General features: G+C 34.4%; 2 protein-coding genes across 2 annotated transcripts; one reads left to right on the top strand and one right to left on the bottom strand.

Moving 5' to 3' along the window:
- Window positions 1–18908: 18908 nt before the first annotated feature.
- On the top strand, window positions 18909–22751 carry LOC149796962 (uncharacterized). Its single transcript, XM_089961645.1, has one exon. The coding sequence runs from the start codon at window positions 18945–18947 to the stop codon at window positions 21339–21341; it is 2397 nt and encodes a 798-aa protein (XP_089817771.1). The 5' UTR covers window positions 18909–18944; the 3' UTR covers window positions 21342–22751.
- Window positions 22752–23746: 995 nt separating this feature from the next.
- On the bottom strand, window positions 23747–68200 carry LOC149796961 (cysteine-rich hydrophobic domain-containing protein 2-like). The gene is made up of 6 exons (XM_089961644.1): window positions 68065–68200; window positions 65371–65425; window positions 59617–59772; window positions 54421–54477; window positions 41783–41842; window positions 23747–38714 (listed from the first exon to the last, which is right to left on the bottom strand). The coding sequence occupies exons 1-6, from the start codon at window positions 68175–68177 to the stop codon at window positions 38664–38666; spliced, it is 492 nt and encodes a 163-aa protein (XP_089817770.1). The 5' UTR covers window positions 68178–68200; the 3' UTR covers window positions 23747–38663.
- Between the last annotated feature and the right edge of the window lie 3889 nt (window positions 68201–72089).

Genomic DNA, 72089 nt, shown 5'->3' with positions numbered 1-72089 from the left:
TGTCACCGGGGTTTCTTTACGGATAAATGGACATCAAGAACCAGCTGAAGATATTTCGTTAAATTTTATTCAAAATCACGTAGCGCGTGCATATCATTGTTTGATGTCATTTATGGGACGTGATCAAAATATAGATACTGGGCTGCAAATATCACAGTTAGATTTTATAAATCTGTATCCGATTTATTACTTTTCGCTGGAGCATCTTGATTTATCCAAGCAATCTGTCGTTGATATACACTTTAAAGCCAGCGTGGATACGGGTGGTGGTGTTAATTACAGAGCAATCGCGGTTATACTCAGCGACAAAACAATGTTACTTGAGGGTGGTAGTGGTCGAATGAGAACCGTTGATGCACCAGCGGAAAATCTTTAATCATATTATTTAAAAACACGAGTATTATCATAAAATGCCATATCATCACGTTAGTGTCAGTCTGACTCCTGGTCAGATTAAAAACCTTCAATCAAATTCAGCAAAAAACTGCGGAATGAAATTATCACTAAAGCGAGATCAGATCACGGGTGGTCAAAATAAATTATCATTATCAGAACGTCAACTTAAACATTTCAACAGCGCTAAACAATCAAAGACAGGTGTCAAACTTAATCTCTCTGCGGGTGCGGTTAAAGACTCAATTAAAACAGGCGGTATTTTTCCACTTCTCGCAGCTATTCCAGCATTAATTGCCGCAGCCGCACCTGCCGATCCAAAAGCAGCCACATTAAGTTCTGTTGGAACCGCTGCTGGATTGGCTCTAAAGAAAGCAACAGGGAGAGGATTTAAAAAAAGAGGGACCGGATTAAGATTACCGGGATCTCGTTGGGGAAGAGGTCTGAGGCTTCCAGTAACACTTCGTTAATTATTTCAGCATCATATTTTGATTTACTTGATGCTGCTAAACAACTAAAAATAAAAAACTTCAGAGGTGTTTTTATGCAAGATCAATTGCCGGACCGACCAAACAGCGCTAAAACAGGTATTATTAATCTCGATGATAATTCAGGACCTGGTACTCATTGGACCGCATACGCAATTGATCCACGTGGAATCGTTTATTTCGATTCGTACGGGTTAGCTCCACCGCGTGAGTTTATCAAGTAGCGGTTTGGTATTCAACGCTACCAACACAAACAATGACGGATCCGCCAATTTGCGGCAGTGAAGTAATTAATGTACTCGACGCTATATCAAAATCATCCAAACCACCTCATAAAGTCGTGCATGATTATACAAGTAACCGCTTCGTTTTGAACGGATCTTAAACTATAATGGTTGATATTTACTGAAGATCTTCTACCAGTAAGAAAAAAAAATCCGACATTAATTTGTCGAAGTACGCGACTAAAGATGAACTTGCTGATATTATGAACCTGACTGGAGTTGACCCAGATGAGGTTGTTATTTTTCAGGACCGATACGGAAAACTAAAAACGAGCAACATCAAATGGATTGATATAGTACTCGGTGCGGTCACGGATAACATCCCTGTGTTTACTGACGGCGGTAGATTCAGGGATTCAAGTATATCGTTCATAACCATCAGATGAAATCGCAAAAAGTGTTGCTAATCGCTTACAAATACCGGTGACATAATGACAGGGGAACTCAGCATGAACGGAAACAAGATAACAGTGTTAAGAGATCCAACATCCGACGAAGATGCCGCGACGAAAATATATGTGGACGTCGGCTACAGCACCGTAGATGGTAAATTATCCACGTTGCGGGCCGAGTATGATGTGCACGTAGGCGCTTTTGGAAGATTTCGAAGAAATTTTCAAAAAACCGATGAATCCATAGATAAATTCTTCGGCACTCCGCACGCCGTTGACATAAAACTTTCTGATATCAAAACTAACCTAGACGCAACTAAAAAAAACACCAGAAGATGTCGTCCGTGGAATTCCTGATATCGTTAACAAAATTAGTCTGATTAAAATTTCAGCCGGAATAACTCCCGAGCATATTACCAATATCGTATGCACAGTATCACCTGGATTCGCAACATGGTCATAGCAAAATAAAACTATTAAATATACCGCAACAGTCAGTGGCGTGTACAGGCTGTCTGTGTTTAGTGCTGCAAAATTCGAGATTTTCACAACGTATCCATGGCGTCATTCCACTGACAAGTTTTCTGGAGTTGTGTCTATCATATTAAATAGCGGAAACGAAGAAATATTTATTCTGGAAGCAGCTGATAAGAAATTAACCGCAACATCTTTCTGGTGGTGTCTAGAATTTGTAGCTGAAACGCCTCAATTGGTTACTGTATAAAATATAATGAGTACCTCAGCATCGCAACATTACAGGTACAATCAAGCACGTGAATGGCAAACGAACTTAAAAAATCGAGTCGAACAATATACGGTAAAAATAAAGAAATATCGACGACGACTAGTTATTGTTGACGTAATCGTTTATTCAGTATCCGCTGTTGTTGTGTCCACCGGCGTATTATTATCAACGATAACAATGATGGCGCCAGTAGCCGTAACAATTTGTATTTCAGCTACAACATCAATTGCAGGTGTGCTCAATATCATTGCAAAAAAGGTAAGTACTTGCACGAATAAAAAATTATCCGATTACATGATAAAGTTGCACACGAAGACGGTAGCATACTGAAGTTATCTTCGTTGTTATCAACAGGTCTTAATGATGGAATTATATCTGATTTTGAGTTTACAGAAATGATTAAAATATACAACTGTGTTGGTATTAAAGGCACAAATGTATTAAATAATGACATCACTAGAGCTACTCCAGCAGATCGTGACAAACACAACTCAGCTGAAAATAGTGATGGTCTCAGTAAGTTCGACTAATCCTGAATTTAACGTTAGTTTTCCAACTGCGATTCCAGTAAAAGAAATTGCACTAGCACAATTACGAGTATATCACAGTTGGCCAAATATCAGATCGAAATTATTTAATGGTACACCAGCAAATAATTCGCTTGTATTTGCTAATAAAAATAAAGATGATGGAACACCTGACTGGGTCGTTGTTGGAATACCAACTGGCAGTTATGAGACTGAAGAGATCAATGAAGAATTTGCGCGTAGAATAAAATCAATAACGGGAAAAGAAGCAAAAATATCAATTAACGTTCAACGTTCATGAGCCGACGTTATCTTCTGCGGTTGAGATACATTCTCTTGATTATACCGTTGATATTTATCAATCATCGATAAGATCAGTACTAGGTTGGCCTGAAATCCCACCAGAATATCATAGACCACCAGAACCACGTCGGGATGATTTTACAATAAATGAAAAGAAATTTATAATAACTCCAAAATATCGAAAATATGGAGACAGACTGTAATTATCAGAATTACTGTTGCTCCTGATGGTGAACAGCTTCCTGAAATAATAAAACATTTGCATACCCATGATGATAAAATGAATCCAAACATCAATGAAGGATTTATTCAGTCATATTTCGATCCTGTTAATTCTGAATTTAAACAATCAATCAACAAACTACGAAATTTATTTTCTGACATCACAAAATATTACAGTGATGATGTGAAACAACAAATCGTTGAGACGATAAAACATCTAAATCAGGTTATATCAGATCTTAGATACGTCAATAAAACTATCATTTGGAATATGATTCGCTACGGTGATCATGTTGATACAAAACCACCAATGACCCTTAAACAGTTGATTCTCAATCATTACAAAATAACTGAACAACAATTACCAACATTTGTAATACCAGGGATTAATGCCGACAAACTAGTAAAATCACTCAACGATCTTATCAATGAGAACTTTCCTAAAATCATCGAACCATGGAGAAAAATAGTACCACCTCCGGTTGTCCTCAAACATGACAATGATCCATACGGCGGCGGCAGACATATTTCACCAGGAATCGTTAATATAACATCGACAATCGCGGTTAATCTAGTTTGTGATGTGATCGATGGCAGCTATCAAATAGATCTTGGAAAATCAAATCAGGCTCAACAAGGATACATTTTATACACGTTCACGCCACAAGTACCCCCTGGAGATTTGATCGTGTAAGTATCAACTAATCCTGTTTATTTGCGGTGTCATACTAATATATGTTAACACGAATAAATTTTAAACTAACTGACCACCTTGGACACTTAATTGACCTGCGGGGAGAGGAATTAATTGTGAATCTATATGTGAAATCTTAATGATTTTTCAGAAATATTTTATTTATTCTGAAATATTTTATTTATTCAGAAATATTTTATTCTGAAATATTTTATTCAGAAATATTTTATTTATTCAGAAATTAATGGGGTGGTTTGGATCTCATAACTGAATGGGGTGGTTTGGATCTCATAACAGAAATTAATGGGGTGGTTTGGATCGCATTCTTCATTGATCTCTTCAATCTCATAACTGCCAGTTGGTATTCCAACAACGACCCAGTCAGGTGTTCCATCATCTTTATTTTTATTAGCAAATACAAGTGAATTATTTGCTGGTGTACCATTAAATAATTAAATAATCGATCAGTTTGTTAATTCTGATGGGGTGGTTGGTACTCAAAATTATACAAATCGATCGGTTTTGTAAAACAATACTACAAAAAAGATATTATTCTGAAATATTTTATTATTCAGAAATATTTTATTGTGAAATATTTGATTATTATTGGGGTAAATGGTACAAATCAATCAGTTTGTTAATTCTGATGGGGTGGTTGGTACTTAAAATTGTGCAAATCAATCAGATTGTTTGTTTTGTTGGGGTAAATGGTACTTAAAATTGTGCAAATTACAATAATTATTATAATCTGAAATATTTTATTCTGACATAATTATTATAATCTGAAATATTTTATTCAGAAATATTTTATTTATTCAGAAATTGTTGGGGTGGTTGGTACTTAAAATTTTGCAAATCAATCAGATTGTTTGTTTTGATGGGGTGGTTGTACTTAAAATTGTGCAAATCAATCAGATTGTTTGTTTTGATGGGGTGGTTGGTACTTAAAATTGTGCAAATTTTAATAATTATTTTAATCTGAAATATTTTACTCTGAAATAATTATTATAGTCTGAAATATTTTATTCAGAAATATTTTATTTATTCAGAAACTGATGGGGTGGTTGGTACTTAAAATCATATAAATCAATCAGATTAATTTTGACGGGTAACATGGTACTCAAAATCGTGCAAATCAATCAGATTTTTTATTTTGATGGGGTGGTTGGTACTTAAAATTGTGCAAATTGTAATAATTATTATAATCTGAAATATTTTATTCTGAAATAATTAATATAATCTGAAATATTTTATTCAGAAATATTTTATTTATTCAGAAATTGATGGGGTGGTTGGTACTCAAAATCATATAAATCAATCAGTTTGTTAATTCTGATGGGGTGGTTGGTACTCAAAATCATATAAATCAATCAGTTTGTTAATTCTGATGGGGTGGTTGGTACTCAAAATCATATAAATCAATCAGTTTTGCAATAATTATTATAATCTGAAATATTCTGAAATATTTTATTTATTCAGAAATTAAGGGGGTAAATTCGCCAACATTTTTATCATCGATGATAAAAATTATCAATGGCGAAAGTGACATATGTAATATTAATAATAATTCGCCACATTTTTATCATCGATGATAAAAATTATCAATGGTGAAAGTGCAAATCGATCCTTATTCAGAAATATTTTGAAATATTTTTTATTCTGATATGTAGTTTATTATTCTAATTTTTTAATATCACTGATATTAACAAAACAAAATAATCCCCATATAAACTTCTAGCTTGCCATCGCATTCTAGCGAGTTCAAGGATACATATAAGGACAGCACAACCCAGAACTCGTAGCTTGCCATCGCATTCTACGAGTTCAGTGGGCACAGGAAACACAATCCCCTATGACAGCCCCTAACCCGTCTTACAACGACCTAGAGGCTCAAGAGGGTGTATTTGGTGAAGACAATACAACCCAGAACTCGTAGATTGCCACCGCATTCTACGAATTGAAGGGTACAAAGGACAATACAACCCAGAACTCGTAGCTTGACACCGCATTCTACGAATTCAAGGGTACAAGGACAATACAACCCAGAACTCGTAGCTTGCCACCGCAGTATACGAGTTCAAGGGCATCAATCCCCATATAAACTCCTAGTCTGCCACCGCAGCCTAGCAAGTTTAGAGGATACATATAAAGACAGTACAACCCCATAACTCCTAGATTGCCATCGCATTCTAGCAAGTTTAGAGGCAAAACACAACATTAAACCCCATAACTTCTAGATTGCCACCGCAGCCTAGCAAGTTTACAGGCGGCCCCATAACTCCTAGATTGCCACTGCAGCCTAGCAAGTTTAGAGGCAAAACACAGCATATAAGGCCAGTATATATAGCGGAGGAACCCGGTAAAACCCATAAATGGGGAGTTTTTCTGGGGCTTTTCCGCATCAACGATAGAAGTATCAAAATGATATGTATCTACGGATCTACTATTATACAAAGTAACTGAAGTTATTTTTTTCTGTTTGTAAGTTAGAAACCATAAATATCCTTCTACGAGTATAATTATTAGTTACGACGTAGATGGTTAATTGATATGCATGAATACATCGCAAATTTGAAATAGATGTACTGTACCATTTGATTTACAACAATTTTCCGGTTACGATCGTAAACACGGTTAAAGGGAAGTAACTCAATTACATGAGTATGCTCAACGGAGTTATCCCCCTTCTTCAGGTAAGTAGTATACGAGTACACTACAGACACAAATATTAAATAAATAGTTAAAAAAATATAATTCGAGGTAATTACTTACTGACTTGACGATTTATCTCCATCATTGAGATTGGAAGATCATTCTTTGCTCGTATTTTTTAGAGAAAGCGGATCTGGTTATATTTTACGCGACAGAATGTATTAAAAACCTTTCAATATCAAAATATTTGCCAGCTGCATACATCGATTGAAATATTCTCTCTTCACCCGTCTCTAAATTTATAGATAAAACTGCTTTGGCACTCTTATTATTACAACCGGTGTTTCCAAGTCTACAATTCTGACTTTGCGTGACAATTCTCAGATTTGGATAAATTATTATTTATTTCTATCAATATGATCAATCACAAAACCATCTTTGATCAACCCCTTGTGACACTCGTATATGAATCGATGACAGAAATAATTTTTCCTCCCATCAGCAATAAATCTTAGATAATCAGTATTACTAATAACATCAACTGGTCTCTTCAACCTGCAATTTCTGATCACACCATTACGATTTGATTCGTAATTCTTGATGATAGGATGCTTCACAAACTCGTTCATATTCTCCTCCATTTATATTATAATAGTATTTGTTTAAATCATAATTTGTCTGAGAATTTATTTAAATAATCCTCTTCACGTTTTATAACTCTGTCACTGTTATTATTTTCTTATCATAATATCTGTTAAGTTCCCTGTATCGCTTACCACCACAACGAGCACATAACTGTGTCTTTCCCCGGACTCCGACACCACATCGCAGACACGGTATTGGTCCTAAACTACCATTACGAACACATTGTGAATGTTGTCCGCAGAATTCGTTTTTACAGGATTTATTACAGCGAGTCAATGAACCGATCATCAACCATTTGCATCGAGACATTATATATAATATTTTTCATTTAAATACTTGTTTGAAATGTAATATGAGCGAGTTTGATAGATTATCCCAAATCAAGCCCTGGAGCGCAGATAAATTTAATCTCGACAGAATATCTCCCGACCTACCGATGCGAGATCTGGTAGATCCGAAAAATAAAAGTTTGATTAATAAAATTCACGGCGCCAAGAAAGAATTTTACACAGATGGTGCATCTCATGTATGGTCAACGTTCAAGATTATACGCAACGGTGTCATCGACGCTATGATGAATGACGAACGAGCAGCAAGTATTATTAACTATATTGATAATCGTAAATATCTTTTCAGAATAAAATTTGTCGTGCGAACAGAAACAGGTAATTGGATTATCCGTGACAAATATGATCCTATACACAAGGTGAAAAAACTGTCGTGCTAAGTAAAGATTCCAAACCAGGTCTATTGACTGGCATTGACTAACCGTATTATGAGCGAGCGTATCCTGTAACAGCAGTTATTTATGGAATCTATGTGATAAATGTTGATAAACTGGCGCCGATGAAATTTTAAAAACTAAACTGTGTGGCTGAACGAGTAACATAACATTTTACCGTTTCGACTCGTGGAAACGGCTTAACGGATAAAAGACGTAAAATAATAAACACGTGGGGAGAAATGGTTAAAGATACCGGGGCGTTAATCAAAGATGTGGCTGTACTAGGGAAAAAACTAAAGTTCCCAATAACCGTAGCGACGATAACAGGAGAAATATTGTTTGAATCAAAATGTAAATCAAAAGGAGCTTCGATCGAAATTATTGATCATAACGCGCATGCATGGACTAGAGCAGTAACAGTGTTTCCACGAAATCGAACTGTTAAAATTTACCGCGGAGACATTTTTGATTTTATTAACGAAATAAGTAAAGACGATCCTGTGTAAGTATGCTTATTTCAGAGTTCTAACGACGAATCATGCGTGGAAGAAAAAAATAAATTTGATCAGTTTGTACGACCTAATGGCGTTATTTATCGAAAAGATCTTCTTCACGAAAAAACGAAAAATCTTGCGCTGCAATATACTGATGATACTGACGAACTATTGAGCAACTGTTTTACTGTTCCGTCAGTTGCGGATCATTTTGCTAGAAAGAAAAATTAGTGGAAGCCAACTAGATTTGATTTTCTCAATGATATAATATCCGGTTGTGTCGAATACGGACACGGTGGATTATGGAATACTAAATACGATCACAGAGATGTTATTTCGATTGATATGGTTGCATCTTATCCCGGAAGTTTTCTTGTATACGGAGATTGTTCAGTGTACTTTGAGCGATTCGGTCATCCGACGCACGAGATGACACGAGTATCAATAAATGGACCATTACAGGATTTTGACCTGACTGGATTCGCTCGTATCGAGTCATTCGAGTTTGCTATGGGACTTCATCCAATTTGTTATATTTGGTTTGGAAAACATTTTTCAAAAAAAATGTGGGTACCAATAGTACTGTTACGGTATATACTTGATTGTGCGATGTTAATATCGCTGACGATCAGCGAAGCAATTATATCATATCGGAAACAAACATAAGTTTGGTTACCACAACAAAAACAGTATTCTGATGATGAAAACCCGGATAAAACAGATTACGAGAATAAAATTACGAAAGATCTTGGCAGAAAAATAATTGGCAAGTTCACTCAAGGAGGATCATACGATCATAAACGACATTGTACAAGATTGATCATGGACGATACTGAGTTAGATTTTATAATCGCTGATACAACAAAGAAAAACACGTTTATAAGTCGAGAAATAGCATTCTTGTCAAATGGAACTAAACTAGGTACAATTGTGAGCTACATGGACGGTGAGTCACCTCAGTATACTCATTTAAGATCATCGATGCTCGCGTACGTTTCAATATATCTATTATCGATGATAAATAAGGTTTGTAAGTTTGCTGTCAGAGTTGCCACGGACTCGTTTTATATCAATAAAGAATATTCAGGATTGCTAGAACAACTACATATCGATACTTGTGCACAGTGGGGTTCGTGGAGAATAAAAAAAAGAAAACATACTCGATTATTCCGAATCCGCTGATGTTGCGATTAAAGATATTTATTGTAAAAAAAATATCAAACATTAAAGCTATCTTCTGCACCATCGGTGTACGATCTAATAACCAGAAATAAAACGGTTTTACTCGCGCGAGAGATGAAACAACGAGGAGTGCAGTCGTGTACCTATCACAGCTTCTTCCGATGGAAGGGTGACGCATGGACTTCTTCAAGGATGGGAGAGAAATATATTCCAAGGATTATCGTTTGGGATGAAATATGTACAGTACCGTTAGAAACATTAAAAACATTTCTTGATTGGTTATTAACAAAAAATAATGCTGTGATAATGTGTGGCGATCACGGTCAACCACTACCTGTTGTTGGACCGTCTCCACATGGTTGGCTGAAAGATTTTGTTGACCACTTCGAAGAAGTGGCTGATGATCATAGAGCACTTGATCCAGAATTAAGGGAGTTTAAAAAATTAATCAGACTACAGTAATGCGTGGAATAATTTCAGAAACACCCATGAAAGACTTTCTGCAAACGTGGAGACCAAACGATCTGATAGTTGCAAGTAGAAAGATGGTCAGAGACACACTTCAGCAGCGGTTGTTTCAGTTACAACGAGAAAAGTTTCCAACGTTGCCAGTGCCGTTGTGTTATCGACCAGCTGATACACGGCGGCAGAATATTGATGTTGATATACCAGGACAGATCGAGAAACAGAAGTTAGTATTAAATGATATTGTCACAGTTGATGTCAATGTTGTTGAGGATACGCTGAAAAAAAAAAAAATTCCCGTGGACGCTAGGATACGCGATGACGATTCATTCATCTCAAGGATTAACTATTACTGATACAGTTGTTTGGATCGTCGATGATCGTATCGAGTGGTCAAATTTGGTTTATCTCGCAGTATCTGGAGTCAGAAGAATATCTCAACTACGAAGGATTATCCTGGGCGAGTCAGTGATCAATGATGATGATGTTGACGGTGACATAATAAGAAAAAAATTAGCTGGTTATAAACAATGTGATAAAAAAAATAATCGAGAATTTGATCTCGACGTTGAATTTATTAACGCGCTGAAACAACAGCAGAATAATCACTGTGCGAGTTGTAATTGTATAATGTTATGGCAGTATCTGAAAAATGATCCAAGACAATTTACCATAGATAGGAAAGATAACCATCTTGGCCATACACGAGAAAACACGATGTTGATCTGTCTTGAGTGTAATCGACGTAGGGGTGCTAGTTAAGAGATTGCGGTGGTAATTGTGTATCTTCAGGAATCACCTGCAATTGTTCACGTGTAAAACCACGTTGAGGAGCAGTTGAATCCAGTCTGTAGATTGCGGGTCTACCAGTAGATCTTGTTACGCTAGATATCTTGTGTGTCGTAATACTCCAAATAGGTTCAGTCGCTCTTTTTTACCTCCTTCAAGTTCACCTCGTTCATATTGTACAGGTATATGTTTTTTTTGTAATTGCATTAATAGGTTTCATGTTGGTCGTTCGAGGAGTTACGTCATCATTTAACGCAGTTATCACACTTGGTAATCTTGCAACCCATTCGCGAGGTCTTTTATCTTGAATGAATTCCTTCGCGTATTGATATCCAAATAACCGCTCAGCAAGTGTTCGATTAAATCGTTCAACAATTGCCTGATCACGATGAATTGCAGTGTGTCCTCGTCTGATTTTGACATTATGTTGCTTCATCAACGATGATACTGGACAAAGAAATTCTTTTTCAGGATCAACCTGTAATAGTTGTGGTCATCGTAATGGTCCTCGTTGATAAATTCGATCAAACGCATCGGCTACTTCAGGTGCTGTTTTAGTTGATAGCGGTTCTGCCTCTTTATATCTACTTGCAACGTCAATGACAGTTAACGCGTATTTGTATGTTATTTGACGTCTACGTACTTTAATGGTATCATAAGGTAAAAACAGAATATCTGCTTGATGAACTTCATTAGGAACACTAACATCGAAATACGCGTACTGAATTCGTTTCGGTGATGGTAGGTAAATTTGCCATAGACTGCTTAACCGCTACTGCATCAGCGAGTTTACTAATTGCTGCTTTACCCCTCCAATATCCCCTTGGACTATAATAAATTGATTCCATTTATAATTAATTACCAGCCCCTAATACGAGTTTACCTTTCATCGCAGATTTTACTAACCAATTAGCTAATGATTCTCTGATATATTTATTTTTTATGGAATCTAGTGAATGAATCAACTTCACATCTGCAATATGCCTATGTTGTAGATCTTTATTTTTATAAGCCACATCATGAACGTGACATGCTTTATCAATATCATTTATGGGATACTCACCTGGTTTTGGTTGATCCTGATTGTCAAGCCTGATATCAAGTCGAGTACCAGGACCACAATAATTATATCCTGGTAGATGTTTTTCTCCAGGGCATTTAGCCCATGGGGTTCCTGGGAAATTTGACATTAATTTAGCAATATCACCACCATCTTTTCTGGGTAAAAAAGAAAACTTTTTTCTGTTACATACTGCACACCGTCCACCATATGCTATTCTCGGATTTTTTGTTGTAACCGTAGATAGATCATTAGTTGGAGTTTTAACTCTGCAACGTAAACAATATAGATTCATATTATTTATATATAAATATAATTGATTTCTCAGCGACACGAAAACAAGAGCCAGTTAAACACCATCCTGTGTTGCCACATTCGATCAGAATGATAATAATAGGTCCATCTGGATCGGGTAAGACGCAATTATTACTTAATCTGATAATGAGATGGCTAAAATGGGATAAGTTATATTTGGTAGCACCATCAGTTGATGATCAACGATGTTATGATGTACTTAAAGATTTTAATGAAAACGCAAGATTACTGGACGAAGATAACGATGTTACGAGTTTATACCGATATTGATGAAGCGCCGAGCGTTGATGTTTTAGACGGATTTATTAATAATTTAGTTGTATACGATGATGTGATGCTGGACAAACAATCAAATCCTGCCAGAATTTTTTCACGTGGCAGACATAAAAGCACTGATGTGATTTATGTTACTCAGCGATACACACAAATACCAAAAGTGATCAGAGATAACTGTAATATTTTAGTTATGTTTAATGGAGTTGATACACACACGTTGCGAAATATTCATCAAACTTGGTGTAGCGGTGACATGGATATAATTAAATTCAAAAATTTCTTTTCACAAGCACAATCAACCCAGCACGAGTTTATAACAATAAATTTACATGATCCTAGAACAAGATATCGTATTGGACTTGATAAAATTTTTGGATAAATTGATAGCAGCAGAGGGGGCGGGACCTCCGGTATGTAAACACAAATTTCGATAAAAACTCTCGGTCAGGTTAGCAGTGACCTTATTTTTTTTATTGCGGAAGAAGCTTATATTTTAAGCAAATGAGGTTTCAGACAAGTGGTCTGTTCGCCCCCTCTGCTGCTTCTTTCATCATTGAATTTCTCAACTATGCACTTAATATTTAATTAATTAGCTTATTTCATTTCAATTTGTAAAGTGCTTAGTTATAAATACAGTTAGCATTCTTAATTATTACAACAATGAGCTCACAGTACATTTTCCCATGTGTCATGTTCAACAAAATACTGTATTAAGTTCCATACGTATTTCTTTAATTGTTCTGTGTGGATTTTCACGTGTCACGCTAAAAAAAAACATCCACTATATTAAGTTCCATATGTCTGTCTTTCTTGTTCTTTGTGTAGAAGAAATCCAGTGCATTAACTGTAAGTTCAGATGACTATCCTACCCATGTTAGACACTGACATGGACAAAACAGATCCAAAAATCAGTACAAGTTATGTTGTATATTTTGGGAAATAGTTCCATTGGAATCCAATTACTGAATGTTTTAGTTTCAATGTCTTTTTCGGAACCTGTCAAATCATCCTACGCGAACAGGCTGAATTATGTAAAAAAAATAAAATAGAAAGTAATTTCGTTTTCGCTTTAATGTTGCGTTTATGAAGTGCAAGTAATCTTCTTTCATGTGTTAGGTTTAAGTGTTATCTAACATGTTTTGACAAAAATATCCTAGATGCAACCATTTCGTTCAATATGTTGATCATTAAATGTTATTATGATTAAAATATTCCCTTAAAGATCAAGAAAGATCCTCCATTAAGATCTGAATTTTGTTTAGTAATATCTATAATCAACTTATTCTTTATCTAAATTTTGTTTCAACACAAATGGCAACATAAGAAATTTGCTGGTGTTTCAACGTGCCGAATTCTTCATGTATATCATACAATTTTTATGAAAAATTTTCACTTTCGGCCATGAAGATACATGTACAATAGAGCTAAAACACTTTAATGAGAAATATGAGATATTTAAATTACAAGTCAATGGCTATTGATTTCCAGATGTGTGATCAGACTTCCTACAGAAATTAGGATTAATTCAGGTTTGGATATAAATCGGTAGACTATTTGCTTTGGAAAACGATCATACTAGTAACAGAAAATGTATGGGTGAGTTAATAAATGACACTTTCTCTTAACATTTTTCCACCGCATCCAATCAAAATTAAGTTGTTCAAATTTGAACACTGTTTCTACATGATCGAGACGTTGCCAGATACTGAATGTTTGTCAGAGGTTAACAAGTCGTCATGTCACGTAGTTCGGTAGGCGAAGTGATTTATCATCTTGCGTAAGGTCAATTGGATGAGAGCTGGAAAACAATCTGCTCACTTTCATTGATTGATTAGTGTCAGAGAACGTTAGGATGAAATAACAAGTAAAAACCGATATAATCGATACAGACATGTAAACCAGTGCAAATGAAATGTTTATATACAAAAAGAATTTTAGGGCTTATCTTCGAATTCCTTAAAGTTCTAATCCATGTCATGTATTTGAACTACATCATTAGTAAAGTAATAAACAAAGCATTATTACATTACTTTGATTACCGGGCAAAATTTTATATGCACATACTAAATAATTCGACTATTCTCTCTCTCTCTTTCTCTCTCTCTCACACACACACACACACACACACATCGTTTCTAGAGACTCACATTCAAAGTAAGTAACACTTGTTCTGACTCATGTATGCTTTGATGACGAAAATACGCGTAATATTGGACAGGGAGAAGAAGGCTGGCTATCAAAAGGGGGCATTTGGGTTTGGGAAAAACATATGATCGTCACAACATCAGTTGTAACTCCTTTATACAGTTTCCATTTCCAGGTTGCTGTATGGGCAGTAATAATTGCCGCCTCTACCCACCTTAAAAGAGAGTTAGCATGGTGTGTGTGTGTGTGTGTGTGTGTATGTGTCTATTACAAAAGATAAAACAATAGCCTAGCGGGCATGTAAACCCTCTTGCCTGACATATGAGGCGACAAATGAAGGCAACCGTTGTACCCTTGGGTAATTAATTTACATTTGAGAAGGCCTCTGACTTGATATAAGAGTGAGGTATATATCAAACATTCTACTATGTACTTTAAGGGATTTTACGATTTTTAAACAAAAAATTATTTATTTGCTTTTGGGGGGGGGGCTCTATGCCTTTTGGGGATACATAACTTAGCACTATCTAACTAACAATGTTTGTTCTTACGTGCCGTCGAATATTATACAGGCATACATACAGACACTTATCACACACATTGATATAAAAGAAAAGGATATTTTAAACTAACGTATTTTGCTTCATATTGTCGAATGTAAAATCACACAGTAATTATAAAATTGCAAATATTTGATCATAATCAGCACCACTCTTCTCCCCCTTGATATTTCGCCTGACGTTATAATGCTAGAAAATAGTACTAAGTTTATTTTTACGTTCGAATCATTAGTGTTGATTGATCGATTGATTGATTGATTGATTGATTGATATGATCGATCGATTGATTGATTTATTGATTGATTGAATGTATCCTGTCTGTCTACATTTTCATTTTTTATTTTTGTATGTTTGTTTGCTTGTTTGCTCATCAGTCTTACCGTTAATCTCTCTCTCTCTCTCTCTCTCTCTCTCTCTCTCTCTCTCTCTATATATATATATATATATATATATATATATATATATATATATATATATATATATATATATATATATATATAGACACATTCATTTTACAATGAATTTGATTAATAAATTCATGATGGAATTATCTTATGTACTACCCACCATCAGCACTATGGAAACATTAATACGGACAAAACTGGGATAGAATTGATAAATACGCGTTTGGCAATGTGCGTGTGTGCGTGCGTGTGTGAGGGGTATGTGTGTATGTGTGTGTATGTGTGTGTGAACTTATTGTTACATTTAGTGTTAAGGTCTGCAATTGTTGTAGAATCCAGGTGAAAATGGTGACTTTTCATTCATATTAACGCGTTCCAGTAATTGTAAATCACATAAATGATCCGTTTCAATTCTTATCGAAAACGCAAAATATTTTGGTCTCTATAATATTTAATGGACACTGCTACAATGAGCTACACATTTTACAATATTGGTTGATTCACAGGTTAAGTCAATTGTTTGAAACCAAATTTGGACGAAAATGAAATGGCATTGTCACCGTATGATACCATTGTTTTACGTTCTAGTTTTCCTTTTAGCTGAGGTTATGTTTCATAACATTTTTTCGCGCGTCATTAATCCTTTGTAGACAGACAATTGGCCAAATATATTTCTATTCATGTAACCAAAACACTAATCGTGGCATATAGATCAAAGCGATACTTGGCAGCCCCCCGTCTTGACTTTTACACTCCTGGACTAAAATTACACTTGTGGACTTTTTTAACGAGGCATTACAATTTTTATCAACTTTTAATGAAATGCGTCTACTGTTATCTCTAAACTTTAAAGAATAATGTAATTTTATAAAATACATTTGCAACTTAAAATCAATCAACTGGCAAATGTAGCTGTGTTGCCGTCATCTTTTCATTTTAATAAAGTGAAAAGAATCAGTTCGTTGTACATTGTCCAATTAAGAAACAAATAGGTAGTAAATGGAACGTTTTCTGATTATCCAAACATGTAATTTGAAGGATTGAAGCAAACCCAGAAATAATAAAACCCTTCTGTAAATTGTTTCTAACTTTTAATGAACTCGAATGATTGATGAAAGATTTCCGTGATGCTAGAAACGCATGCTATAAAGCATAGTATCTGTCATGATATTTCGGTGACAATATCTTAAAGCATCATTACATTTCATGTTAATCAATATTGACTCATGATGAATTTCTCATTGTAATCAATATTGATTCATGATAAACATTGTAATCAATATTGATTCATTATTAATTTCTCATTTTGATCAATGTTGACTCATTATAAATTTTGCATTGTGATTAATGTTGTTCATGATAAATTATTCACTATAGTTATTATTGAATCATAATAAATTTCTCATTGTGATCAATGCTGATCAAGGATAAATTAATCACTATAATCAGTATTGACTGATGATAAATTTCTCATTGTAATCAATATTGATTCTTTATAAATTTCTCATTGTAATCAATATTGATTCATTATAAATTTCTCATTGTAATCAATATTGATTCATTATAAATTTCCCATTGTAATCAATATTGATTTATAATAAATTTCTCTTTGTAATCAATACTGATTCAATATAAATTTTTCATTGTAATCAATACTGCCTCATGATAAATTTCTCACTGTAATCAATATTGATTTATGATCAGTGTCTCATTGTGATCAATGCTGATTCAAAATAAATTTTGTATGGTAATCAGTACTGATTCAGGATAAATTTCTCCTTGTAATCAATACTGACTGATGATAAATTTCTCATGGTAAACAATACTGATTCAGGATAAATAAAATGTGCATGTTCCTGGACCAACTGCAATATATTAAGTACGTTGGGCACGAACATCAACATTTACAATTTGACCTTTCTAGATTCATTTTCCAGCAGTTATTAATATAGCATGCTTTGAAAACAGGTTAATTTATAAAACTGAAATAAAGGTTTTTGTTGAGGGGAGTTTGAGTCACACCTACTGGACTTTTTTAAAACAAAAATTGTCTTATTTAATTAAATCATCAGTGGTAGATGCATCAGACTCGTCACCATAAGGATACGGGTTCAAGTCCTGTCCAGACCAAGCCAGGTCGGTAGTCCACGTGTTTCACGGAGAAATGCACTTTAATTCAGTTGCATTGGCACAAGACAGCTTATCATGTGGTGATGTGTTGTGTAGACAGCTCCTGTGGCCAAGTGGTTAGAACGTCCGCCTCGAATGCGGAGGTCGCGGGTTCGTGCCTCGGCCGAGTCATACCAAAGACATAAAAATGATACTAACAGCTGCCTCGCTTGGCGTTCAGCATTAAGAGGTTAGTGTTAGGACTGGTCGGCCTGGTTTTAGGATAATGACACTGGGTGGGACATCATGCTACATGTCTGTGGCATGATGCCCCAGTGCTAGACAAAACTATATACTGCCACACTGCAGACATCGTAGCGATATGACTGAAAAATTGTTAAAGACTACGTTAAAAATCCAAAACACACACACACACACGTGCAGTGTAATACCAATTAATCATGCAACGAACTCTTCCATCATAAGTCTGAAGTCCACTAGCCATGACTGGTATGGATCCATGACTGCCATATGAATATATACATACTGTCACATCTGACCTATGCAGTTCGTATTAAATAATTAGGCTGCTTCAATATGAGAATGTTCACACTGTATATAGCATTTACGAAAATAAAATTAAGATGGAAGCTAATATACCGATATATCCGACAAACACAGAAAGAAACAATAGGCTGCAGAGCATCGACTCGAATGGGTTGTCTCGGTTAGTTATTGCATCAGAAACAATCCTGTAATACGATGTTGATAATAAAAAATAAACAACTCACCTCAGCAAAATCATATTCTGACATCTTAACTTCCCCAACTTCCCTTTCTGTTATAAGAAATTAAACACGCAATGTCAGCATGCAATACGAGATCTCGACAATATTATTTAAACGTATTCTTCGGCAAATCGTGTAGTGACTTTCTTTTCAATCCTTTTGTCAAATGATATGTTAACCGTCTCGCAGATCGATATTTATATATTTGGCAGACATAACATACACTCAAGTCAAAGCCTTATCTCTCTTGAGTAGTGTGAGCTTTCTTTCTGATAGATTTCCACAATCATGGAAACGTCCAAAGATAAGCGAACCTTCGACGAGAAATTTATTGTTTGTTCCATCTGTAGTCGGCGATTCATGCGACCAAAAATACTACCCTGCTTGCACACGTTTTGCGAGAACTGTCTCTCACAGCATATAATCAAGCATGCCGACGAGGATCAGGTTGGCCATCGCAGGTCCTTTCCATGCCCACAATGCAAAACTTCCACCAGTATCCCCAAACCAGAACTACCTCTCGATAAATGGACCGAGCTTCTGCCAGACAACAAGATGATGATGGCTCTTTTGGAATCAATATCACTTCAAGTCGACGACAAAGTGTGCGGCCCATGCAACGAGGGCGGACAAACGGTCGTCGCCACGTTCTGGTGCCGAGACTGTGTAGAAGCCCTTTGCGATGACTGCTTGAAATACCACAGGCTTCTGAAAGTCTCCAAAAAGCATAAGATAGAAGAGCTCTTGAACATCCGAAGTAACCCGAGACGGATACTGTCTGTCCCACAACCATGCCCAGATCATATTGGAAAAGATATTGAGCTATTCTGCGGCGATCACAATCAATTGTGCTGTGTAATGTGTGTAGCCACTGAACATAGAAGATGTGAGAGAGTTGCATCCATTGAAAAACTGGCCAAGGAAATTGAAGAAACGTTAATCAACGACGAGTTAATAAAAAAGTTGGATATTTACAATAACCATTTGGAGGCTGTGAAAAAAAACAGAGAAAAAAATATTGAATTTTTGAAAAACCAGAAAACCGAGATATTGGAAAACTTTTCCAATTACAAGGACAATATAAACATTCTGCTGGATAAACTTGAAACTACGATCACGGAGGAATTTACAGCATTACATGTAAAGGAACATGGCAAGTTGAAAGACGACATAGATACATGCAATAATCTTCAAAATGCTATCGAAAACACAAAGAATGTTCTAAAAATGACCAACAGACATTGTTCTAATGCCCAGTTGTTCATAACGGTCCAACAGGTCATTGATAAAGCAGAGACTTACGAGAAAACATTGATGAAGGCGCAGACTGACATCTTTGAGCAGGTAGAGTACAGTTTTGAAATTGATTCGTCATTTGAAGCACTTCTCCAAACTCTCGTTGCCGTGGATTCCATGGGAAAAGTTCATTCCCACCATCGCCCTCCCTCCATTCCATCCTCTCCTGGGTCTAAACCACTATGTGAAAGGAAAGCAGAGAAGTTCTTCGAGTTTAATGCCAAAACTCAGTCTGATACCAGAAATTGTTGTCTTTCTGCTGCTGCCTTTCTGGCAGACAAGAGGATTCTTGTTACAGACCAGAACAACCAGAAAATCAAACTGTTCACAAACAACGGAAACCTAATCTGTGAACATAGTTTTACAACCTGGCCCAGAGATTTCGCAGAGATCGGCGAAAACCGAATTGCTGTTACCCTTCCAAAAGAAAGAAAAATAGAAATATTTTATGCGGGAAAGAAACTGAAACGCCATGATACATTCAAGTTGCCAGAGGAATGCTGGGGAATAGCATATGCCAATAATAAAATCATTGTCAGCTGTATACGGCCTGATAGGGGAAGCTTAAAGTTTCTCAACATCGCTGGAAGGACACTGGATGTAGCAGAAGAAGACAGTTACGGCAATAGACTATTCGCCAAGACAAACTACGTGGTGACAAACACTAGCGGAGAGGTAATATACGTTACAGACAGAAGCAAGGATGTCCTTATGGCCCTTGTTGCAAAGAAGGGCCCTAAACAGACCGAGGACCAGACTCCAGGCATGAAACCTAGACAACGATCCAGTACTGTGCTTGGAGGTGGAATCGGAGACGGTAACAGATCATACACTGGCGCACAGAATAAGAGCGATTACGGTGGCAGCGAAAAAAGACCTGTTTCAGAGTCCGCAATTACTGACCTAAAACTCAGCGAGTTCGCAAGACCTGGTCAGAGAAAAAGCGAACTTGGAAAGACTCTGAAAGAGTCTGACTCTCAAGATTCTTTGAGACTCACTCCAATCAAGGAAAATAGGAATATATCCATGACAGAGTCCATCAAAACTGAGGACAATGATGGTCTGAAGACTTCTTTCGACATGGAGATGGACAGTGTGATGAGCGAGGAGATGGAAGGTACGGACTTTGACGTGCAGTTTACCTACAGTACTGAATCTCTGCGCTCGGCTGGGGCATTAGCAGTGGACCATGAAGGCAACATCTACATCACTGGGTACCGCTCGGCCAACGTTCATCAACTTCAAAAGGATGGCTCGCTGAATAAAGTTCTTGTGGAATATCTCACCCAACCCCTGGCCATAGGATTTGAAATGTACGGAGACAGGTTTCTTCTAACAGAAACGGCTTCTACCAGACAAAATTTTGTACAGATGTATCGGATGGTATAGATTCTTGACTTTGTTCTTTCTCTGGAAAACATATTCATATACACATATTTATATCCTACAATATCGCTTCCAAGCGTTGTGATTGAATACGATGTTAATGTGTGCATAAATAATTTTTTTAAGCGAGTACACGGTGTTGGTGTATCGAGCTTTGTTATATATAAACAATATGGGCTTTAATTTGCCGTAAAAGTATGAATTTAAAAATGTAATGACTACATGTCAGTATTCGAGCAACATCCAATGGACTGTGATATTCAGTAACAATCAGACGTCTTTAATGCGAAACTAGCAATTACACGCAGTGTATGCGCACACTATGACTACATTATGCAAGAACATACTTAAAGAAATAATAATGTTTCCTACCTTAAATATTCTCAGCATGTTTTTTGTTTTCTAATTTCATGGTGTTTGTTTTTGTAATCATATCATTATATGTTTTTTATCTTATAGGTGTTGTCTAATGTTGTAAAGCGCTTAGAGCTTCTAAAGATTAGGAGCTATACAAAGTCCTCATTATTAGTATTATTATTATTAAAGAAACATTTTATTTTTGGAAAAAGGAGTACTCTTCTACTGGGCAACACAAGGCAGATTTAAGCACGTTCAATACTGGTATTACGGCAGTTGTGTTGAACAATGAAGCGTCTTAAGATCGAAATTCCTCGGGACCAATTAAATGTTTAAGTTTTGAAGGGTTTTGATTTACTTAGGTTCTGTACACACAAATGTCCTCTCACAAACAAATTTGTTTTTGAAAAAAAAGCAAAAAAACCATCAATCCAATTATTAAAGTATAAATACTGGGGCCAGAAACATGCTTCGGTTTCAAGGGAATTTGGGTCCACTGAGGTTTTGATCTTGAGAAGGTTTTACTGTATCTTTATAGAGCTGAGGGGTTTGAGCCTACGACGATTAACCGAACTGATATAGGATTGGTGAAGATGAAATAATAAAATAAAAAAAACAATAAAACCATGCACTATCGTGAGGTCTTTGTGCAATCTCTACCATCACATTGTTCACGCCATGTACTTCTAAAATGTTTGGGGATCCTACCGTGTAAAAGATTCATTTTATTCTCAGCTTAATGTTATGTTTCGCGGCATTAATAACATAAATCTGAGAAATAAGTGATGGGGAAGATGACAGCCCCAATATTTTTTAATACAGAATAGTCTAATGTTTTTTAAAAAAGGTCTTTCGTTTTCAAGAAGTTTTACTGGTCATTTTTACTGCAAAACCATTCTAGGATTTGTTATTCAAAATGCTATACTGCAACAGTCATACTGAATTTCTATCCTGAATTTGTATTCTAAAACTATGAAGTCTGTTTTAAGTGTAAAATGCATATATAGCCAGTATTTAATATTTGGAAAGATTATATTATTTTGTTTGGTTTCTCGAGATTGTTTTGCCATAAACTTTTTTTATACCACTTTGATTTCATCCCTTAAAAAATTACCAAAAGATGCGGAATATAATTTCGATCAATGCATACTGGAACTAAGTACAAAGTCAATTAAATAAACACTAATCACGAATAAGTAACCATCATCAATAAGAAGAAAACGATGGCAAACCAAGACCTTATAAAGACGAGTAAAGTAACCACTGCATTATCATGGCTTCAAAATCAATAAATCGTCATTCTAATTTTTGCAAAATTTCGATTCCAATATATGATGATTAGGGGGACATTTCCTGGTACTAGTCTCTCTCTCTCTCTCTCTCTCTCTCTCTCTTATCAATCACAAACGAACTGTCTGATTTCTAAACCTTTCCTTTCACGTTTTCAAATTTGGTTCATAAAACGAATATATCGGTGTCAGAAGGAAGGCTCCCTAACTTCAATGAGATCATCCAACTGGAATGAAGCAAATCCATGTATAAAAACAATGGATATTTTCCATGCTTTCTGGAGTAACAATGTCACTGTACACTTCTTGTCTAAAATGTAATGTGTGACATCAGAAATACTGGAGTGCCATAAAACATGTGTCAGTAAAAAAGCAGGTCACTCTGTGAGAGAGAGAGAAAAAGAGCTGAATAACTTGATTGGTTCTCTGAAGACCATGAGTAAATATTTGCTAATTTATTTACAAACTGTAGACTCTTACAAGTACAAGCCAATAGTTGCTTCAAAAACCATTGTTATGATCCATTATTTGTATTCATACAAAACTGAACCATTCAACCACGACTCTTAAGTAAACAGAAATAATGGACTGATAGCTGAGAAAGATTTCTCCGAGACAGAAAAATACATATAGAGACAGTCAGATATGTGAAAGATATGAAAGCATTTTTAACTTTTCATTATTTTGAATACAACATAAGAATTTTTTATATATAAAAAACAACCTTAATTACAAACACATAAAGAAAATGCAGACACAATGTGGAATGTGATCCATAAAATAAGTTAAACTTTATTCATTATCTGACTGGGACACAGTGAACCAAACAGTTCACAATGAAAATGTAATGAATACCTTGTATTACCTTTTTGTGCATTATAACAAATATGAAAACATTATACAATCCATTCAATATTCAACTATTTTAGGAAAACAATAAGCGCAAACTATTAAAATAAAAACATATATTTCAAATTGTAGGGCTAAATGTCTTCCCCACCCTGGGAAATGCAATGACCCCTTCACTTATGCCTGTAAGTACATATTTCTAAACCAACATACATATCTGCAAAGACAATATTGTTTTGCACTTGAAAACATACATACTTAAAGCAAAGATGTGGAATCAAAGCTCTTTAAATCATTTGACATAAACGTCCCTATGAAACTATTTTGAATTTACAAACAAATTTACATACATTTAACAACACATCACTTGGAAACTACTTTATTTTCATTCAAAAACACATCAACCAGAAAATATAAATTTTAAACCATTTATTTAGACCAAATTTCCAATACTGCGCTTTGCCCTTGGATCGTTTTTCTATTAATGTGGTTACCAGTATATTAATTTTCTATACATAAATATAAAACGATGTTAAAAATGGAAAAGCATAAATGTGGAAATATGACCCATCATCCATATATAAAATTAATCCATGCAAGCTGAATCATGTAACTGTAAAACTGTTACAAATTTATCTATAGCATTACTGCTACAGATTTATCTAAAGTAACACTGTTACAAATTTACCCACAGTAACACTGTTACAAATTTATCTATAATGTTACTGCTACAGATTTATCTACAGTAACACTGTTACAAATTTACCCACAGTAACACAGTTACAAATGTATCTATAGTGTTACTGCTACAGATTTATCTACAGTAACACTGTTACAAATGTATCTATAGTAACACTGTTACAAATTTATCCACAGTGTTACTCTTACAAATGTACCAACAGTAGCACTGTTACAAATTTATATTGCATTGTCTTGCAAGAAGCTATGATAAAACGTTTCACTACATGATTTGTCCTTCAAAACTGCTGTATTAATCTCAAGGGAAATTATCTTTGTGACATTATGGCAGAGGGAGCATGAAACAATCTGAACTTTTAACATGAAACATTGTCTTTGTGAAATACCCTTATCTGGGTTATAGTGCCCATATTTTTTGTGATTTAAAATTTAAAAATCTGTCTTCATGAGCACAAAAAACCATGACAATTTCTAATAAAAGCTGAATACGAATGGTCTGTTAAAAAGAGGTGACCAATATGGGAAGTCATGCTGAGTAGATACCGACAATGAGCCAACTACAAAAACCGTGTCACAAATATACTGAATAATAAACAAAATTATGATTCCAACATATTACGATTATGAACACATTATTGCTTATTATCAGCAAATGATTGATAGTATAATAAGATTGGTTTAATGCCAAACAAAAGTATGCCCAAGGCATGAAATCCACAATGGTGAAATCTTTACCAACTTTATGCTATGAAAATTATTTGAGCTTTATATACACAGTGCCCCATGTTGGTGGTTTCTCAAATGGACTTACTGTTGGGAACTGTAGAATACTGATTACCCAGATGCCAAGTATCAGTATTGTTCTCCGTCAAATGGACTCCTATCACTCTTCTCTCACACAGGCTCCAACTAATTTTCTAAGGCAGACTGCCATCATTTTCCTCTCACTGGACTTGTATCATGTCTCATAAGCAATGAAATCCCAAATCGATTAAAACCAGTTATTAAGACAACTCACTGCAACAGTGTCTCATAATGGGTTCAGAGAACCATTTTTGGGGTAATTCTGCATTGTAACTTCCATGAAAAGTATCATTGCTATTTACACAGCACTAATGAAAAAGTAGGGCGTCCAATCATGATTTTCACACATTTCTGAGAGTTCGGCTCCACCTACGAGTTAAAAAAGAAACCCTGATAACAGACTTGAATACATTTACTTGATATGTATACATTCAAGGCATTCAATTTATAGCATTTCAACTAATATCTCCAAACACTGGCAAAATTAAATCCTATTCAGCTTTAGCAAGAACTCTGGGTATTTCCAATTGAGTATTGATGGTTTAACAGATAATTACACTAAGTCAAGCTCTAAAATATCCATGAAAACAGTTAAGATAGAACCCTGTCTACTACAATTCTTTTCCCTCCAATTAGTTGACTTTACAAACATTTGTTCTTGTCCCTTGTGACTCATTTCATGACACCATAAGAACAAATTGAAACACAGCACCAAGATTTTCATACTTATATCCAATTTAGGAAAACTGACAAATCAAATATCAACTAGCAGGGATTAATTTTTGAAAGTAGGAACACATGTCCCCACCCCCACCCCAATATGACAGTCCATCACTTAAAGGTCAAGTTAGGTTTCTTTTGACAAATATTATTTAACTACCATACCTGAAAAAACACCAATTTCTTACAAAGTACTATTGCATAATTTACAAACTGTCATTTCAAAGTGTTAACCTCACTGATGCTGGAGTAGGAGTTATCTCTCCCTGATAAGTGAGCAAGAAATGTTTATCATCAGAACACATTACTTGCTTAAGTGGAGATACTGTAGTGATCCTGTGGAAAGTTAAGTGGAAATCTTGCAGTGATCCTGTGCAACCTAAAGTGGAGATAATCTGTGATCCTGTAAAAAGTAGATATACAGAAGTCATCCTGTGGAAACTGCTGTGAAGATACAAACATTGATAACTGTGGAAACTGAAGAAACTGAAATGACTAATGTTATGCAGGTTACAAAAATTTATAGCAACAAATTTGTTTTTAAAATAAACTTTAAATGATGCCTTGTTGACAGCTTTTAATGGCATTTTATGCACATTATTTGCAACATGATGCCAAGAAAATGGAAGCTAAATGCCTTTCTCAAAGATACATGAAGGTTGTCAACCTGGGTTGGTCTTGGTTGGTAATGAACCTGTAATCAATAGATAATTAGTCAGATGCCCTACCAACTGAAGTGCTGTGGCTCCCTGAAATGCATACCACTCTCTCCAGTCAATTTGGACTTTTAAGGATTTACATATATTTACAAGCCTTTATATCATGCAAGTAACACAGAAAAAAGTACACAAATCAACAATAATACCTATTACTTGGCAAATTATCGCCAATAACGTTTAACAATATACTGAAATTAAGCAAGATGGTAAATAAAGGAAATGTCCCCTTAAATGTTACCTCTTATCCCCTAATCTTTCACCACATTTAATTTGTTGTTTGCTATGTTTATTTCTTCTAAGCTAGTAAGTAAAGCAAATGTTTGGGGAAAGCAATAAAGTTGTAATTCCTGTAACCTTAGAAAAGGGCTGCTTATTTCTCAATGTTCTCTCTCCATTTTTCTGATATTATCTCAAAATGACCCTGAAGTTCTGCCTAAATCTGTGTAAATATCCAAGAACTAGTTATGATATGATCACTTTAAATAGAATTGTAATAACAATTAGAATGAACAGTACTTGCAAAGCTCATAATGTTAAATCTAAACTGAACACACTTTTTGAATCAATGCTTTCTTCCTCAATACATTTTCCAAAAAAGTATGCAATTGCCCCTTTTAATTTTTTTTTAATCACAAGCAATGACCATAAAACCCCTTATTTTCATTTTTAGAGACCTTTCCATCAATACACTTCTACAGCAATAGGATATTTGTTATATTCTAGAGTGTAAGACTCATAATCCAAGGATTGCTGTTTCAGTACCCACCCAGCCTGGGCTGATTTGGATGCATGTCCTTGGACAATGCATTTTGCTCTCTTTTTTGGGGGCATGATACAGCCAGGTACAATGCTTAAATTTCTTTAAAACTAACCAAATCATCCTATAATTACGTCACAAACAACACAAAATGAAGTGTAAGCTGATGGAGGTGATGCAGTGGATAGATTTGCACAACCTAAATCTTCATGAATTTTAGCACTACATATTAGGAATTCATTTAGTACACTTCAACGAGAAGCAGATTTTTAGTTACACATTGTTCAACCAAAGGCATGAAAAGTTTGCTAAGAGAAGATTATTCTTCGTATATGATCTTTAACACAAACTACTGCCATGCAATCTTGAAAATAAGGTCACAGACACCATATCCTAATCAGGTCTTGTGTTCCACTCAAAGTATCAAAGTATGAAATTTGGTTTGGCTTGGCACAACAGTTTCTAAGATACAAAAGCTTGTTTACAAGTGTGACATATGGATGGACAGATAGAAAGACAAACTGCACAAAGCCAATTTGTCTCCCCTTTCTGGAGAGGATACATATTAACCTGAATAGTCTGAAACACTCACAGCACTTCAAAGTTATCAAAGCTCAACTGGATTGTTTAATTCACATGCATCTTTAATTCATGCTTTCTAGTAAAACAAGGCATTATGGTAAACATACCAACTGTGGCAGTTGTTAACATGTCTGAATTATAATCTAAGAGTCACACAAAAGCCATCCAGGGTCAACTGCCTCATTTCATCCTTGTAAATGCTACTTACTCTCATTTCCACTGCATGATAATAATAATGTGCTAAAAGTAACGTCTAACTTCACCTAACCAACCAACATCATACTTCTCCAGGAACATGTTTTATTGGCCATATCACACATCAAAAGTCAAAGCAACCACCACAACCTCTCTTTTCTAATACAATTCAAAATACCTAATAAATTCCTTAATTTATTATATGCAAATGATTAAACTGAAAAAGAAACAGTACGTAATGTACCAATTTTAATAGAAATACTCTTGCAATCTATACTTTAATAAATTTCTACATTTTTAATAAACGTATATTGAATTTTCAGGCCCTGAAATATAAGGCATATGAATGAATGAAATATTATTATAATCAATCTGAACTCAAAACACTGGAGCGAAAACAATAAAAACCATATGAATTACTCTTTTGACAACCATATGAATTACTCTTTTGACAACATTGATATAAAGGATTCTTTTACTGCAGCAAAATTTTACAATGTTGCAGTAAATATAGATGATTGAATTTGTAAAGGTTTACTTTTCAGATTGATTTTATGGCCATGCAAAAAAGGGTAATAACATGTACAAATTTTCATGTCAAATTTTACTGAAGCACTATAAACATAAACCTTAGCAGAAATCAGAAGTACCTTAAAAATATGAAATACAATAGCGCAAACATGTACAGCAAACAATAATTCTGGAATTTGATAATTTTACCTTGATTCTATGTACACTTGTAACTTATCACAGGTTTACATTTTTGAATTTGAGTTGGGGTTCAATTTTCATTTGTGCTCTTAATGCTGCCTCCCCATGGAGTATAGCAAAATATCCACAATGGGGACTTCTGGTTATGCAACAAACAACCGTCTCTGCAAAATAAATCTGACTCTAATAATGTGAACTCATTATTCTGTGGGTATATAACTGCAGCAGTTCTGCAAAAAAATTACTTTTCTGCCAGTGCTTAATTTCCGGAAAATAGGTTCTATTATTTGTAACGAACAATCGTTGTTTGACGGGTTTTTCACTTCATGTCAAGAAGATATCATGAAATCAATAAATACTGGCATCCACAGTAATGTATTGGCTTAGTTATCTGACAAAAAAATAACATTGTAAAGACGTTCTTAATTATTATCATACTGCATAGCATCAGCACTGTGTGGATGACAACAAAAACTCTTTTAAAAAAACCAAAATTTTCAGCTACATATCTTTGCATGCAAAATTTGGCATCCGTTATTTCAGACACTGCAGTTATGACACTATCTGACCACAAAACTTGTATATATAATTCCAAATTTTCAACAACAAAATATAAGTGTTTCTCAATATAATTTAAATCTGGCGTGTGTTGCTATAAATCATAAAATGAACAAAAACAATTTAATAATTCTAACTTTACTACAAAGGAAGTTATTCCAAGACCCACGGGTACAATTTTTTTAAAGTCATGACAGTAAAGGTAAACAAACAACAGATTCTTTCTGAAGAAAACTTATATATATGAATTGATATTTATCATGGCCACTGTGATTACTAATGTAGCAAAACAATAATGTGGGAAATATTACCATTAAGTCATGACCACTTCAAACATGTCAATTTACACTCCACAAACTAGACAAAATTCATCAACACACTTTCCTACACATCTTCATATTACATACACAGTAATCTGTCAAATGTAAATTTAATACACATAATACTCCGTCAAATGTGAATTTGATACACACAATAATCAAATGTGAATTTGATACACACAGTAACAAATGTAACTTTGATACACACAGTAATCCATCAAATGTAAATTTGATACATGTTGTACTCCATCAAATGTAAATTTGATACACACAGTAATCAAATGTGAATTTGATACACATAGTAAACAAATGTAACTTTGATACACACAGTAATCCATCAAATGTAAATTTGATACATGTTGTACTCCATCAGAATTTGATACACACAGTAATCAAATGTGAATTTGATACAGTAAACAAATGTAACATTGATACACACAGTAATCCATCAAATGTAAATTTGATACATGTTGTACTCCATCAGAATTTGATACACACAGTAATCCATCAAATGTAAATTTGATACATGTTGTACTCCATCAAATGTAAATTTGATACACATAGTAAACAAATGTAACATTGATACACACAGTAATCGATCAAATGTAAATTTGATACATGTTGTACTCCATCAAATGTGAATTTGATACACATAGTAAACAAATGTAACTTTGATACACACAGTAATCGATCAAATGTAAATTTGATACATGTTGTACTCCATCAGAATTTGATACACACAGTAATCGAATGTAAATTTGATACACACAGTAATCAAATGTAAATTTGATACACACAGTAATCAAATGTAAATTTGATACACATAGTAAACAAATGTAACTTTGATACACACAGTAATCGATCAAATGTAAATTTGATACATGTTGTACTCCATCAGAATTTGATACACACAGTAATCGAATGTAAATTTGATACACACAGTAATCGAATGTAAATTTGATACACACAGTAATCAAATGTAAATTTGATACATGCAGTAATCCATCAAATGTAAATATGATACACACAGTAACCAATCAAATGTAAATTAGCTACACATAATCAATCAAATGTAACTCTGATACACTCAGTAATCTATCAAATATAAATTTATCACACACTGTATTCCAGCAAAGGTAAATTTGATACACACAATAATCAAATATTAATTTGAGACATACAGTAATCAATCAAATGTAAATTTGCTGCACACGGTAATCCACCACACATAAATTTGATACAGCTAAATACAAATACTCTAAAATACTCTGCAATGAACTTTCATGAAATATCATCATCATCATCTTTTCTAGAATTCTATTTCTTTACAAACTGTTATTATATATTGCTGAGATTACCAGAGTAAGAAAGCTGATATGGTGACAAGCAGTGGTTTTAGATTTGTGTTTGGCCTGCAATACAAATACAACAGTAAACCATGTATGGTATACTGTGATGTATAGAATGTGTCAAATAACTCCAACCAAATCCACACTGACTTTCAACATTTCAAGAAATCGTTACTGCTGTCTCAGATATATGAATTGAAAAATAAAACTAGATTCACATACCATACAAAATATGGTATAAATGCATCACATGCAGTTAAAGAAAGATAATACATTGAGAAAGAAAATAGCTATACAGTAAATTAAATCAATATGTCAAAAAACTTCTAAAAAAGGGCTATTCACTCTGTACAAATCAGAAAGCAAAACCTCAAGTGAAAACTTGTGCTTGAATGGAGTAATGAAGTTGTGTTTTTTTCTCAAAAAGTAGAATATTTTCAAGTTATTTAAAGGTTGGTGCACCCCATGCCAATATATTTTATTCACCAGGTTTATCAGATACAGAAGACCAGTTTCAACTGGATATTACTGCTGAATTTGATATGAGATTACTTAGGTTTGGTAAAGTTTGTCACAGAGTGACTGGATAGTCAAGTCTTGTGGCCGGCCCATCTCACCATATAATTAAATAAAAACATTTTTAATCATATTCAAGTTGTAGCAAAATTCTCCAAAAATGTATCAATAGCTCTAATAAATTGTATGTTCTACTAACTACATGTCGACACAAGTACCTTTATTAAAGACATCAAACTGAATTATAACAGAAATCTTAATAAGATATGGAAATGTTTTATTAAGTCTTCTCCGAATGTGACATTAAATCTTGCTTTTTGTAGCTGTGAGAAAAAACAGCATTGCAGTTATCAAACTTTTGCACACAAAAATTACCTTTGTTTATGTCAAAGATTTCTGCATGCACACAGTCATGTCATACAAACAAGAGACAAACACAGAAAATGGAAACATATTTTACAAAGCTGATATTGTGACTGGATGTTTCTGATCTACAAATTCACAACAAAAATGGACAAAATTTCAACCTCTGTTAGTGATTTGGTAGTGAAAACAAACTGGAAGAATCTGGCAATTTGCACTTAGTTTAATCAGTCCCTAACTCAATATCAAAGTATTAATCAACCCCTAAACTTTATTAAAGTATTATAAATACTGGTGGCATAGAGGATGTAAGTGTATTACATATGTAAGATCAAAATTAAGAACAAAACACCAGTGATATTGAGGTTGATGGCACTTTTTGTTATTTTTTATTTTTTATTTTTTTATGTCATGAGATGAATTGTATTAATATTTGGAACATTTAAGAACTTATTGTAATTTTCTTTAAAAATCACTGCCTATAATTTTTTCAAGTATTACTATCTGTGGAAATATCCATGAGATAATATTATGAGGGCTAAATGTCTAATATCAACATGAAAGGCCAGTATATCTATTCTTTGTTACTAATTTTAGTAAGACTATACAATTAAAAATGTTACTATTATAAGTAATACAAACTATACTTGGTAAAGAGAATGAAACCCAACACACACACACACAGACACACACACACACACACACACACACACATATATATATATATATATATATATATATATATATATATATATATATATATATATACACACACACATACACACACACACACACTTAACTGACAATTTAAACTAAATCCCTGGGTATAAAACTGATTAGAATTTTAGGACCAAGCAGATACAAAAAATGTTTGAATCAATACCCCATGTTGATATGACCACACATTCAAGGAGTAGCGATAACAATATTTTCCAGAAAGGTCACCTTAGCTTAACATATTAAAAATCTTCTGATGGAAACCCCATATCAATGTGTTTTTCTGTGCAGGGGAAGTAATGATAAAAGGATTTTCAAGATGGTCATTGTCACAACATAATGGATGTCCTGGAGGAACCATTTTCATTTAAGATAAATTGGACATCCTACTAAGACTTCTGGTGAAAATCCCATATTGTTATTAATCTTCAGTCTAGGAGGGGTAGCAATAACAAGATTTTAAAAAATGGCTACCCAGGTGGCCATCTTGGACATCAGACTAGCACCATTTAGATAAATTTGACATTTCAAGAAGTCCTTTATTGAAAACCCCATCATGATAGGACCATCCATTCTGGAAAAGGAGTGATACTGTGATTTTTTAAATGGCTGCTGTTGTGGCCATGTTGGATGTCTAAGCAGCACTATTTTCATTTAGGTCCAACTAGACAATGGGATGTTTGTATGTGAAAAGTTTCATGGCAGTATTTTAGGAGTAGTAGCAAACTTGTGCTAATGAATTGAACTCTGAACAATAGATGACAGATTACAAACCAGATTTCATATATTCATCTGGTACGTGTCAAACAGAGTTAAAAAATAAAATATTAATATGAACCTCTTGCAACAAAATGATATACACCATCAGAATTCTGCCAAATTAAAGATGCTACTAGAGGATCCTTGAAAATTTAGTCCAATCTTCTACTTTCTCTGAAAAGTAGAAATGTAAATTTTGGGGATTCTTTTCCAATTAAGTGTAAAATAAATTCAGGGCATATAGATTACTGCAGAAATTCTCATTTCTTATCCTTATAGTATAAGAGACATTAAGCTTCTCAAGCCAAGAAATTCTCATTTCTTATCCTTATAGTATGAGACATCAAGTTTCTCAAGCCAAGAAATTCTCATTTCTTATCCTTATAGTATGAGAGACATCAAGTTTTTCAAGCCTTTATAACAGTTTTCTACTTTTGTCTCCTCTGCAAGAGTGAACGAAACAGAAATTGTCAACTTTGCAGGTCACAACTTCAGTATTACGCCATGTGAAGCATATGTACATGTAATAACCACATCTTGATCTCAATAAATAACTAAAGATTTCTTCCTTAAACTGAGATTTATAAACACTTAACTTATTGCCTGGTTTGAAATCAGGAGTTTTTTCACTGAGAATTAGGCAGGCATTACAAAGTAAAATAAAGAAGTTAGAACATCTTACATTTTCCTGAAATCAGTCTTGTTTTATAATGAAGAAAAAGTTCAGGATTTCTTCAAATCAATTCCTTAATTTACTTTTCAGAAAATTAAAAAAAATTCCAGTACAATTTAAAAATTAGAGATTTATTTTTATCTGTTTAACTGATCTACCTCTAATAAATCCTAGAATTCTCAGAAATACCATAAGGGAGATAATGCAAATTCTTAATTTGAGGAATTTTTTAAAAACTGAATGGCACAGAAGCCTGCTAAGACACAATTTCCTAACATTCTCATAATTGTGGGACCTTGTTTTCAGGCATCAAAACACATACAGAATCTTTGTGACTTCTATTTTACCTCAGGTAATGTCTAAATTCATCTTGTTTGACACAATGCTACTTTGCCTAGTGTTTTTCAGTGTTTAACACATTTTCCAATATAAATAAAATCTTGCATGATCCTTCTAAAAACACAAAGTTAAATTTTTCCTTTCAGAGTAACAATTTGTGCTACCTGGGAAAATGACAATAATAATTAACCTGACATATTCTGGTGTGGGACTGGGAAACTAAATTTTTTAGTAAAATATGCACATCAATAATACATACCTACTTATAAAACAGCAGGAGTATATCCACTAATTTGAAAATCCAGCACTCCCAAGCAAAGAAAAGCATTAACATCTTTTGGCTTCTTTTGTCAAGTAAGTGTTACAAAGGCATTGGCTTTATAAGTCAGACTAGCGTCAAACCATTTCTAGATAAGCCTGGTTTGACATGAACGTTTGCTTGTATTGAGGGTTTAGGACAGTTAGTCTATATTATGGTCTGGTAAGTATTATCAAAGAATCATAATTCACTGTAAAAATTGGTTTCATCTTCAAATATGTCACTTGATTGTAATACATTGGTGAACAATAGAAAGAAAGCTATATAGCACGGGATTTAGTCTTGACTGAGAAATTCTGTCCCCTAACAGGTTCAGAAAGGCTTCTTTTAATGTGCCACATGTACTGTAACCTGTCTTCCCAGTCCTGGTTTCAAAACAGTTTCTAGCACAAGTTAACAGTGCTAGATAGGACAATTCAAGCCTGTTTAAGAGCTGGAGATGTGGTTCAAGGCAAGATGATTTCATGCATCTATATCAAGTACCAGCTATCTTGGGAATGATCATCCGAGTCTGCTTCTGTATGAGTAATGGAGTGTCCAAAAATGGTTCTGGTGGGCCACCATATGATGTTGATACTGAATCTAGTAGTTGTTGCTCTGGATGCAGCACTGTGCAATGAGTGTACTGACAAAGTAGATAAAGAGACCTAGTCCCCAGTGGTGGATGGTGTAGGTCGAGGTTGCCCCAAAGCTTGAGACACAGTCTGTAGACAACTGACTTGTGGTGCCTAGAACTACAACTAATATATGCTATACAAGAAACCTCACCGTAATCAGAACTAAAGCCTATATTAGGTGATGGAAATGTCATGGAATGGCTTAGGTGGACCTTTTTAATATGTCAGTACTGACTGGGTGCCAAGCAATAAAGCAGGAACTGGGTAGAGACAGAAAATAGATCACTATACCTAGTCCCAGATGTCGGAGGCATAGGTCTTAGCTGTACTGGAGATGGTAGCTGATCAGTATCCAGTAGTTATCTCAGGAAAGATCCTAACAGACATTTTAGGTGTTTGTCTCTCTTGATGGTATCTCCACTAATGGTCCAGAAAGACCACCATACCATAACAATACTAGCTGAGAAGGACAGAAAACTCTTGCTTGATTGCAATGATGATGGGAACAGCAGGACCAGTGATGTGAGAAAACTTCATGATGGCAGGAATTGTCAACAAGAATGGTGGTTTCCACATCGCTGATCATACACTTCATTCCTCTCCCTTTCACCTGAGTTAGCTGCCTGGCAGTGACACTGTTCATAAACACACATCATATATGGTCTGAATTGCAGCCCGTTCAATTTATAAAGATAAGTGATTGTCTTCAGCCAATTTGAAATGCTTAAACCCTACATACTTAATCCTACCCATTGTGTTGAAAAATGTCAATTGAGAGAGCATAACAATGAATTTACTATGGATGTGATGGTATGAATAAAGAATAATGCCCAAGAAAATTAACAGTGATCTAAACAAAATGCAGCAACAGATCAAGTACTTGACAGAATTCATAATAAAGTTTAGTTTAAAGTCCTGTAGACGAAAAGACATGTAATTAAGACGGTGCCAACAACCTTATCATATGATAATGTTAGAACAATAAAGTGTGAAATGTTATCAACAATGAAGATGAAGCATGCAGTAAATAAACAACCTGAGAATACTTCCATGAGGTGATAACTGATGAAAAGGAACAAATAAGTTTGGTATTTGAAAGGTCTTGAGAGACAGAATATGCTTCCAAGCATGAGCAAAATTAGTAACTCATAACCAATAAGATTTGGTGCAGAGCCATCTATCCAAGGGGAAACCATTCTAGTCTGACTTTCACATTTACAGCAGATGACCTTTTAGCATTTTCACTGCTAAAACAAGCAAAACTATTATTTGGCATGGGAGGGCTGGATTTGCAAGATAGCGGTTGTAATCCTAATTATGAATTGGTAATAAATCTGAAGAAGAAAACATGATTTGCAGGCAGGAATTGAACCCACAACTCACAATCATGGCCTGCAGATTAAGATTCTTATCTGAAAGATTTTTTTTATTCTAGCACTACCATGGACATCGCTTTCACATAATAGACATATAAAATATTCTGTGCACACAAAAAAATAATAACATAAAGTAATTTCATACATAGTGCTGAACTGTACTATTTATAAAGAAAGTTACATAATTTTTACAGATTGCAAATATTTAACAAGGTCAGAGCACTTAAGAAAAACGAATAACCACTGGATGCAAATTTGTTTTAAAATAATAAGGGGACATATAAGTTTGTTCTCTGGCTATTAAGCAAGTTTTGGGCAAAAACTTTAACGATAAAATTAACAACTGGCATGAACAGCAACATGAATGCTATCATGAAGAAGATAATCTATCTCTTTATATTCATAGTGATATCACACACAAACAAATGGGCTGATTTTGCTTCAATGAAAGGGAAACAACTCTTGATAAACTGTTCTTAGGACACATAACCTAGTAATTGCCAAAACACCTATTTTGTATAAGAGGGCAAAATTGATGAATACAGAAATATTATTTATATCCCTGCTTGAAGATCATAACAAGAAGTTTTACTTACAGAACTTAGCAAAGTAAAGTTTTCCATTAAAATGTATGATGAAAGTTTATAGTCTATAAAACTGCAACAACAGCAATAAGTGAGATCAATATTACAAAGAAAATGAATCCATACAAAATAATAACCATCTTGCATTTGTCCAATTCTAGAACCCATCTGATGAACCAGCTTCCAGCACATATTTATCTACTTTCTTTGCCAGTGTGCAACACACACCCAATCATCGAATTCTCAAGATCTACCTACCTACCACCAGCTGCTAGTCAAGCGTTTCTTTATTCAATAATCCAATGTACCACTGACCACTGAAACAGGGCTTTGTTCAATACATAACATGATAATATCTGATGGTCCGACACCTCAGACAATTTTACAATATAACATCTGATGGTCCGACACCATGGACAATTTTACAATATAACATCGACATATTCAACTGTTACAACTTTACTATCTTTTATCCAATTTGTTTTAAAATTTCACAATGAACAAATAATTATTCTGTAATTAAGTAGAAAAGGTTAAAAAAGAAACTGTTTTTAATGAAAAATAATATGGTAATTAGAAAGTACAGATATCTCAAATTTGAGAATTCACCAGTGGAAAACTGCAAATATCAAACTGTTATCACATAATGTTCCTGCAGATCAAAATCAACATCATTCAAATGGAATCATAAGTAAAGCAAACATTAACCCTGACCTTCCAGCACATTACATGATGGCAGATCAATACGTACTGGGTGTGCACTGCAAATCTATAAATTTGGTATTAAATAGGCAATTAGTATAAAAGTGGAATTTCTTTGTTATTACTTATTTATCAAAATCATGATCATTAACCAATATATACAAATTAAAGTATCATCACAAACTCAACCAAGAATATAAGGTGACACCTTCAAAAGGTGCCTATATAATTGAGATTAACCATATGCATATTCACACAAACACAAACACCAATACTCAACATACATTCACTCATAAATATCAGCAATGATACAATGAACTTCTTACATTCTTCATACAAATGACTGGAAACTTGAAATGGTCACTGATGATCTCAGGTGAAAAACACGGTGATACTTGGTGTAAGTTGATTCAGGTGTGAGGCATGATGAGAACAAACCTCCATCGTCTTGTCAGTCAGGTCTCAAAATAGATACTTTTGGAAGAAATTCTATCACAAGTACCTACAAGTAAAGAAAAGATGGTAGTAATGTCAACGTAAAAGCTTAAATTTATGCTCAAAAAGACAATTTTATCCATCTATCAAAAATAACAAAAATTTCAAGTCATCTAAAAATTCTATTGTACATTTCAGCAGTTGTAGAGTTTAATGGTACATCAACTCAACACTGGCTATATGGTGCAAAATTTTAGTAAAACTTAAAAAATGTAAATATGAAAAAATTGCAAAAACAACACACAGAAAGAAAATGAAAGTCTACCAAAACTTTAAAGTAGTTAAAAAAATCAAAGCTGAAACCTCAAAGATGTTACAATTTTGTAAAATGTATATAAAAAGACATTAAAATAAAACATGCAAAATCTTTCAAACATACAATCCAAATTTATCCTATAAGCTGAACTCCCTCAAAATATCAAACATTTAGTACATTTCATCATCAAGTTTCTTCAACGAATTCACATCACAATATTTCTGTTTCCATCATGGAGGTCAATACACTCGTCAGGAATGTGTTCCACTGTCAGTAGATGAAGGAATACATTCTAGTCAAGCATGTCAACTTTTAACCTTATGGCAATACTCTCATGAATGTCTACCAATATGAGGTAATTTTAAAAAATTCATATCTATATGCAACAAAGTAAAAATGTTACATCACTTTAGTCAAGTTTTGAATGGAACCAAAAACAATGATCCAGGAAAAAAATGTAGGTGTCCATAATTCATAAAAGATGAATCGCCTGGAGAAATAAGCAAGTGTCCAGAAAAAGTGATGCTCCAGGAGAAAAACCCAAATTTCTATATGTACATACCAATGGAATGTTCTCTGTAAGAGTTACTTCCCTTTGTCTATACAATGTATTTTTGGAGAGACCCTTTTCAAGTCTATGGGAGAGAGGGATTCTGTATGTAGCAATAGTAATTTGTAAGATTAAAGTTATTGGGTAATGTATTTGATGGAGAAGAGAACTAACAGGAAAATCCTACTAAACAGTCTTCTTATCCATTGGAAGATAGCTCCTGTATCACTCACAGGAACTCCTATAACATTGACAGCAACTTGTACATCACTCACAGCAATGTTCATTTACACAATTACCAATTTACAGGCAGTAAACAAAATTAAGCTATTTACACATCTAAATAATGCAGTCATATGCTATATTATGTTGTCTCAGCTGTCTGCTCCATACATAAATAAATAAAATAACACTAAGAATAAATAATAATAATAATAATAATAATAATAATCCTTAAATTTTAATTTATCTTTATACCGCTCCGGTGGCCTAGTGGTTAGAGTGTCCGTCTCAGAAGAGGAAGGTTGTGGGTTCGATCACCAGCCAAGTCATACCAAAGACTTACAAAAATGGTACTAACAGCTGCCTCGCCATGCGCTCAGCATTAAGAGGTTAGTGTTAGGACTGGTTGGCCTGGTGTCAGGATAATGTGACTGGGTGATACATCATGCTACATGTCTGCGGCATGATGCCCTAGTGCCGGACATCACTATAAACTGCCACACTGTAGACATCATAGTGATATGACAAAAAAATTGTTCAAGGTACATTAAAAATCCTAATCACACACACACAAACTCAATTTATCTTTACCTACAGTTATCACTTTTGTACATTGATTACTTACTCCTTTATGTAAATAGCTGCTTTTCCAAAATGTGTTTTCTATTACTGACTCCAGTAAATGTTTAACTTGCCATGTTTTGACTAAATTGGATATTATCCTGTAAATCATATAAATGATACACACTATTTAAACAGTGTCCAAAGGAATATAAGTCAGTGGTAATTACTCTTGTTACTCGCATTGTCTCATCAAGCCATCATGTGAGGCAATGGAGGATTATATCTGGCTATTTTTCTTACACAGATTTATATGGGCACAGCTTACAAGGAAATGATCCCAGCAACTGATCAGAGTTGTCTATGCACAACATTGGGGTCTTGGCTGAAAATGTGCCACTCAATTGACTCGAATGAGTTGTCTCTCATTTGCAACATAGCTAAATATATTATTTCAGTAACATAAAACTCTAAGTAAAAGACATTAATCCGACATTCTGACTGGACACAATATATGTCCATGGGAAGCATAACATGGCCTGTGCATCAAGTAGCCACAAATCCCATTAAAACAGGGGGTCCAGATTTAGGAATGGTGCTTCCAGGATGTGGCAACATACTGCACCATATATTTCTAAGCATATGCCTATCATTTCACTCTGACATTGCGTTGAAAGATTGCCACATGAATATAAGTGATTTGCAGAGATATAATTGTTACTGATATACTTTTAATAAAATGAACTGGATACATGTATACATGTAGATAAACAAATTCTTTCTATGTGCAGGCTAGGAATTGTGGTAATGAATCCTTGACTAAAACATAAAGGAGATTAAAGCTCATGGATGATCAGTGAAGAAATTTATGCTTAAATTATGAGTGTAAAAGGTCTGATATAATATACTTAATGGTAATTCTTTAGACTGTTGTTGTTGTAGGGTTTAACGCCATTTTTCAGCACACAATAAGCTATACATGGCGGCCAGTATTAATGGTAGAGGAAGAACCCAGGAAAATCCCGGAAAGAACCATTGACCCACAAGAAACTACTGGCAAGCTTTCTCACATACCCACACTGGCCGAATCGGAGACTCGAACCCACGCAGACAGAGGTGAGATGGCAGTGATCCATAACGGAGAGCGCTTTAGACCACTCGGCCACTCGCAGCCCCTAATTCGTTAGATATAACACAATTACTGTTCATGGCAGTCACAGAGTAAAGTGGCTCATATCAAGATGGCATTCTAATCAAATACACACACACACACACACACACACACACACACACACACATATATATATATATATTTCTTACTGCACAATGAAACATGATTCATGACCAGATTCATCTTATAACAGGAACTATGTTATAATAAACAGCTTTGCAGTGTGGGAGTGCTGTAAGAATGAAATTTACATCTAAAAGATATATGAAATTTACATCTAAATGATATCATGAAAATCAATCATGTAGTACTCACATATTCCATCATACTACTACTATCACACCTTTGTTTTGACAACCGCCAGTGTAAGCCCAGCTGGAAAAGAGGAAAACTACTTTAAGATCATTTGAATAGAAAGATGAGAGCCACAATGTTAATCTAGTATTGCCAAAAATTAAATTAAATATCATATTGCATCCTATTTTGAGGTTAAAAGGGATGGCCTGAGTAAGGAAACATGGCACTAACATACATTATCCCTTGATGTTAACTTGACACTGTAGACAGAAGAAATGATGGTGAATGTGTAAGACACTGTCAAATGAAGATATATAAAGAGCTCAAATTCCATACAATATATTCACTGGTTTAAAAGTTGAATCCATATCTGATTAAAAGTAAAGTATTTACATTTTCCTTACCCATAATCTAGAAATTGGGGCAAGAGTCATAGCTATGGTAGGTGACACAGCCTTGTCATCATATACAACTGGATCAAGTTTCATTAAAATCATCATGCAATTCAAAACATGTACACATAACAGGATGCAAGCCATAGTTACATATTTCTTGGCTGTGATCTTCAACCTGATGCAGAAGCATGGCTATGGTATGCAAAACACTGTCAGTGCATGACATATAATTGGCTATCGTATGCAAAACACTGTCAGTGCATGATATATAATTGGCTATGGTATGCAAAACACTGTCAGTGCATGATATATAATTGGTTAAGGTTTCATTAAAATATCTTCAGTGCATGATATATAACTGGTTACGGTTTCATTAAAATATCTTCAGTGGTCCAAAGGTTATACTCCAGATAATGATACAAATGATCAAATTACATCTCCACTTGTTGTGACCTTAACCTTTATGCACAAGACATGGCTAGCTGAATGATACATACTGTCTATATCATACGGCTAAAGATCCATTCAAACATCTATAACAGTTCAAAAATTATCAACCAATATAGATACAAGTAAAGGAATTAAATTCTTCCTTGCCCTGACCTTGACTATCAAATGGGGCCCAGCGATGGTGCCCTACTCACAGTCTAGTCACGACATATATTTTATCAAAGTTTCAAGAAATTATGAGCTGGGCAGGCCGATTCAAATCCACTGTACGTTACTTACAAATAAATTACACAATATTAATACTTAGTATTGTTATTATTGTTTATGATGCTAAGAACCTTCAGAGACCATTAACTTTATTTTTTTAACCATAAATAGCATACAGTCCTCAGTGTGCCTTTTTAAAGTCTGCTGAAAACACTTTTGTGACTTTCAAAGTTGATGCATGACACATTAACATTTTGAATTCAGCAGCATTAAGTTGTAAGGGAAAAAATGAATATCAAGTAGTTACCATGGTTATAGAGTCCTGTCACTATAAGGTATTTATATCCCAATGCTACCGTATATAATAAATTTCACCACTCTTCCAATCTAACAAAGATTGGAATGATGGAAATGATTTGTTAAAAAAGCTACCTGACATAAACCATCTTCTAGGTTTAAGTGACATTCAAATATTCAGTTTTAAGATATGCCACTCCTTAATTCAGTCAATGAAGTCGATGTAATTTTGTTCTTTTTCAGGACTGCTCCAAAAATAGTGATGTGATACATTTGACAAATTCTGTTAGTAACTAATCTTATAACAACAACTTTTGCATGTGATGCACAAAATGTTTCAAGAGGGAATAAAGAGAGGCAAGCCCACTTTCCTTAATATGAATCTGTGAAGAAAATGTGTTTATTAGATAAAAATAAAACTCTGTTGAATAGTGGTGATCATCTGGGGCAATGGAATATCTGAAAGGGCAAACTTGGACCAATGAAAATTAAACATTATTACATAGCATGGAGTTAACTTCTTACACTTACAACGGTGACATCATATTTTCTGTTCCAGCTTTCGACCGAAATCAGTTCACCCACAGATGTCACCAATCAATATAAGATTAATTCGTGTACATGTGAAAAATGGCAGCGTTTCTCAGTTCAAGGAAGAAATTACATGGCTTATAATTTAATCCACCAATGTTTATGACCAGTATCTTCAAGATTCAGTATTATTCTGATGATTCGGCATATACAACTTGTTTGCATGCAACTAAGGCATTCGGGGCTTTAATGGCTACATTTAATGGCTACTGAACCGACATATTATTTGTCCATGTAAGAGAACAATCTCACAACCCAACATTATTTGCCTGCTTATGAGACATGTTTTCCTGACAAATCACTGCAAGAGACCCATTCATTTATCCAAAGTGCTATTTGTTTAAAAAAATTTAAGGGGAAATGGCATCTGTTTTTGACATATTATGCTTTTCCAAATTGTACGTATTTTTTCAGCATCCAGCCAGGGCCTACACTTCTTAGTTCCTGACAGTTCAAATTTGCTTTGATGATCTATTTTTATCATGGTAATCTCTTAGGCCCTTGAGGCTTATAACCCTCTCAGAATATGACTAAATAATCTCTTAGACTTTTAAAGCACCTTTCATATCTTGAGGCAAACACTGTTGTATCCATTTCCACCCGAAGTAACTGTTCTTCCTAACCATTTTAGTCCCAATGATTTAGACATTTGTTAATAATCTTGATCCCTCGAGGTTTTGGTGGAGTGAAACAGTTTTGGAGAGACAGACAGAGACAGAAAGAGAGAGAGAGAGAGAGAGAGAGAGAGAGAAAGAGAGCAAACTACTTAATCCTGATGAGCTGTCCTCAGACATATTTTTAATCAGACGTTTTGCATAAAAAATCTTTTCTGTACTGCTCACCACTTTTTGAAAATAAATTCTCATACAGGTGATAAGTCTAAAGTGCAAAAGCATGAGGTTTCTTTCGATCTTTAAAGCTGCTTTTGTTGTAGATAGTTTGAATTGTTGAAGACACATTAGATCCTGAAAGTATGAAAGTGAAAGTGAAACATGGTCACTGCATAACATCTCAGGCATTTTTTCCCCCAATTTACTACACATTCAACAGCCATGCTTTCACAAACATTTTACATTGATATGTATCTTAACTTTTATCACTCTTTAAGTAAAATATGAATAAATACCAGAGCAGTATATCACCAACTATGTGGCATTTAAAAATGGAAAAAAAAGATATCACTGAACAAATTACATTTTTTTTTATGACAACTACTTTAAATCTGTGCAAATCAATTATTTCAAAATGAGAATCACAAGAAATGCACAAAATGATCCTTTTAATTAAAGTCTGTATAACTTCCATTAAACATTCAGTGTTGGGGTAACATTAGATAATATTTAATGTTTTTCCCAGACATGATGCTTGAGGATTCTATCATGACTATCATATCTACCAGCTCTGAACACTACATAATTAGACTTAAGGAATTGCTGGCATTTTCACACTTAAATGATTTCAAAAGTTACTTCCTCAGCCTTATCTATATTGCCTCAATTTGTAACAAGCTCATTTATATGCCTGAATGATTTGGAATCCGATATACATCACTAGAAAATCGCTGTTTATGTACAAAGGAAGATAATTTCATGCAGGATAAAAAGTATGAATATGAACTGGTTAAAAATTAAATAAAAAATATAATAATAATGAAAATAAAAGTTCAATGAAACTACCTACTTTCCTGCTTGATAAAGATATATTTTCATTTTCAAATTAAATGAGGATCAATGGGACTGCATGCATATACAAGGACAATGATTAGTCATTCAACACTCCAAGAATGATACAGTCACCATCCTTTCAAAGGTTTAGGACTTATGACCATACAAAAAACTTTCAACCAAAAGCATAAAAAGAGCTTCAACTGATCTTGGCCATGCACGGGTCTCAGATAAAGGGCTGGGATGCAACGAACATGGTTCCCACACTTTTCTAAATATAAATTTCCAAGTCTTTTCAGGATGAAATTAATTTTTTCAAGATTAACATATGACCATTACTGAATGGAATTAAAGAACATTTTGGATTATAAAACATACATTTTCCAAATCTGAGGATGTTTTGTCTTTCAAGACTTGAAAAAACATATCAGAAAAGATGATCATGTACAAAACCCCAAAATGAGTCACACAAAACAAATCTTACTATATTCCTATAAAATGGCATTTAAAGCCATTTCAATGTACAGAATACAAATCCTAACTTTACTTTGCTGACCTGCATTATGTTGCTATGTGGAAACAACATAATCAGCATAAATTATTGCGTGTCCTTTCAAACCTTTAATTCTAAAGAATTCAAGAGCAATATATGTGCATGTTATACAAAGTAAACATTTCCTATCACAGTATGAAAAAAATCCCAATAAATGCAAAGTATTAGAATCTAATCTTGTAATGAAAAAAGTTTAACCCTGAATTTATGTGTGCCAATAAAATCCTCAAACAAGATTTTTCAACCAATCTAAACTCCTTAAGACAGTCTGGTTAAAAATCTCAAACAAGATTTTTCAATCAACCTAAACTCCTTAAGACGATCTGGTTAAAAATTCCATCATTTAAAGACATTTACACAAGGGTTGATTTAAATTTAGACAAAAGACCTTCAAAGTTATGAATTGTTGTATAAACAAGGACCAAAATTTCTATAAAATCATCTTATCTTCTTGTAGTTCAATAAACCAGTCCCAAAACCTGTATTGATGCATGGGCTCTTATTGTTTATTAATATATAATAAAAGGGATGACAATTTCCCATTTCTCCTGCATTCTATTTAAGATCTGAAACCAATGCTTCAAGCTACATGTCACTGCGTAATAGTTCTGCACCAAAGTTAAGTTCAGAGATTCAACATTTTTCTAATCCTTCGAATATTCCAACCCCATTTTTCACATTTGGACATTTAGGATGGAGTGTGGATTCAGAGCAATTACATATAAAAAAGATTGGAATTGCCGCCACCGTAAGATAGCTTACCAGTAGGCCTAGAAAATTTAAACTATGTTATAATGACTTATACCTACATGAAATCGATAGGAAAATTATTTATTTTCTCAAAAATGGCAAGTATTATATTCATTAATCCGCTGACAGACTAGACAAAACTCGGCATTGATAAAACCTGACCCAGTATTCATCATTTGCAGTAAGTCACATGACTTCACAACTCTCAAACAACAATATCGTAAGTCCAATAGTCACGTGATATAAAAAACAAACTCCTTTTTAATGTCGTTGTACAAAATTTTAATTACATTGAATGAAAGTCTGATACCTTTTGCAAAAACCGGAACGAACATATAATTCTCAACATATTTATTTTGGGAAAAAATACAAGAAACTTGGCCAGTCTGATTCATCATACTGAGTAGTCTGGTTCCCTGCTTCGTATGCTCCCAGCATGAGAGGCACATGTCAATGTGGTAGTCACGTGATACAACAAAACTCCGGAAGTAGGTCTTGGAATAAATAGAGAATTTTATGTTCTTTTGTTTGTGTATTTTTACTGCTACTAGTATACGACTTTCCTTTAATATTTTTTTCTACAATATCTGAAAATGACGGTTGTGAGATTCTGTGTGCTCATGCGACTAGCAATCGAAATTGCTAGTACCAGCTCAAATTTCATCAACGCATTAGTTTTATCATCTTTCAGCAGATTAAAGACATAACTATTTTAATACTTGCAATTTCTGAGAAAAAAAATAATTTTCATATCGATTATATGCAGGTATAACTCGATTTAACAATGTTTAAGTTTGCTAGCCCATCCACTAAGCGGCTATGCTTTAATGCCACCATGTTCTCTTCTTGTGATGCTAGACTGGTTTTCATACCTTCCATATAAAAAAAAAGAACTGTCATTGAAACAAAGTCTACAAGATGAATCTAATCCACTGTGCATTTGGATTGTCTCAACAATATATTTATGACAAGCACCCAATGATCCATACTGCAACCTCCTAATATTCTGGTTAGAACTCAATAAATGTAACTCAAGGTCAGTTCAACCATGATTCAATTATGCAATTGTTTCAGGCATATAACTGTGGAGGAAAATTCCCAGAGATTTCCTGACTTTCGACAATATTTGTGAAATTCAAGGACTTTTCATGGTAGTGTGGGAACCCTGAATGAAGCAGTAGAGCTTCCTGATTCTACAATCCAAGTATGATAACTAACCCTCCCAGGGTTTGGGACTAATGACCATAAATAAATTTAAAAAACAGCTTAACCGAGATTTTTTAATAACCTTATACAAATATACTGCTCAAGTATGACACCTGGCTTTTGCAATTATGACTACATAAATTTTAAGTGAAAATGTTTTAAAAAATTAAATAACACTGACTTTGCCAGATGGTCACATGCAGAGTAAGGGTACATGCATTTGAAAGGGTTTAACAATAATAATAATAATAATAATAATAATAATATTAATGCTGTGGTTCAAATACTTTTCATGGGATCTCAATTTCCATGTTTGCTCTTAACCTCAAAATGAAAGACCAATTATAAATCAGCCACATGTGATGCAGAAAGTGTCAGTAAAAGTTGATAAGAGCCAAGCAAGTGAATACACCAGAGGTAAACAAAAAGTTATACTATGCTCATTTTTATCTGGACATTACTACTAACTGACTTACATATATCTGACCTGTTCATAATAATAATAATAATAATGACCTTATTTAAAAAGGGTAACACAAATAGCTAAAAACTAATCCACCTTGAGGCCCTCATACAAAGGAATTCATTTATTTAAGTTGCATCTCTGAAGCCACTGGATATATTGGGTTTGGAAGAAGGAAATAGAGTGGGCATTTCTAATCTCAACTGGAATACTATTCCAGAGCAGAGTTCCAGAGTATTGGAAACTTTTTTTAAATAACTCCTTATTTGGTTTGGGAATTTTATACTGTTTGGTAGACACGGATCGCAGGTGGGGAGTATTACCAGGTAGCCTATACTGGAATAGTGATTGTAAATATTCAGGAGCACTATTCTGAGATATCCTGTACATTAATCTGGCTTTTCTCAAACAGATTCGGTCTTTAATAGGTAATATTTTTAACCTACCAGCTAAACTTTCCTTGCTTTCTTTCTGGACTGATATTAGCCCAAATGCTCTTTTTTGAAGATGTGCCAGCTTTGCTATGTTTTTATCATTTGAATTACCCCATACTGTACTACAGTAGTCCAAATAGGGTTGTATGTAACTGTTATAAAATAGTTTTCTGTGCCTTTCAGGGAGAAAATGTCTTATCCTACTGAGAAGCCATAAACTTGAACTGACTTTTTTACTGGTATGTTTGATATGTTCAGTCCATGATAGGTTATTATCTACCAGAACACCAAGTAGTCTATCATGACAGACTATTTGCAGATTTGTATCCTTCCATGTCAGACATAGTTCACCACTATCAAGATTTGTCCTTCTTTGCCATGTTGAGATAAGTAATATTTTAGTTTTACCAGTATTTACCACCATGCCATTACATGTGCACCAGTTTTCCAGTTTGTTTTGTGCATTCTGCAAAGAAATTTCGAGCTCATGCTTTGTGTTTTGGATGTCTGATAATGTTGTGTCATCTGCATAGAGATCTGTAGATGATATTGAGTCTCTTAGTAAAAGTGGTAGGTCATTAATAATTAAAATGAATAGTAGTGGACCTAGAATTGAGAATTGTGGTACTCCATATCTAATTGTTTCAGGTTCAGACAGAACATTATTTATGTAAACATGTTGTGTTCTCTCATTTAAGTACGAAGTAAACCATCTAATTGTTCTTTCATCTCACTGGTAGATTTTCAGTTTCTTCAAAAGGATTTCATGATCCACCATGTCAAAAGCTTTCCTGAAATCTACCAATACAGTTCCTATTAGGGCTGTCAAAAATCACGAAAAACCAACCCGGGTACCCGTTGCGAAATTTAACGGGTACCCGTTAGCACATGAATGACATGTACAACCGTAGACCAACTAATTGTTATCCCCATTTCTTTAATATTTTATATGGCGATAGAGGCTAACCGTGTAATGCACTACTCGGTCTGATGCGTCCGCACCGATGTAGCTGCGAATGATCTGACCGCACGCTATTAATTAATAAATTTATTTAGAATGACCTTTGTACACAGATGGTAGGTATAATCCAACTTTTAATGATCACTGTGATCAGCCGCGTTAAATCCTTTAGAACACTCACCTTTTTTTAAAGTATAAGTCCTTGTTAGAACAGACCACGTTTATTCATCGGCTTTTGACCGCAGATTTGAATTACCCACGCATGCGTGTAAAGCAGCTTTACCACATGTCAAGAGTAATGCGTTAAAACCGTCTTTGTGTGTGTGTGTGTGTGTGTGTACGAAGATTTCAAGGTGTCTAGGTGATAATTGTTCATAATATAAATTGTGGGATTTCTTCGACATGTGTGTTCGGAAATCAAAGGTATCCATCTGGATTTCATTAAAAGAGCACGCAATGTACCGATCATTTAGCACCCACAATCAATAGTTATCATCTACAAAGAGGTTTATTACCTGTAGAACAATGCTATGTTTTAACCTTGGTATATAATGCCTCGGGGATAACGGTTTGTCCTGTTGCACAATGCCAATGAATTTTATTAATCCAAACAGACTCTCTGATGTATTGTTTATTTATATTAAGCAGGGATCTGGTTTCTAATTAAAGCCATAGCTGTCACACCTGTTTGAAGTGGTTGGCGAGTGTGGTGAATTTTTTTTACGGGTACCCGCATTTACGTTTCAATACCCGGGTTTTTCAATATGGTCGGGTACCCGGGTACCCGAGTACCCGTTGACAGCCCTAGTTCCTATTATTCTACCTTGGTCAAGTGCTTGAAGCCATTTATCAGTTAGGGAGATCAAGGCAGTCTCACAGGAATGGTTCTGTCTAAAGCCTGATTGATTAGGGTGTAACAGCAAGTGTTTGGTTAAATATGACATGAATGAGTCATGGACATGTTTTTCAATCAATTTTGACAAGTTTGGTAGTATTGAGATTGGTCGGTAGTTATCAGCATCATCCTTAGAACCTGATTTGTGAATAGGAGTTACTTTTGCAGTTTTCCATATTTTGGGGACAGATGAGGTTGCAATACTTAAATTAATTATGAATGTTATGCTATCTACAATACCAGAGGCAGAAGATTTAATGAGTCATGGACCAATCTGATCAAGTCCTGTAGCTTTCTTGGTATCAAGTTCACTGAGACATTTTTTAACAAAGTTTTTTGACACTGGTGGGATAGAGAAACATACCTCCTTAGAGATTTTACTGCTGCAGAACTTTTTCAGTTCATTAAAGTTGTTTTCTATCACTGGCTCTTTTAACTTTGTGGTAATGTTGATGAAAAAATCATTGAAAACATTTGCAATGTCAGTTACATCAGTGACTATGGTGTTATTTACCAGAAGTGAGTGAATTTTATTTGTCTGTTTTTTGTGCGTTCCTCCAGTGAGTTCATTGAAGACTTTCCAAATGGAGTTTGTGTTGCTCTTTTTGTTTTCAAGCAATGATTGATAATAGTTTTTTGTAGCTTTTTTAATCATACTTGTTATTTTATTTCTCCATACTTTATATTGTGCATGGTTTTCCACAGCCTTGAATTTGTCTCATGTTTTCATAGCATCTAGGATTTCAGTAGTAAGCCAATTAGGTTGAATTTCAGTCTTTACTCGATGTACTTCCAGTGGTGCATGCTTAGATACTACATCCATAAATAAGTCAGTCCACACCCTCATGGCTTCATCTATGTCATCCAAATTTTGGATCATACTCCATGGAACTTTATATAGGTCATTGAGAATATTGTTCTTCATTAAAAGTTTTGAACGATCCGTAAGTGATCGTTTTATGTGTATTTTTCTTATTTTTCTTGCATTTAACCTTTCTTGTCAAAAAAGTAGGATAATGGTCACTAAGACCAACATTCGGTACATTAACACAAGCCACATTGTCTGGTAGGTTGGTATAAATGTGATCAATATGAGTGCTCGATATTTCTGTTACCCTTGTAGGCTCATTTACCAGCTGGTCTAGGCCTAATGATTCAGTAAATTCCATCCAGTTGTTCCTTATTTGAGTATTGAGTAGGTCCTTATTTATATCTCCGAGTATATATGTTTCTTTCTCCTGTGCTAGAACATTTTCCATTTGTTTCAAAAAGTTATCATTCCAAAATGCTTTGGAGGAAGGTGGTCTATAAATGAAACCAGCTAGGAAAGATTTTGCATTATTTTGAAAAATTTCCACCCAGATACTCTCAATTTCATGTGACTCCAAGTCAAGTCGCCTTTTTTAATTTACATCTTCCCTAATGTATACAACAAGACCCCCCCCCCCAGCTGTCTCTCTGTCCCTACGAAATGGTTTATTGTAGCCTTGACAGTGAAATAGATTATCATTGTGGTTAGCATTTAATTTGGTTTCAGTGAGTCCTAAAACATGTATATTATTTTCCTTGGAAGACAACATTAACTTAATCTGGTCTATCTTTCCCACTATACCTTGTTCATTTACGTGACCTATGTTAAAACTTTTGTATTTAGTTTCATATCAATTACATGTATGTCATCATGCAATGGGGTACTCACTGAGATTGTCTCCATACTACTTTTATCATTCTGACATCATATTTCTATATTTAAATGTTCATATATATTAGCATCAAGAATAGTGAGTGGGCATGTGAGAAAGCTTGCCAGTAACTTCTCGTGGGTCGGTGGTACTTCTTGGCGTTTTTCTCAGGTTCTTCCTCCACCATTAATACTGGCCGCCATGCATAGCCTATCATGTGCTGAAAAATGGCGTTAAACCCCACAACAACAACAAGAATAGTGAAAAATTATGAAAATGTCTTTAATTGTTCAATTGTGACAGAATATACACATCTGCATACTGTCTGTGAATTAGCACTGTGGTTGAACTTTTGTAACCATGTAATTATTGAATACACACTTTGTAACTTGTGGATTAATCTGCAAGTCGATTAAGCACATTCAAATGGAATTGTTTTGTGTTTCAATCATCATGGAAATGTTAAAAAAATCTTGCAGATGTTACAGGTCAATAAAACAGTGAAACCCAGCTATTGAATGCCTTCATTATATCACAAATTCAGATGTCAAGCAACTGTGGTGTGGTTCCCACAAATCTGTATATTTGTTCATCCATGTGGAAATAATAATCTTTTTCAAAGTACAATATTTTGCATGTAAAAAGCTAATAATCATATTGGGAAGAGATCTGTATGAATTAGGATATAACATAAGTAGTGTGACTCAATATTTTACAATAATTTCATCAATTTCTTGAAGAAGTGCAATGGTTTGCACCAAAATAAAGAAGAATTTGATTTAATATGTTGGTACTAAAGAAAGAACTGTCTTATAGATTTTATGAATAAAGATGTTCAATTTTTTTTTTATTTGTGAATACTCATTTCAAATTTGTAAGTAGACAATCATTGCTGTTTCACGTTAGTTAAATCTTGAAAGATGTCAACTCATTCAAAAGCTGGTTATTTTTATTATTTTTCAACTATGAACAATAAAACCAGAGAAATTTGTTTTTCTACAATGCATTCTGTATACAATTTTTGCTCAAAGGAAAATAAGATTTTCAAATGAATTTATAAATCAATCAATTAATTTCACTAATTGCTAATCTTCATCTCACTACTTAAGGCTGTTCAAATTAAGGGGCAATGATTTATTTTTTTTAAAAAGAGGAAAAAACGAAAAAAACAGAGAAACCAAACACGGAGGTTTGTGGTGTTGTCATTCATCACTTAGTCAGTCTACCAGTAAATACCATTCTGCATTTCCTATATATAAAAAAGCTATTCTTCAGCAATTATTCTAGCTGTAGATGTTCAAACAAGTAGGGGTCAAAGTAGTATATAATGGTTATTTACACCAGATAATGGATACAGAATCATGAATATTTTACTGTTCATTAGAAGTTTGAAGCTGCAGGCAGGATATTTAGAGTTCACAAAAACAGATTATTGATGCCTGCTAAATCAACTGTCATAAAAATCTGCTGAATCAAGTTTGTGGACTGAACTGTCTGCAGTTTTGGTCATTCCCACACATGTACAACAACCCCACCCCATTTCATCTTAACACATCTATTTTCTTGCTTCAAATCATTCACATCTACACAGGAAACTGTAATAGTGATTGGAACAAACCATTTAAGTTATAGGGGTGGAAATACTGGCTAATATAATCAAGCAAAGTCATAGTTATGAAAGAAATATTTCATTGAATACTGGGTTTATTTTATTTAAATTGTTCTCTATGTCCTTTAGAGAATGTCTCAACATTTTGAAGGATCTCACTCTGAACCCACACAATCGAATGGTTTACTCCCAAATTGGGTTCAGGCAGTTTACATGTACAAACACCTGCTGAATTCTCACTACATGAGGAGGACAAGGTCAATACCTTTGACCTTCTGTATGAATTTGCAGCTCAAGCACATGTACTTTTCAAGTGTAAATACAGGTTTCTGTTTAGGAACTCTCATTGTCTGAATTACACATGGTATTGATGGTCAGAAATAAGACCCTTTGATTACATGCAGAAAATATGAATGTTACAGTAAAAAAAAACATGAATTTCATAAGTCACACACACTAATCTTCATGAATGATATTGCCTTTGTTCCATGCAACGTACCTTGTGATATAAATGACTGTTTTCCCAATCTAAAACTTTTTCTATTGAATGCCTTGTCTGAAAAGAAAGAAAAAAAGGTAGAAATAAAACATATGCACCTTCAAAATCAATGAAAAGGGTTACTTTTAATATATAATTTATTCCGATTGATGCTTTTTTGTTGTTGTTGTTGTTCTAGGGTTTAACGCCATTTTTCAGCACAAGATAGGCTATACATGGCGGCCAGTATAACTGGTGGAGGAAGAACCCTGGAAAACCCAGGGAAGAACCACCGACCCACGAGAAACTACTGGCAGGCTTTCCTACGTACCCACACTAGCCGAGCCTTGGACTCAAACCCACACAGACAGAGGTGAGATGGCGGTGATCCGTAACAGTGAGCGCTTTAGACCACTCTGGGCCCCCTCCGATTGATGCAGAAAGTCTGCTAATTATACCCACTTTTGGGGGGAAAAGCTGGTACATTAGTTTTGTACCTACATGTGTATGTACAGCTGTCCAACATGTCCTTTGTAACTATTTTTGCTTTTTGTTACCATGCATGAAACAGTGATCAAATTTGGTATGTGAATTCCCTTGAAAGTGTAAGTTGCAGGAAGGTTTCAGAATTATAAACTACCCCTGGATCCACAGACCAGGGTGGGGGATAAAGGGGAGCCAAAATTAGGACCAACACCAAAGTACATCTTCAAGGGTTTCAAAGCAATGGTCTTAGAGAATATTTTTCCATAGATCTGAATCATCCAAGTAGTCCCTTCGCTCCCCATGACAGGAGACTCAGGAGTCAAAAGTAAAAATAGGGTGCCATGAAACAAATTTGGTGCTTTCCTGGCCAATTCAAATATTCTGATATGGTTCAATAAAAGAATTTTAAATTGGCAAGTGACTCCTAACTAAAGATCAGATTTGCATTTAGATTTCAGACTTCCAGTGTGAACCAAGTTTGTGGAGACCAGGACTGATCAAACAAGTCCTGTCAAAACAAGCAAAAATGTGACCATAACCTGACCCGTAATTAACTTAATTATAATTGTTCTTATATGAAATTCAGTTACAAATATATGGGAATCTTGCAAATATGTGCCAGCCTAGTTCCTCTGGTTAAAATACTTCAGTCACCAAAGTGACTGATTTGTTACACATTATTAAGCTACTGATACATCTACATTAATAATGTGGCATTATATGTCCTCAAATTCCCAGATCTCTGCATAAAATTACAGTAAATCAAAATATTTTTAGCAAACATCAAATTTCAGAGAATTCACATAATTTATTTTCTCTTAAATTTCATGACTGCTGACTATTTTACAATGAATAGATGTATACAAGATATATGCCAATGACCTGGACAGACAAATCTAGAGGGGCCCTGAGTGACCAAGTGATCTAAAGCGATCCCTGTTCTGGATCACTGCCATCTCACCTCTGTCTGTCTGGGTTCGAGTCTCAGGCTTGGCTAACGTGGGTACATGAGAAAGCCTGCCAGTAGCTTCTCATGGGTTGGTGGTTCTTCCCGGGTTATCCAGGGTTCTTCCTCCACGGTTATACTGGCCACCATGTATACCCTATCTTGTGCTGAAAAATGGCAATAAACCCTACAACAACAACAACACATCTGGATGATGTCAGTGGGGTCATAATAATAGTAGACTGTTTTTCATGTGCTCACTATCCACAGTCATTAATGCTATACCACCCCAATTTTATACCTTTGCCCACCTGTAATTCACAAAAATGTTATGTCACTAACTTGCTTTAATTAAAGATTAACAAAAATGTAGTGATGATAATATAGTGACTTACAGAATATCAGTGATTAGATATCAATTAATTTGATAGTCACTGTAAATGGTCAAAGGCCTAATTTGTATGACCAATTCATTTATTCTTCTGCATTACATCTAACATAACAACTCAATTTTGTTTCTGTAATTATATACAGAAATTACTGTAAAATATGGATATTTAATCAGCTGTTTATATTTACCAAATTATGGGCCTTGAATGGATGTCTAATTCTACAGGTGAATCTTTAATTTTTTCTGGCTTTTTTTTTATAAATGGACAAGACATGTAAAATGATTGCAAGAAGTTGCATCACATAAAAATAACCATACTACAATGACAGGTCTCTGTACTTTGTCAGAGGTTTTGTTTTTCAAATATTTAAGTAGATGAATGAAACCTTGATATTAGTTACTAATTAAATGCAGGTGCTTGGTTGTAAAATGGGACCAGACTGAAATACAATGTTGAATAAGCAGATGGTTGCTGTGTAAAGGTGGTCATTTTTGGGGAGTTTACTACATACAGTATATACAAAACTACATATCTATTCCATTTTGAGTTTTCTAATTAGAGATCTAATGGGTTCTCCCCCCCCCCCCACTATACCAGCTCAGAACAAAACATTAATGTTGTTTTGTATTTATTACATGACCTCTCTTAACACATTGAAGTTTGAATATAATCTGCAGCACCTTGGAACTTAACAATTTAGATTTCATGACTGCAAGATAAGATCACAGTGTAACTTGATGGGGCATGCTATATGGTGTCTTTTCCTCTTTGAACAAGTAAATTTGGTTTTAAAACTAGGCATGGATATCAAAGATTAGAAGATTTCAAACACAGAGTCATGTGATGTTTTATGTAACAAAGACTACAAGAATTATGCAGTCAGCTCCATAATTCAAGAACGTTTAAAGTAAAGTAACTGTCTGGTTGATTTAGTCTGAGCTCAGTAAATAATATCAAGATGAAATGGATCATAATTCTAAAGTCATCAATTCTGCATTTGCAAGGCTGTCATACACAGCTCTTAACTAAAATATAAGGCATTAATTTGTCAATATGGACATCTCCAAATGATGATCATAATATGTATAAAGATTCATGGCAATCCAAAACAAGAGTCCCTGGAAGGGACTGATGATCTAATGGTCAAAAAGGATTTCCAAGAGTCCACGGCAAGGCTATTTTTTCTTTTTAACTGGAGAGTGTTGAAACCAACTCTTATATTCTTCAGTAATAAAAAGATTTCTAATTAACTGCTATGGTGGACATAATGGATTCTATCATCATTCTATCAGCGTTTCATCATACACATCGGTGAAAACAGGCAATGACTGTAACAGAAATCATTAGCAGCACAGAGATTTGTGAACATGTGCAACTTCATCTGATGGTCATAACATGTAGAGTTTCATTGGGATCCATCAAAAACTGTCCGACTAACTGCATTTGTAAGACTATGTCAAACACTGAATTCGGCTGCAATACAAAAAAGCAACAATAGGAGGACAGTAATTTGTTGATATATGAATCTTCAAAAGATGATAAAAAGTTTCATGGTGATCAATTAAAAACAGACTAGATGCATTCACAAGATTCTGTCATACACTGCATCAGGTAAAAAGTGCAATAACTCTAACAACAATTGCAGAAGCACAGAGATTTGTTGATAAGCACATATTCACATGATGATTGTAACTTTTCAGAAGTTTCACTGCAATCTACTGAAACTTATGAGACTAGCTGAGTTCACACATATTACATCCAGCTGCATATTTCTAAAAATAGTCAATATGTTCAGCTGTAGATGATGGTCATAACAAGTACCAAGTTTTCTTGCAATCAATCAACAACTCCAGAACTATACGCATTCAAAAGATTCAAACACACTACTGCACTCAGCTGCTAGACAAGAAGGACGATAACTCCAACAAAATTTTCAGGAGCAAAGTGATTTGTTATTCATGCACATCTTCAGATGATTAATCATTTTGGGTGACGACCCAGATTAAGTTTTTGGCGTTAGCATCACGAACCATCTATTGCTAGAAAAACTATATGGGTAAGAAATTTAAAATCATTAAGGGTGTTATCGATGACCAACTGAAAACAGCATGGCGATCCTGTTTTGGGTTATGAACCATGGGTTATGAAACACTGCTGTAAGACTTCATGTGGCAGTCTAATGAAAAGTGTGAGACTAGATGCATCTGCAGTACTGCATTCATCTGCAACTCCAAAAGACCAATAACTCCTATGAAACTGTGGAAGCTCATTTAGCAATCCTTCAAACTGTGGGACTAGTAATGATAAGAAGATTGTCTTTCAGCCATACAGATGGATGGACGGACAGGCACAGGATTCATGTATACAGAATATGTATTCAAGTTTGGTCTTTTATAAACTCTGTGCTGATAAACAAAAAACTGACCCCATGCATGAATCTTTGCAAACTGACCCGCAAATACAGCAAGGCTTTCAAGTTATATTCTCTCCTTATTTTGGGGGCATCTTTTTTTACCTGTGCTCATCATTACATGGAAGTTAAAAGCAGAAAAGCATTTTCCATTTTATAGTGATACAGCTACCAAGTTCATCAGAATTCTAGTAGTACTGGAGTAATATGAGCACACAAAACTTAAACATTAATATTGGCAGCCCAACCACCACCCAACTCTCTCTCAACACCAGTCAGCACACTAAATATGATGAAAAATTGTTATTTACCACTTTACAGATAATGTTGTCAACCAAGTTTAGTTACAATCAAGTGAGTATTTTATGAGATATGGGATTCTTTTCTTCTTTCTGAAATGGCACGAAAATTGATTATTTGCTGTCTTTTTGTTCCTACATCTCTCTTTACCTATCAGTCTTTGGGTATCTATCCTTTTACCCATCTCTCTCCCTCTCACTTAACCATTTAACTTATTTAATTTTAACTCAAACCCTATCCAGTGACAGCACTGTGTCTATGCACATAAATCAAAGTTTTTTATAGTTCCAGTCTAGGTGTGAGACACAAAATTGAGTCAATCGTTAAAACTGAATACAGAATCAAGGGAAGGAAGGAAGATTAAATGGATATCTAATATAAAACTAGTCACAGGATGTATTTAATGTCACTTGAAAAGTAATATGGCTCAAATGACAGTTTTTCTCACCTGCAGGTCAGGGGTTAATGGCCAGGGATTAATAACTGTCACTGGCTATAGACAGATAACTTGACCTATGTACAATATATAATTGCCCAAAAGATATTTTACTTGCAAATTTCAAAAATATCAATTGGCTTCATGGCATAGAGTTTTAAAGAAGAGGATCCTGTATAATATTTTAACAGGCTCCAGACATAGGGCTAATTTTTCTTTGGAACACTTGATCTTTTGGAGGCCTTACCCTTTTATTCAAGCAGACAACAGGCCATAACGAACATCCTAGTGTACAGCAGCAACATATACAACCACAGAACAACCATTTGACATTTACGGGTAACGCTTTCCGTAACACACTGTTGACTCGAACAACAGTTGCTTTGTACTCTTCTGGCGCTACCTGAAAAAAGAAAACATCAGTCACGTAGAAAATCTGCCTTGCCATCAAGTTTGAGAGATTTTAACTGACAATTTAAGGGGAACTTTATTCACTTAGTGAAAATAACAAAAGATGTCTCTTGACTAGAACTTTAATATCTTGAGAAGAAGAAAAAAAATTTCAAACTTAACTCTACAAATTGAATATCTGATGAAAATGGACACTGAAGATGTCACTAGCATTCTTAATATCATTGCTCATCTCTACCATGAAAAACTGCCGACGGTTTAAAATCAGGTCTTTTCCTATGGCACTAACTCTCTTAAAGTAACAAGGCTATATGATATCTGAGCATTCCGATTACTATGGAAATAAAACCAGACACCATTAGCAGACTTTTGGTAAAATGATAATATAAGGCACTCTGAAGAATTAGTGATAACAGGATTTTAGATATGATTACTGTGGCAGCCATACTGGATGTTTACAGGACATTTTCATTTAGAATGAACTACACATCATAAGAAATCTGTTGCTGGTAACACAAATATGTTGATATGACCATTAATTCTGGAGGAGTATGTATAAGTGTTTCAAACTGGTTGCCATGGCGGTTCTACTGAATGTCAGACTGACATCATTTTCATTCAGGATTGACTTTGTATCATTTGAAATCTTTCTGTGTAAATGTGTGAATTTCCATTCTTCAATAGTGCCAACATTTTCAACCTGTCTGCCATGGTAGCCATATATGAAGTCAGAGACTGACATGACTTTCATCTACAACTCACTAAAGATCATAATTAAAATTCTGATGCAGACAATATTTTTCAATATGACTTTTCATTAAGGAGGAGTAGGAATAAGAAGATTTTAAAGATGGCTGCCATTGTGGTGTAATTGGATATCAGTCCAGTACCATTTTCATTTATGACCAACTAGACAACATAAAAAATATGTGATGTGATTTGGATTTCTAATGTAGCTTTAACAATTCTTCAGTCATATCGCTACAGTGTCTGCAATGTGGCAGTTTATAATGATGTCTAGCACTGGGGCATCGTGCCGCAGACATGTAGCATGATGTGCCACCCAATCACATTATCCTGACACCAGGCCTACAAGTCCTAACACTAAACTCTTAATGATGAGCGCCAAGTGAGGCAGCTGTTAGTACCATTTTTGTAAGTCTTTGGTATGACTCGACCGGGGATCAAACCCATGACCTGCCACATCTGAGTCTGACACTCTAACCACTAGGCCACCGGAGTGGTCAACATCAAAAAAGCGAAAACCCAGTGTCAATATGACTTTCCATCTAGGAAGAGTAGTGATAACAAGATTTTCAAGGTGGTCACCTCAAGTCAGATCAGCACAATTTTCATAAGTCTTCTGGTTAAACCATCCATGCTCATATGACTTTCTGTTCAGAAGAAGTAGCAATAACAAGATTTTCAAGATGGCTACAATGGTAGCCATACTGGATATAAGATTAGCACCACTTTAATTTAGGTCTAAAGAAGACATCATAATAAGTGTTTGTAAAAACCCATGCCAAAGAGACCAGTCATTCAGGTGGAGTAGCTGTAACAAGATTTGTAAGATGACCAGTGGAGGTAATATTGGATGTCTGGGCAGTACCATTTTCATTTAGAAGCAACAAAAATAATAAGTCCTCTGGCAAACACACCATGTTGATATAAATTTCCCTTCTAGAATAGTAGTAATAACAAGATTTTCAAGATAGCTGCCATGGTGGCAATATTGGACATTAAAATCGGCAGTCTTCAATTATAACCAAAAAGTCATCATAAGTAATCTTGTATTTCTATATGACCATCCATTCAGAGAAAATAGTGATAACAATATTTTCAAGATGGCCATGGAAATGTGGCAGCCAAAATGGATGTCTGCACAGAACCATTTTCATTAAGAACCAACTGCCATGACAACCCTCTAAGTAGTTCATGAAGAGTGGTAATAACATACTTGAATTCATGGACAAATGGATGACTGACGATGGACAAAAAGTCATCTGTTGTGACTAGAATTTTTCAGTTATTCATCACCTAACTTCTAGATCCTAACAACTACATCAACCTCTCTCCAAGAAACCACAGACCATACTACATTTTGTTGTGTTAACATGGACAAAACCTGGTGATTCTAACACTTCACCTATCTAGTATGTATAGACCAGTAACAGTGGTGTTATCTGATGAGAAAATCTCTGTAGGGCATGCGAAGGGGCACATGGAATGTATAGCATAACACCAACAAAACCTGGTGACTGCCACTTTCCACCTATCTAGTATACACAAAACAGTGACATAGTTGTCATACTGATTTTAGACAAAGTACCTGTCATGTTGTTTAGCCATGTTTAATGCTAGCCTTTGTCAATCTAAACAGTTTGGGGAATCAAGACCGTCATGTCATCTTTAATAAAGTATTAGGTAGTTATTATGTGACAAAACAATTATGTGACAAAACAATTATGACACCTAATGCACTTTGATTCCTTGGTTGTTGTTTTTCTTTTAAAGTCAAAATCATGCTTCTTTTTTATCTATTTTAATGAGCTCAAATGTCAAACAAGGCAATAATCTGAATTTAAAGGTGCTACCAACTTGTTGTGTGAGGAACTAAGTAAATTTTGCTGTTTTATAGAAGAACAAACATCAACTGCTACAAGTCAAAAAAAGACACACATAGCCAAGCTGATGACACGGACACATGCATAAAAAACACAGCTAAGAGTTAGATAGTATTATGTGCTTCTTGGCTATTTCTTGCTGGTTAGCATAACCACAATACAAACATTTTTCAACAACTTTATGTTTCTGAAGGTATGTTTTACTTGAAAATATGGACAAATTTATCGAGTTTGAATATATCCTAAAATCAGGAATAAATTCAAAATACATCAAGAAATGTTACCACTTAAGAATCTATGATGTTATGACTCTATGGTCTTAAACTAAGTAATAGAAAAGAGCAAAAACAATCAAGTTTTGTAAATTTCAACAAATAACTTATTTCCCAAAAACACAAAATAAAAATAAACAAAATTAACTTATAGTATTGTGAATTAAATCCCAAACAGTTCTAAAAGTTCTATCACTAGTCCAAATGTATGAAATTCCAAATTAATTTCAGTGGTGTTCAAAATAAATTCCAGTACTGAATGTGTTGATGTGCCTGCAGTCTCAACTATGCAAATGTGCCAGTGGCCTGGACTGTGATGATGTGCTAAGGCTTCCGATTTATCACAATAATATAATCCAAAATGTTCTTGTCTGAATTCTCTATAATTCCAAATTAATGTTCCAGTCCAAGAATTTAAATGAGTACTTTGAAATTTCAGCGAATACCAATCTGAATAAAGAAATCCATACAAATCAAGAACTGAACACAACAATAAGAATGATCCTGAATCATATTTTAAAGCAAGAGTGAGTAGTTTTTCAAGTACACAAGATTATATACCCCTCTATTTGACCTAGGTTTAAATTACTATTTTATGAAAAATACTCTGTCACTTAATGTAATTTTCTATTCTAGAAATTTATAAGGTCAGTATCAAGACTATAAAAATGTTTACCATTAATAATGATCTGTAAATTTATTCCACAATCCTAGAATTTAGCTATGTATTATGTTGTTTACAAAATAAATGTCACTGGTCAGGTACACTATGAACTTAATTTTGGACAAGGACAAGTACAAAATACAGATATACATAAATACAGTCATTAAGAAATGCAAAAAACAATGCAAATAAATATACATCACTTGCATAGCACTATCAGAGATGAGTTTCATTTTTATAATGCTCATGCAGTAAAAGTGTTCATAAATCTTGCTTAGGCTAAAATGGTTTTCCTGTGATTTGTTTTGTTTGTTAATTATTTGTAAAATGTTTAATTTTAAATGATATTCAAACTTTTGGGAACCTCAATAAGCTGAAATGTACCCAATGACAAATATTTTGTTATTCACTTGTCGATAACAGGTGACTTTTTATAAATCTTTTGTCCTGCTGAATTTATTACTTATCAATGAATTTAAGTACATCATGTAGTATATAAACAACTGGCATTTGCTATCTTGAGTCACTCTGGTATTTTAATATTCAGCAATTAATTTTACAGAACCTTACAATTTCAAGAAAATATTCTGTTTCTTTTCTGCATCTTCTAATGGAACTCGGAAGCTAAATTTTAAGATGACAAATAAATGAAGAACAGTAGTGCAAGTTTTAATATCAACAAAAATATGAAAGCTTAGAAAAATAAACCTAATATATTTTTCATTTACAGGGAAAGCAGACATATTGCTAGTAATGCAAAATATTGTTTTTATGCTGATTGCTGTAATTTGACTAAAGAAATTCACAATTAATGTAACTGTTGAAGTATGACAAATCCAAAATGTTCTTTTATTAATTTCCTAACTATTGAAGAACTGGAACTAATAACAACAAGGATATTTAGTTTTTGCAAAGACCTTCAAAGATCATGATGAAATATCTTCTAATATTAATCTATTCTCAGCACAACCAGCAATGGTCCACTTGATATGTATCTAGTTTCTTCATCAATCTCTAAGCTTTCAGTGTTCTAATTTAGCATTATCTTGAAAAGCAGTATTATAACAATTAAACAATAAGCTGTATGATGGAGTCTTACTGATTTTCAGAATAAATTATTTACTTTTACCTGTGAGGTATAAAACCAAGTGCCAGCATATCTGCAACACCAAGTGACCTCTTTGATCTTTACCTGCCAACTGAGGCTGATATATACACAACAAGGTGACAGCTGTGAGCACCATGCTATGGCTAGGAGTTCTGATTTTTCAGTACGCATGTTGATATATGTTCTTTTGAGTGCTAGTTGCTGAAGATAGCCCTAATGATATCTTCCATCAAAATTATTCACTTTTTAAAATATAACTCAGTTGTGGAAGTAATTGACTGATCAGACATTATTTCACATACTGGCTGTAAAGCGGTCAGAAATCTGCAGTAGTTTGACTTTTTCACACTTATGTCCTGGATAAGCCACTTGAATATTACCCCTAGCCCACTGTTTCCCTTTACCCTCATTTGCATTTCAGAGAACCCCAAAGTTTTAGTCTTACCCCCAGTTTTGATTCCAAAGTTGTTTTTTTTACTCAGTCTGCCCCCCCCCCCCAAGTTTTGACACCAAGGAGAGTTTTGACTCTCAGTCTTGCACTCCTAAGGGATACACTGCCCTAGCCCAACCAGGAATTTTATATGCCTGGACAGTGGGCTATGAGATCTGCTAATCCCTTAAACTATACGTACACGAGAGTTTCATACAACAAAATTTTTCCCTAAACCAAACAGCTTTCCTTACCAAAATATAAAATTACAGCATTAGCGAAAAAGTGATTTTTTAAGGCAGAAAGTATACACACTTTTATCGATGGTAGATATGACCACTAAAAAATAAATCAATAGAATCAATTTAGCAATTTTTCTCCTGTTTGTTGATGGATCAACTGTAATGTTTTATTATACTGTACTCACAATCTGATAAAAGACTAAAATCAGGTCTTTATAAATGAAAATGAAATATGCAAAATTCTTACCTTTGCAGCAAGACCTGATGGAAACTCTGTATCAAACCTATTATTGAGACCAAATCTGAAACAAAATATTCAAAGTCATTACAAAATACTTGTGTCACCAACACTATTCCAGTACATACTGTAATGTATTCTCGGTGGGTTTATCTTTTCTCCGACTGCATGAGGCAGATCACTGATTAACATGCAACGATATAAATAGCTTAAAACTGACATTTCTTGGTATTAAACCATGCAGTAATGTTTGGTCCTTAGCAGGGGGGGAAAAAAGAATTATTTGAATAAAAAAAATTTCTGCCTGTCCAAAATATGTGAATATCTACTTTGGTCTCCACCTCTTTGAAATGTATGATATATTTAAAAATGATATGGGTCACAAGTCTCTTGGATCTTTAAAATATGTTACCATTTCTGGCAATTGTGAGATAGTGCAGGAAAATTTAGAATGGGAAAAAAATAAGCTTTTCATTTCAACATCATTTTTCACTTTCAAATTGTATCTTCTTACTTCCATAAGAATCTGCACTTAATTAACAAACATCATGTTTTCTTAACATCAAGGCCCTCATGTGTAGCTGAACTACATCTTCACATATTTTCTCAGGATATTATCATTGAAAGTCCAATTAAGAAAGATGGTCCTGGACAAAGAAAGCTTTTGCAGCTTTCTCCCAGGACAAAATTTATTAAATCTGATAATATTGTTGTTTTTCATTCCTAATCAGATTTCTTAAAAGGATTTTTAAAAATGGGAACCCTGAGCAACATTTATATAACAACTGTAATTATGGAGAATTTGGAACTGCAGACCAAATTAGACTCAGAACATGGAGAACACAGCTTAAATGAGACTTAAATTTGTCAGAAACTTTTAACCTGAGCTGAAAGTCAATTCTGACTAATGTAAGACAATGGGAACCCAATTATAACTGCAGTATGGTATTTATCAAGACTTTAAAAAAATGAAGCAGAATATTTAGTACAATTGAATTGTTACGCAAAACAAAAAGTGCATTTCCTATCACCCGACCAGCCCTGTTTCTCACTGCCGACTCTATCACTCCCCCCCCAATGGTAAAAAAAATCACAAAATTACAATAAATATGTATGTTTTTAAAACAAAAATGACGTGCCTGTCCTAATTTTAAAACCACTGCAGCAGGAACCACATGGGGGTAGGGATTCACCCAGTAATTGCTGACTGATAAATCAGTGGGAAACCTGCAATCCCAAAAGCAGTGTCTGCCACTAGAATTTGATTAGGCATTTGAATGGACTTGATTAATTCTTTTTAAAGGATAAATGGGAAATGATGAACCTACTACAACAGCTGTATACTACTGTGAATCTCCCATAGGGGTAATACATTTTAATCCATTCAATATATTTTTATATTAATTTAGACTATGGATTATGCAGTTTGAAATTTTTAAAAAAATCTATTATCTTATGTGCCCATAGTGGAGATCACAAATATCATGCTAGCCATGACACTGGGTCTATGGTAGTCCTACATGTAAGACATAGCACATGTTGATTTTGTTTAGGTGCTATGTCTTACTATCCAAATAACAACCCTGTACCGTGTGTTCCGATGTCATTGACATCAGAATGAGTAATCAAAGTTTCAGGAACATCTCACACACTTGGCAGCCTATATCGACACTCTTCCACTAATTTACGTGTAATTAATATACTTACTGTACTGTCTTTATCCTGGCAGAATGAAAATATGATACTAGCAAATGGATGCATTTTCATGTTCTGTTCACATACATTTGAATTTGTTGCAATACGACAGTAGTCAAGGTATGCCGAAGTAAGTTCAAGTAGGTACATGTTGGGGTAAAGTTTCCTGAATGAAACGAACCGTTACAGTTCCAATAGGCATAATATATTTTTATTCATTTCGTTAAAGAATAACATTTCAACTTAACCCATTGCGGCATTCCTAACTTTCATCGGTTTCCAGCCAAATGAAATGTTGGCCAAAGAAACTTGAAAATAGGTGCATTTCTTTTGTGAGAATTTGAATTTATTAGAGAAAAGACATCAGAGTAAGTAAAGTCTGACTAAAACATTATGACTTTACTTTGTAGAAAAGCGTCGTTATTTTAGTTGTAAGTTGTTTGAAATATTCCTGAAAATTTGACTTTCGTAATGATGTCAGTCGACATCAAAACATGCTACACTTGCGCCGTCAGTTAGGCTGTAAGACCTTGACGCCCACAATATAAATAACAAAGTCAGGTCTTACATGTAAGACTAGGTCTATGGCGAATAGTCTGGATTGCTTCAATGTCTACAATGACATCATGATTTATTCTAAAATCACAAGGGTGTACTGTATTCTTTTTCTACATGAATTCATAATGGAGACTCGGTGATAAAAATTGGTCTACGCATATGGATTGTACCTGTCATTGCATGCACTAAGTGCTACATCAAAATGAAAATGCAACTTGCAAGCAACACTGTCAAAACAAAAACTGAACACTATCCTGTGCATACATAACTTTTAAAACAAATCATTATAAAAAAGTAAATTATGTAAATAATTAGGTAAACAACATTATCTAGGCAAAGGAAAATTACTTTGACTTGTTCGCAATTCACCCACCCACCCCATCAAAGCAGTTTACAAAAATATGCAGTAAGCAACAACAGTAATGATCATACAATCTGTATGTTACATACATTGTTACGTTTCCCCCTCCACGTATAACAATAGGATCTGGAACCGTGACCAGTAAATCGCTGGAGTGGCTTTCATCGTCACCTTCTTCATAAATTGTGTCGAAATCTGCCATTGTTTTGGTCTAGAAAGGTTCACGTGTTGACGTCAAGACAGACACATATATTTATGACGTAGCCCACAAGTACTCATTACCGGTAGAACAGGTGCTTTGGTTCTGTTGTTGCTAATGTAATAACCTTGACAACGATCGAAGATGGCGTTTATCATCGAGTATTGGACTTCACTTTTGGTGGGCAAACTTACAGGAGCGTATTAAAGCTATAAAGAGAAAAAAATCTTCTAACCTATTTTGAATCGTGCTGTTAATATACACCTCAACACAACTATCCTGGTGTATAAAACGGAGCGCTGAAGGCCAGAGGAAACTCCCACAATGTGTATTACTAAAACAGATAGACGTAAAATGTATATAACAAGATAGGTATGCCAAAATGTATAAAAATATTAATTTTAATTTTTACAAATTGCACGAGTAATCATTAATTGAGGATTCAGGAACAACTCTTCCATAATTGTACGGATCTGATTTATTAAGTTCACTTCGAGCTTTGCAAGAAATAACAGTCATATTCTAAAACGTTTTACATGTCTTTCAGCGATTGCATGTTATTTGCAATCTGATGGAAGATTGCAGGTGACAGAGTCAATGATGTGCCGTTTTGATATTTATTTGGCATCGTATTTTTGTGTACCAAAAATGATTTTTATCATATCAAAAATTAATAAATAAAGATGTCCATGGATTTGAATTTAATATATATTTTCAACATAAATTTTAATTCATGATGAAATATGCTCGAATTTTTTACATATATTCGAATTTAAGAAGTCAAACCTACACTACAATTCGTGATATCACAAATTCAAATATACTGATATCATTATTTATTATCTGACATCATAAATTCGAATATATGATATCATAATACAAACTTATGATACACACATCATCACTTTTATACCAAATGTTTCCTGCAAATATCGACAGCTAAAACTCTGGTAACTCTCCATGATCTGGGAATAATAATAGGTACAGTCCATACACTATTTAAGCAAAGCGTTGATAGAATGCACAAATGTCTATCTTTGATCAAAATATGCTAAGCACCCTCATTTGCATACCAGTAATGGACCAATGCTAACTGAAAGCGATGTAGATATTATTGGAGGTGGGGGACTTAACAACGTTATAATTATTCATGCGCATTTGAGCTGAATATATATATATATATATATATATATATATATATATATATATATATATATATATGTTTAAAACTTTCATTTTTTTCAGGTTATGTTTCACCTGTAAACAATTTTTATTGAAGCAATAATGAATTTCGAAATGCCTGAACATATGTGCTGGTGCAGATAGATCAATGGGAAAAATACTGAATTTTAAAAACTGTTATGTTCTCCCTAATTTTTGTCATATTTTGTAAGGTGGCGCTATACAGTTTCGCATTTTGCATAGGGTTAGGAATTTAAAGAAAAAGAATGTCCCCGGCTTTCCTCACTGGTTATACTGGCTATTTAAAAAAGACCTTGTATATCTTAGGTATAATGCAAAGAACCTTTAATTCCCTTTATTTTGGTGTATGATTGATGGGTGTACTATGGGTTATAGAGTATACAGCTTGGCCTTACTTCAAATGTGCACCTTTCAAAAAAGTGCTAGCTCTACTTGGTCATTTTCACTTCCTGAGCTTCAGAGGTCATTTGTATAAAAAAGAGCCGATAACTTTTTTTACATTTTATATATTTGGTAATTCATTCATTGCACTTTCAGAAGCTGGTATTGTCTAGTCTGGCAAAATTCATTTTCCCTATTTTAATAGCTGCTATGTATAGTGTACTTTAGACTAATTCAGACTGATTTTTTAACACAAGGGAGCAGTCATTTTAGTTAGCAGTGTGCTTAAATCATGTAAAATTTCCAAAAGTACAATATCCAAAAGAAATATCATCCACATTACATTAATGTAGCATAGAGGTATGCAAACATTCTCTCCACTGTGCATGTTTTAAATGCGAACTACTTCACCTTACATACGTCACTCTCTCAAAAGTACTTATTATCTGGTGAGCGCCACCATAAAGAAGATGTAGGTATTATTTTTTATGATTTAATTATGTTTATATGGCTGAAACATTTAAGTCGCAAGCATCAAAACAATCCTTATGAATAATTCTCCTGCTTTTTTCCCCACAGAACAGTATTTATGAGTGTCAGAGTCTCTAACAAGTCCAGCCCCCCCCCCCATGATAAAAGTGAGCGATTTTAAGAATGCACATTACATTTTGTAAACATAGCAACCAATGTTATGCTGAATGATAGGAACATGAAACTAGCCAGAATTATTTCTGAGATATCAACAATGAATTTTACAATTAGAAAAGGGAGGTAACTCATCAGCTTCATAAAGGTCAAAGGTCAAAGTGTAAAATATTTGCCTATTGTTTAATATGGAAGAAGCGAATTCACTTTCTCATCATTTATTTTTTTATTTCATTGCAAATAAATGAAAAGAAACATTTTCACCATATATTTCTGTCACTTATTGCAACAGTTTTAAATTTAAGTTGACTCTATTCCTATATTCTAAGTCTTCTAATTTCCCCATAATTAAGGTCACTACTCACACAAACATACCTCATGGCAAATTATGTAAGCAAGAGAAAAATGATCATAATTAGCTTATTTTCATGCTTAAACGCAATATGAATGTACCATTTTATTCAGAACATCATACATAATTATATGAAAATAAAAAAAAATAATTGTAAACATTTTTTTATTTTCTTTAAGGTGGCGCTATACAGTTTCGCATTTTGCATAGGGTTAGGAATTTAAAGAAAAAGAATGTCCCCGGCTTTCCTCACTGGTTATTAGGGCATAACCGATTAGCATTTTTCTACTGATTTCCGATTCCGGATTTTGGGCATGAAATTTTTCCGATTCCGGATACGATTCAATTAATCGGAAATGCTAAATTAAAAGGTTTTTCAAATTAACTTTTTAAACCGTGTTACACACGTTTTGCATATCACACCGATGTCACAAGGGGAAGGATATGGCAGGACTATAGCAAAATGCAACGAAGTTCAAAGCCACAAAGAATCCATGAAATTTTTTATTTTTTTGCCAGTTCCAACCCATTCTTTGTTCAACAATTAGTTGATCTTGCCGCCAGGTTTTTATTTTCCCGCCTTAATCATTTATGTCGGCAAGCGGCCAGTTCCATCCTGTACTTTATTCAACAATTAGTTGATCTTGCCGCCATGCTTTAATGTCGCGGTCAAATAAAAATAAAACAGGCTTTTGTTTGGTCCTATAAAGTTGGCCTCTTGCGGAATCATTTTCTTTTAATACCTCATTAGCATGTGTCAATGTATTCAATATTATGCCTTCATTATTGAGGATGTTGACATAAACGGGTAGGACTGTATTATATATTTTAATAAATTTAAATCTTTCGGTCTAACTCAAGTATTATCGTTTCACCCCGTTGTGTTGACCATATTGGACTTTTCTGACTTCTTATTTAACTTTATTAACGCACTATCGAATGACACGCAGTGTTAGACACGGTGCTATAGAAATTCAACTTTATTATTTTTATTATCCGAATCGGTCGTTCCTGCCTTGTCCGACTCCGATTAATCGGAAGTTCATACTATCCGGTGGAATCCGATTTCCGGATCAAAAGTCGGTTATGCCCTACTGGTTATACTGGCTATTTAAAAAAGACCTTGTATATCTTAGGTATAATGCAAAGAACCTTTAATTCCCTTTATTTTGGTGTATGATTGATGGGTGTACTATGGGTTATAGAGTATACAGCTTGGCCTTACTTCAAATGTGCACCTTTCAAAAAAGTGCTAGCTCTACTTGGACATTTTCACTTCCTGAGCTTCAGAGGTCATTTGTATAAAAAAGAGCCGATAACTTTTTTTACATTTT

The sequence above is a fragment of the Sinohyriopsis cumingii genome, chromosome 6, assembly GCF_028554795.1.
Source record: "Sinohyriopsis cumingii isolate HCF-2022 chromosome 6, ASM2855479v2, whole genome shotgun sequence".
Taxonomy (NCBI): Eukaryota; Metazoa; Mollusca; class Bivalvia; order Unionida; family Unionidae; genus Sinohyriopsis; species Sinohyriopsis cumingii.
The sequence above is the reverse complement of the archived record's forward strand: the minus strand, read 5'-3'. Positions and strand labels throughout refer to the sequence as shown.

What these genes read in the sequence shown, in the direction of transcription:
- LOC149796961 (XM_089961644.1), bottom strand. Translation starts at nt 68,177, where the DNA reads ATGGCAGATTTCGACACAATTTATGAAGAAGGTGACGATGAAAGCCAC. An exon ending in CATCAGGTCTTGCTGCAAAG is followed by an intron (nt 59,773 to 65,370) that starts GTAAGAATTTTG and finishes TTCTTTTTTCAG; the next exon opens with GTAGCGCCAGAAGAGTACAA. An exon ending in GTAGTAGTATGATGGAATAT is followed by an intron (nt 38,715 to 41,782) that starts GTGAGTACTACA and finishes CTTTACTTGTAG; the next exon opens with GTACTTGTGATAGAATTTCT.
- LOC149796962 (XM_089961645.1), top strand. Translation starts at nt 18,945, where the DNA reads ATGGAAACGTCCAAAGATAAGCGAACCTTCGACGAGAAATTTATTGTT.